Here is a 71,382-nt window from a genome sequence, read left to right on the forward strand (position 1 = left end):
TGTCTTATTCCCATCATGGTTTCTGGGCTACCTAGAATTGAAAGCCATTTAATTGAGGAGCGCTTTTGGTATTGCAACAATACCAACTACCTTAACGGCCAACTCATAACATTTCCCAAAATCTTTAGCAACAAAATTGCACGCCAAATCATAAAACATAAGGTGCATGCAGCATTCGATCAATTGCCAACAATCAAAGTCTAAGCCCTCTTACCATTGCTGCTGCGTTTATCTGTTGGGATTTGGCTAGAGGATTGCCAAAACTTTTTGGCTTAATCAAATGCCAAAATATTTGAATATGCCAAGACGAAATTATTGCTGTGTATGCTGCTCCGTCGCCGCCCCTTGGCATTTGCTGTCGACAGAAGCTGAGGAAAAGTTTTCCACGCATGATTTAAATGGGAATAAATCTTGCGTTAAGACTCGACTTGGATTTGGATTACGCAAGGCCTGCGGAGGAGCAGGAGCAAAACGAACTGCTGCGTCACGTAGTTGGTGAATTTGTTTACACGTCCTGGCACCCGGTTTTTAGAATCTCGCCAGGACCGAGACCAGGATTCAGCACCCTCGGTTCACCCGTCCCGCGGCCGCTCCACAATTGGCATAAAGTTTCTCATATGCAAATCGCAAGTTTAGCAAAATATTTCGTTTATTGTTGAAGTTTTCCTTTAGTTACTCTCGTTCTCTCCCTCAGTCGTCAACATTTTGTATGTTTTCCGTTCATTTTTCCTGACTTGCGCTGCCTCAAAGTTTTCCCTCGCAAACTTTTTTGGCTCAAGACATTTTTTTGATAAATTATCCAGCGCCAGTTTGTGTAAGTTTGGGCCAGTAAAAACGCGCTCTCCTTTTTTTTAATAAAAATCATGACACCTTTTATTGATTTACTTATTCTGTTCGGATGCTGATGTGTGTTTGTGTGGGGGTGTGTTGTTTTGTGTAGCAATATACACTGAAGACTCAATAAATACATATAATCCATTCGCTTAACTAACTGCGTTTTATCACTAGAATTACGTTCTCGCTGTTTACTGCCTTAATGTAGCCTCGGCAAATAATATCTAATTCCAAACTTGTATTTTAAATTGCATTCTAATTTCATTTGTCCAAAAGTGAAATTCGCTTAAATTCTAGTCAGAACACACAGCCTTGCTTTGTTTCTCTAAAAAAGTACACTTACTTGCTAATTATTAATTACACATTTAATTACACACAGAACACTTCATGTTGTCAAGCTTACTCCTAGGTGAATGCTAATTTCTGCGTTGAAATTATGTTTAATTTAAAGCCACATCCAGATAGTTACTATTTAAAATGCACACAGCTTAGACTCTACTTGAAACAAAGACTAACGATCAATTTGGAAACTCAGTTACAAACGCAAAATAACTTAGCTATCCATCTGATTTGTCAATGCTTTGTTCAGCTTTAAAACCAATTTATTGAATTCGAGACCACCAACTGAAGCGTAGATATTATTCAGTATTTTCATAAATTTACTTTGTTAAAATTAGTTTGCTTTACAAGCTTATAAAATGGCTTTCTTGGCTATCGTACAACATGATTGCATATTTGTTTTTTTTACAACTTTTCCATTATTTTTGTGGTATTTAAATGTACAGTTCTCGGAAATTTATATGCGACAGCAGTGGAATAGGCAATCTCTTTTAGGATTCTCGAGACTCAAGCGGCCATTATTTACATACTTCGGGGACCAATGCGTCTTGCATAAACGATTTGCGTACAACTGAAATGATATTAAATTAGATTTGTATATCCAGATAAGAAGATATTGTTTAGCTTACCTTTCAATTGGCGGCTTGCATCAACTACCACTTGAAATTGCCTTTCCAAAAATTAAATTATTGGCGTAACTTTGCAAACAACATACCATCTAAGGAGTATAAGCAAAGTATATAAATTAGTTTTAATTTTATAAAGTGAGTATCAGGTTGTGTGAATGAAGCGTGTAGTGTCTGGAAAGAATAAAATGAAAAATAGCATTAGGAGCTTATGAATAAAGTGGTCGAATGCAGAAGCCTACATCACAAATAATTACCTTTCTTAATAATAACCAACATAACATAAACAAAATTTTAAGCACGCTGTTTAAGTCGAGTTTTGTGCATTTGAAACAGAGAACAGAACTTTATTTAGATATGTATGCTGTGGTATGAATGTTTACATATGTGCATGATTTTTACATAAACAAAGTATGCTACATAAGGCACTTATCTACTTCAAGATGTGCAACGACAAAAAGCCAATTAACCTTCAACTAAAACAAAGAGTTTACCATGAAATGAATCATATGTTATAATATAATACCAGATTTGCGTAAATTTGGATGATGTGGCAATTGATAGAAACTAAAAATAAAATAATAAACTCCAATAATAAGACTTCAACATAAATAACAAGTTTTCCTTTTTCTTTTTCATTTTCATTTGGTTTGTTGTCTTTTTAGGCATAGTTCGTTTCCTTTACAAATCGCTTAAATAACACTGAGAAGCGTATGTGAATTGGTTTGTTCAACTAATTATAAAACTAAAGTTGTACCTCTAATGTGGTTAACAAAAACATTTCCATTTTTCATTACAAATAAAATATGTGAGTTAGTTTGGGGGTGTAACAAATCAGATAACTAAAAACTAATTATGCGCGTCAGCATAAATGTAGATATATAAAAAGAGATAATCCATTGAACAAAACGAGTAACTTGTAACTATAACTAGCATATATATCATGTGGGTATATAGTTATAATAAAAAACTTCATTGTGACTTGCAACATGAGTGATGAACAAATCAAACAGAGAAAGAGTGTGTATTAAATTATTAGTTATATCAAAAACTTAAGCCTAACACTCGAACAGATCTTGTAATTTAATTTTTTTGTTTGTTTTTTATTTTTTTGTTTCTTTCGTTTGTGAGTCATGAGGATGTATACAAAATATTTAATAAAAGGCAATGGTTCAACCAACTCGTACGACAGTTTAAAATTAGGAAAACGAGTCGTAAAAGTTTGGGTTCGAAGGGAACTTCAACAGAAAGTTAACTAATCTACGGTCTAAGTGTTGTATTATTCGTTTCTTTTTGATTTCGTTTTTGAGTTTTTGATTTCTGTATTTTTTTGTTCTTTTTTTTTTTTTTTGTTTCTAATTCAACATTTAACGTGCTAAATCATAAGTGATTCTGTCTTTTTGTTTGGCACAGATTTCATGTCTTTTTCTGCTCTTGGTTTTGCTTTGATTGGTTTTGTTGATACGTACAACGTTGGCCTTCGCATCATCGTTTACTCTTGCAACGCGCGCTCTACACGGGCCACTCTTCATTCATTGACTACTCCATATTTCACAAATCTCAGTGCTCCTCTACTCGATGTGTCCGGGGGTAAGCTCGCTGCCGACGGTGGCCTCTAGTAGGGCTTCGAGTCCTTGGGCTTCTTCAGCTGCACCTTGAGGCGCTTGGTGCCCACCTGGAAACCGTTCATCGCCTTTATGGCCACCTGGGCCGAGTCCGGATTGTCGAACGAGACGAAGCCGAAGCACTTGGACAGGCTGGTCTGCTTGTCGATGAACACCTTGGCCGAGATCACATTGCCGAAGGGCAGGAACGTGGAGGCCAGATCCGTGTCGGTGAACTCCTGCGGCAGATGGTAGATGAAAAGGTTGCAGCCCTCGGGTCCTGAAATAATTAAAAAGCAGCGCAATGTTATAAAATATTTCACTGACAACAAATTAAATGCTTATATATACGCAATATTATATATTATTTCACTTATGGCTTTATATACGTGTATAGTATTATATATTTTCTTGAGCTCTTCTCAGTTTCCTCCTTACAATTTGCTCTGTTGTTACCGCTGCCACTTGCATACAATGTAGCCGCCTCACCTTTCAGGTGCTAGCAATTAATAAGCAGAGTTTTCCTCGTGGCCGCGGAAAATGCAGCTACGGACAGAGTGGCGGAGATAAGGAAGAGGGCTAAGTGGGCCAGTGCCAGCTGATTGGCAAAACGGAAGCGGATATGATGCGCCCAGCCACCTAGGCGCCCCATCTATCCATCTCTTTCGCACTTGTCTCGCCCTCTCTGTCGCTCCACTCATCTGGCCGCCGTACGTGTGTGGGGGCTGTGGGCTGTGGGCGTGGCACTCTGTTTAGGAGCACGTGCTGTTGCAACTGCTGACATCGTCATCATTATCTTCGCAGCATTATCATCGTCACTCCGTCCCTGTCACTCCGTCGCCCTGTCATATCCCTGTCCCTGTCACACGCACATTAACATGGCTCGCGCCTCGTGCTGCGGTTGCACTTTTCGTGCAAATTACTGTCAACGTCACTGGCAATGAGCAGTCAGCAGTCAGCAGTAATGCAACCCACCAGCATCCAAAATTCGCAAGCAACCAGCTCGGGACGGAAAGAGACGGGGCGAGCGGATAGACAGAGAGGGGTGCAAGCTGCGTCAGCAGTCGCGTTTTCACTTTCGAGATGCTTTTTAATGACAGCAAAACGCTTCGAATGGCATCTGGCATTTTGCGGTCTTTCAATTTCAGCCGGATGAAACACAAAACAGGAAAAGGGAAAAACAATGTGTGCAGTAAGGATTTAAAAATGCATGTGGTTGAGAAAAACCCAAGATGACAGCTTATCGTTCAAGCTTTAATGCCAAACTAGCTGTGGGGTAATGCTTGGTGCATTTTTAATGAAAGCAACCTTGTGTCACCAAATAAAGGCCAGTTCTCAGTTAGAATTGTGTGGCATTTCTGGTTTTCTGCTGCCAGAAAATGAGGTTTCCAATCATACAGATATTCATTTTCCCTCATGAAGTCCGCTTTGTCATTATGAGTACCCCCGAACACTCGCTGAAACCGAATAGGTTTGTAGTGCTGGTTCCGGGACATTCAACCAGGAGCCAACCAACCAGCCAACCCACTGCCACACAACCATAACTCTCACTCCATCATCATCGTTCGCCAGGAGCAGTGCTATTGATCACCTTGATGTATGACTGGGCCACCGTAGGCCTGCAATCCCGGTGGGTGCGTCCTCGTTCCGCCCACTCCAGCCCACTCCACACCACTCCACTCCGCCCAATGACACGCCACCTCGAGGTAAACTGACTGCTGACAGATTGCCGACGCTGATGCGATTACAAAATGAAGCCAAATTGAATGGCGAAGAAAGCTGCTGCTCCTCCGGAGGCATCTCCGCCGGTCACAAGCCGTTGACGTTGCCAGGACTTTAAAATTAATTGACTCGGGGCTCGTGATGCACACTTGTTGCTTTGTAATTTGCACACCCATCAATTAATTTGGGCTCCGGCGGACAGGGTGAGTACGCCGCCTAGCCAAACGGGGAGCAAAAAGTCCAATTAAAAATGCTTCAAGCTATTGAATTACGCGACTAACAAGCGACACGTGTGGCTCGACACGGCATACTCGTATAATTAGATGAAGGGACAAATGTGGATGTGGAGGGCAGGCAGGAGTTGTTCTCAAGGCAACAATTCTGAGTGGCACTCGGTTATGTGCCAGTTAAATTTCAAATGGGTGGAAAACACGTATCTTTGAGGAGGCTACATTTTAGGAATTAATAAGGTTACTTATTTGAAATAAGTTATTTCCATGCTTCAACCTATTTATTCAGCAAGGCATTTCCTTAAACACCAAATTTATATTCAAATCTAAATCCATGTGCAGGTTGGGGGGTTCGACTCAACTTTCTATAAATTCAGTTAGCTGTCAACTGCAAAATGTTTTCCACACATTTTGGTAACCAGAAATGTGTAACTTCTCGGAATCCTCCACCATTCCTCGGCACATAGAAGCAAACTTCCTGTTTTGTTTTTTCTTAAATCACAATATTTTCCCCCCTCTTGCAGTTGCAATTTTTCAGTGTGCGAAAAACGATTTCCTATATTGCATTTTCCTCTTCCGCCGAGCAAAGATGCGCCATCCGCCTTGGCAATGTCGCCTGCCCTTTTCGCCATTGATGCACTCGCATCTGGGCGGGATTGCTGAAGGGAGATGTTAGTTGCAGATGCACATTCCCCGTTCCCCTTTCCCCATTCCCCCTCCCTTGCGCAGTTTGCAGCAGCATTTTTTGCCATTTTCCTGGCTGTCGCGCTCAACGAGCAGCGAGCTGGGGAAAGTCTTCCTTTATTTTCCTATTCCTCTCAAGGGCACGAGCGAGGCGGAAGGAAGCCAAATGGAATCTATGGCACATAAGCTACAGTTCCAGATCTGCCGCACATATATCTGAGTATCTTTATTGATTTTAATGCGAGTTGTGCATAAAGTTGCATAGCGAGAAATTCTTTCGAAGCTGGAAAATGCTAAAATACTATACTATATATATTATATGATGTATAGTATGGCGTAAACTAGGTAATAAAATTCCTTCACTTTTCTACAATGTTCCTGATGAGTTGTGGTAAAATATTAGGATGTTTACCCTTGGAACTAAGTGGTGATTAAATGTTTTTGCTTGAATGCGGTGCAAAATGTGGATTGTCTTAATTTCTGCTGCCTCGTAACCACAACTACTCACTTGCATACACAAACGCTTTATAACCATTCCGCCCACCTCCCAGCGCATAAGTCGCAAATCTGCGATGTCCTTTGCTCCCAGAACCGCCCACTCCGCCCACTTTCTGGGCACATACAACATTTGGTTATTTTATATTCCAACTTCCGGCTTATGCACATGACTTTAATCCGGATGCAGCCGGAAGAAGAGGCGACCGCTGCCGCCTTAGGGTCACCCAAGCGAAGAAGTCGGAGGCGGCGGCGGAGGCGGAGGATTCCCATCGTCTGTCACTGTCATACTCGTATTCGTGCCCTTCTCCGCCAGAGTTCTCCCTCCACTTGGCGGAAGGTGCCTTTAAGGGCAGCCCAGTGCCGCTTGTGATTTTTTTTATATTTTACAACATATTTTCCATATTTTCATATTTATTTATTTCATTCTGCTGCTTCTGCCTGTGTTTCCTGCTTAATTTTGTGCCTGTCGTCTGGGCCTGTCTACATGCTTATAAGTTGTTTCCTGCGCCCGAGCCCAACCTCTTTGTATTGTGGCGCTGTCGTCATTTGATAAATTTCGCATGCTGGGAATTTATCTGCCCCAGACATTGTTGCTGCAGTTTTTCCTGCCCTTTTCTGCCACATAGATTGCACAAATCCGACACTTTTACAGTTTGCTCAAGCGCATTTTTCCCACCAGCACAGATCGATCACTTTGCATTTAAGCAGTGCAAATATTTCATTAAAGTTTTATAAATTTAAATTGTCATGATAAAGCTTATAAAAATAAAACTAAACAAAAGGTGAAATGCAACTTTAAATTCTTCTAAAATACCGAACCCATTCTATGCTGAAGCTAATCTACTGGCCAAATCAGAGTCAATTACCCATCAACCACTTTCTGTCTATACTCGTAGTCCCCCTTATTCCGCCCAATAATTATATGGAGCTCAGAGCTCGGAGCTGCTCCCTTCCCGTTCATTACTTCGACTTCCATTTAAGCAGCTCCAAGTCATCTATGATAGTTTTTCACAACCCAACCAAGCGACGCGCAACATGGCATTTCGCATTTCGGCTAGCAGGAGCAATTTGTTGTGCTTCCACAGACAGGACCGCACAATCCTCGCTGTTCCCGGACTGGTTACTCCCCGTGCCCCGGACAGTTGTTGCTGCAGTTGGTCAGGAGGGAATTTCGGCGACGTCATGAGTCAGCAGAGCAAACAAGGAGTCGCACAAAAGGACGAGGCGGGCAAAAGTGAAGAGTCACAGGATGCGAAGATGAAGTTGGGGCGACGAAGGGCGAGCGAGTCACTCAGCTGCAAAAATATATCTCACTATATGGTGCAGCGCACAGAGCGAAAAACATCAGCTAATATCAGTCAAAATAGTTTAAACATCAATTGGAATAAGCGGAAAATATGGTTCGCCAGGTATTTGCACACTGCTTTGGAAACTTTACCCAATAAAATGATGTATTTATTGTAATTGCTGCCAAATTTGTTCCACTGCACGTGCATCACTCGGAGCATCCAGTCACACCCATGCACTCAAATGATGTTTGCTTATGTAACCGGAAATACAGCAAAAAGTGCAATGCCAAAACATTTTCCGTTGCATTTTGGCCAGCATTTCGAGCATCTCCCTGCTGCAACTTTAATGTTATGTGTGCCACACACACACACACACACACACGAGGGGCGTATATGCACACATATATTTCCCGATATCGACAGCGACGTCTGACTAATGGAATTGTGTGTCAAGTGTGTGTAATATTTACACTGTGTCGGGAGCTGATAAAAATTTAAGCCCCACCAAAACGCTCCTCATAAATTCAACTTAGCAAGTGCGAGATGGGATGATGGGGAGCATACAAGATGATTGATCTTATTGATTTTTGCTACATCTCTCCCAGGCATTGGCTTATGGCATTGAAGGATTTGTGTCAGCAGAAGACATTCGATTGCGGATTAAGGGGGCGTCGTGCATCCGTACAAGCGAGTGGGCGTGGCGTGGAGATTGAAGTGCTTGTGAGATGGTTAAGATGTTGGGGATTTTGATTTGTACGAGCTCGAAAATCCTCCGCTCTGCGCTACGGAAAAGGCCCAACTGACGCTCGGACCCAATCTCCTTCCGAATTGCACATTTTATCCAGCTGCATAGCATTTGATAGATGACTTTTCATATGAAAAATAAGGCCTTCGCCTCCAGCACAGCAGCCAGAGCGATGGAAACAATGGCACAACTAAAACTAAGTAGATTAGACAGACATCCACAAAATGTCCATGACAAGTGGGATTCGGAATGAAGGCTGTGGGCGGGAAGTGGGTGGACATAATGCAGGGGCAACGAGCAGAAAGCAGCAAAAAAGGATGCAAAAAGGATGCAAAAAGGATGCAAAAATAACCGCATCACGAGCGAATGACGCTGACAGCAATGAGCGGGTTTAATGCATGTGATGTTGCATCAGCAGCAGAAACAAATACTATTGGACCCGCGAGTGTGGGCAGGCATATACCCTGTTTTTCATTTGCTATTGCAAGGAGTTGGTTGTGTAAGCTTCAAAATGTAATATAGATATAATGGCGCACAATAAAAGTATTTGCGGTGCACTTTACTAGCACTAGCATGTTCAAATAACCCTACATGCCACACATTTTTTGGTTAGGGTATTCAAAGTGCAGAAAGAACAAGATAAAGCGCCAACGATTTGGTATTGGAGTGGCAACCGCAGCGGCATTCATTCGGGCATTTTACTACATTTATCAAAATGTCAGGCTGTTGGACATTTCTATTTCTATCGTGCGCCGGCAGGTTCCCCACCTCCCTCACTGCCCCACTAACACTCTAATTACCTACCAAATTACAAATGTATACCGGATATTAAGTCTGCCCTCTACGCACACAGGAATCCGCTTTAAATTTGAGGTTTTCCAAATTATATGCGTCGCGCCAAAATGGATTCACGGAATTACGCTTTAAAACCCATTGAACCCTTGGGGTATCTGACCTTACTGAAGGCCAGTCAAATGCATTTCTCTCAGTGTGTTTTCCTGGGCGGCGGGGGGGACTCACCTTCAATCTGCTTTCCCGCTGCGGCGGCGGCGGCGGCGCTGAGGGCAACGCTGGCCAGCGGCGAAGTGGACAATGCACTGGCGCTCCCGAATTGCGGCAGACCGGCGGCAGTTGACATGTATGCCGATGCCAGAGGATTCGGATCGGACCCTAGATAATGAGAGAGGGAATGCCATTTAGTAATTTAGTAGGTGGTACTTTCAAATTGCATAACGAAGTTATAGGCGTGGCTCTTGGACAGTGTGTAGCTTGCATTTAGCTGTGTTTGCTAAAATAAATGAAATAGATAAATAAATCAAATTAAATCAAACAAAAATCAGCCTGAACCCTTATAGCTTTGTTCTTTCTGTAAGAATTTAATTGCAGGACTCTGGAATTGCTAAAGAGCCCCCGAGTTTGGACACATCCATTATTTGGCCACTTGGCAACCAGTTGCCGCAATGCATCATATCCAATTTCACTGTATAATTATTATTTAGTTTGTTGCGTTTCGTCAGACGTAATTAATCATCGAATTTTGTGCCCTGCCACGCGGGGTGACATTTGATTATTTTACAAAGCACACACACGCATCACACACACATGACATCCGCAATAGCCAATCTGAAATTAATTTGTCTCTGAGTAATGTTGGTTGTGTTCTGGTTTCGGGTTTTGTGTAATTTGACGCCTGTTGTTTGTTATTTAGTTGTTTTTGCGTGTTCGCCGCCATTGCCCGTCATGCAATGCAATTTTGTGGTTTGCAATCCGGCCCAGACCACCGCCCCTCTTGGCCATTTTAACGCCCCCTTGGGGTCGCAGCCCGTGATCGTCGTTATTAATGAGTTTTGCAGACCTTAGTGTATTTGAAAAACCAGAGCACCGCACTCAATATCCCAAAGTTGGGGTACTAATGAAATATTTAAAAAATATAAACAAATATTGCAATATTTTTGGAAAAAAAGCGAGTCCTTTGCTTGTTTCATTTTAAATCAATCAATCGGAAAGTTTACTGATTTAAATACAAGACAGACAATTCCCGTAGCGATTAGGCGAAAAGTTTTGCACATATTTGAACCGGAAATTGTTTTAATTGCTGTTCAAAGTTTCACAAAGAAAGGCACCAAAAGTCAGCCAGTGAAGACTGGAATATATACATATATGCCGGACACACTGCACAATACTCATCAAGGATCTGGCCAACTAAGTTGGCCAATAATAATCCACATGAGTGGTCCGGTCCGGCCTGGTCGGCCAGAAACAACAAACAATGCCAGATTGAAGAAACAGCCGAGAGGATGGAATAAGAAGTCGGAAACGTAGCCTAAAACTATTTTCTGGCCCGGATGTTGTCTGTTTTGTATTTGCAAGTAAGTTTTTAGTTCGGAGTTGGAAATTTGTTCGCCGACTTCAAGTACGAAATTGCACAATTTCCAGTTGCTTATTCATCTTATTTGCCACTTGCAGGCACAAGACTTTTTGTTCCCACTGTTATTGTTATAGTTCCTGTTGATTTTCAAGTGCAAAAAGTGCAAAAATGTGTATAAACAAACGTAATGGAGAGCGGGGCTACGGAAAAGAAAAGCTCAGAACGTGTTGAAACCCTAAATCAGTTTGAAGGGCCGGAGGTTGGTAGTATAAACTACATAGTTTACTGCACTTGAACCAAACTTTGATTAAGATTTTCGGTTGTTGCTGTTGGCTTGGCTTTTCCCCCTTTTTTTTTTGTAGTTACTCAACTCTGAGGAGAGGTCAAAGGAGTGAGCTTCGAAAACTTTTTGAATTGGATGCTCTTAAGCTTTAGCGAGCGCTGCTTGTGGAAAATCAAGCAAAGGTTGTGGAGGAAGTGCACTTATTATTCTTATTTTGAAATTCACCCTACACAAAAGGACAAAATGTCTTGTTCTCCAAATTAGGTAGTTGTAAATTTTAATTACACAACAAGAATATCTATACTTTGCTTTTTTCTACAGATTACAAATTACTTCTTTTTCATTTACTATCTTTTCCATCAACAGAACCCATATTCAAATAGATTTTTATTCCTCTGCCGATAAGCAATACGCGGCGTTGCATCAACAAACAAAGCCGAGGGCTCAATTTGTTGTCCTTTTTATTTGTGGCAGGCAGAATCTGAACGCACCAGCAAGTTTGTTGCTCGTGGAAACTTGGGAAGCGATTTTGAAGTTTAGTTTATGTATCCGCCCGGCAAAGAAAATAAAAACCCTAACCGGAAAGTTTGGTTGCCCTGTATGAGCTCGATGAAGAGTCTCGACTAAAAGGATCTTCTAAACTAAATGGTTTAGTCCTCACAAACAAAGGAGTTAACTTGCAGACGTAGCAAAATTATACGTAAGGGGAGTTATAGATGAAGGGGTAAAAGTTGAATTTCGAGTAGTAAGATGCAGCTTAAAGTACTGGGTACGCAGAAAGCAGCAAGGATTCGCAGATAGGCGCATCCTTGCTGTCCAGCTGTCCTCGCTGCCAGCTGCACTTTGAGCAGAATTTCTTTTTCACTCCAAGGCGCAGGATGTAACAGACGGAGGACATCTCCTTCGAGTCCGAATCCGCTCCCGGGCAGAGAATTTTTAATATTTCATTAAATGAAGTGCCCGGAAATCGTTCAAGTGGCACACGATGAGCACGCACAAGTGCACAAGGGCCAAAACTCACGAAAATCCCCACAAGATAAGCTCTGAGCAAAGAAGGCCGGGCCGAGCGGCAAAAGAGGGGTGGAGTCAGTGGAAATCCGCTTAATTTTTGGCATTTTTCTGGTTAAGTCAGCCGCAGATTTTTCTTCTTATTTGGCCATGCTTTTTGTTCGCCTACTTCTCAGCTAAGATCCTCTCGGAATGAACTTGCTAAGAAAATATTTAAGAAGTGAGCGTGGAAATGGCGGAAAATGCGGTCAACGATGCCCACAGATAGGCAATGACACTTCCTTTGCCTCTGTGGCCCGAAGACTTAACGTTTAATTCTTGTTTGTCTTTCATTTGGGTGCTTTCGTTGCCACATTTAAGGGGAATTTTCTTTGGGTTCTTGTGCGACCACAACTCAGTTTTTAACATATTCAAGTACTTTGGAAAACTGATAAAGAATCCTCAACAAACTCATTGTAATTTAATTATTGCACTTCTGAAATTAATTCGGTAAATAACTATGTACGTTATTGCCAAGTAAATCGCTGTTGCAAGGACTCTACACTTGGCCTTAATATTTTAATTCCCTATTGCGGCTTTTATTTCAGCAACTGCAGCTGCAGCTGCAACTGCAACTGAAATTCGGAAGTTGAGAAGTGAGAAATGAAAGCCGTGAAGTGAGCAGAAAACATTGCAATTTCCCCAAAGCGAAAAAGTCAATGAGGCCAGGAAGGAGCGGTGCAGCAGCCACTGCCTGGTTCGTCCTTTATCCCCCATTTCCCATTTCCCCATTTTCCCAGTCCCCCTCCCCCTGCCCCTGCCCTACCCCTGCTCCTCCAGAGGCCTTCGGTGCAATAAGTTCCGTGTTGTTAATTTCGCAAGAGAGTGTAACTTGTAATTTTGTACGTTGTAGGGTCTCCTGTACTCCAGATAAAGTCGCTCCTTGGCGATACGGCCATCAAGTCTCTACGGACTGGTGACGTAAAGCAGGCGACGTTAAGCAAGCGCGTTACGGTGCACGTGAATGTTACGTCGAATGGCTCGTTGGCTTTAACTATCAAACTTAATAACACACACACTTTTTATGACACAACGAAAACGAAAGCCACATCACTCGGCAAGCGAGTGGAAACTTAAGCAAATGGTGCAAAACTTTGAAATTTTCGAGAGATTATGGAAAGGTAAAACAAACGCCATTGTTTTAAAAACACATAAGTTCAATTTAAAATGCAATTGATACGGAATATAATGAAAATAACGGCACTATTAAACTGTGCAAATATTTGGTAAAGTTCTCACCTGTCTTTTTGGCTGCGTTTTATCAATATTTATTCAAGCGATTAGCAATGTTAAAGAAGAGAAAAGGAAATACACTTTTGTCAGACCATTTTTTCATACGATTGCAGTGATAAGTGCATTTTAATCGTATCTAGTTTTTTTTGTCAATTTAAGCAACGTAAATCATCGAAATAAAAACAAAAGTATGAAGGCTTTGAAACTTTTAATAAATTCAAGAGAATTCTCACCTGATTTTTTGGCCGCTGCCTTTTTACCCAAGAGGCCTGCATTAAATCCATATTTATTTATTTAGACGACAGGTTAAGCAATGCACAAGTAGATCAAAGAGAATACAATTTGGTTAGCAAGGACGAACTGAAAATCTCCTAAGCTAATTAGGATGGACAAGTCGAAGACGTCAATCTATCCCTTTGGAAACAAAAATTCCTATTTGGCTATTTTAAGTCGATTTGGTACGCAAAGAAGCTTGTCAGCGAGGCTTGATTGTAATTGGATTTCCTTGGATAAACAGAAGAAGGATGAGCAGGTCTTCAGTAAATTAGGCTAATTGGGCACTTTGAATGTCACATGATGACAAATTTGTATGCAAAGAAACCAAAAATAGAAAAGCAATTCCCCTGACGGGTTTTCGAGTAGCAAGTTTACCTCATTAATGATGAATTAAATTAGGAGACCAAATGAATATTGATGACTATTCCGGCTATGTATTATCCACTTATAGCGAACAAGTTCCGAATTTGATTCCCGCGAAAGTATTATACGTATATAATCCTGTCACAATTGTCCAAATACACATTTATCCGAAAATAACTTTATCATAATCCAATAAGCGTTCGACACTCATTAAAGGCAATAACCAGGACAACAGCGAAAATATTTGAGTGCCGGCGAGATAATTAGAAATCGATAAAAGAAACACAAGAAGCGTTGGGAAAGGGAAAGTGTGCCGCAAAGAAGAACTAGCAACAGGCTAAAAGAAAGTCGAGTAGTGGTAACACCCTGTGACGCACAAGAAAACTTCAGTACGGAAATGGGGGAAAATTAGATAATTAGCAGAGGCAACTGATGGCCGAGATACGCCGGGGGATTGTGGGCTGCGGTAAGCCCTGATGAATTATTAGCCATGGAGCCGCTTCAAGTGTCTTCCCCCCGTTTCCACCCCACTAAACTGCTCCTAAAGGAGGTGGAGGAGTAACTCACAGAGCAGCGCAGCCGTGTTGGTCAGTTGGGCGCTTCCCGGCGATGTGGCAGCGGCGGCTGCCGCGGCGGCATTCGAGAGACTCGGCTGCGTCATGGCCGCAATGGCCGCTAGATTCTGGACGGTCATCGGGGTCAAGAGTCCGGCGGCCGCAACTGCGCTTGTGTCCGTCGCCGAGCTGCTCTGCTGGGCGCCCAGTCCTGTGAGGGCTGCAAGGGAACAACAAATAAAATCGGTACTACTGCATGCAATCCAAAACAGCTTTGTTTGCTCCGCTCACCTTGCAGCAACTGCTGCTGCAAGCCAACCGCCTGCAGTTGCTGCAGCAGCTGGATGGAGGCCGGGGTGATGGCATCGGCGCCGAGGACCGGCGAAGGCTGCTGCGGCGGGTTGGGCAGGATGGGCGTGGTCACGCTGGTGGCCGTTTGGCCCAGCGGGATGTTGATGTTGCTGGCCAGGTTCCAGAGGTTGGCCTGGATCTGCTGTATCTTCTTCTGCTCCTTCTCCTTTTGCGTATCGGCGAACTTGACGACCAGCGGCGATGTGCAGCCCTCCATGATCTTGTTCTGGCTCAGGGTCTGTGGGTATAGGGCAATACTTGATACATGTATCCACAAGATAAGAGTGTTCAGTACTCACCACTTTAATGGCCGAAATGGCGGCGTGTTTGGTAGCGAATGTGACGAAGGCACAGCCCTTACTCTGTCCGTTCTGGTCCCGAAGGACGGTGCACTCCTCGATGGCTCCGTGGACTTCAAATAGTTTGCGAACGTCGTTCTCGTTCAGCTTCTTGTTTAGCATGCCCACGAACAGTTTGCGTTCTGAAATCAAATGGAGTGCATGAGATACTAGTCATATTGAGTTTAACTCATCTCTTTTAGCCTCACTACTGACAGACATTTGAACTATACTCCACACACTGTATAGTGTACTTTCCAAGCAAAGAACTTGCTAGTTGCTTGATTTATAACATGCTAAATTGAGATACATCTAAGCCGAGTTTAAGGCCTTGGCCTTGGTAAGTTAATCGCTGCGTGAAGCGCTGGCGGAAGCCCCAGCTCAACCACATTGTCGAGTGTAACCCTATAGCCGATGAGATTGCCTTGGCTGGGAGCTCGGTGTTGTGGCATTGGAAAGTGCCACAATCAAGTGGGTTAGGGCCAGGTCCAAACTGGACTGCACTGAACTGGACTGGTTCGGCATGGAGCAAACGGAGTGTGGGCTGCGTGCTCAGCCAGGCTTAGTTAATTCGAGTATTTGGCAATGCTCAATTAATTTTACATAAATTAAAACACTGGCTAGCTGCTAAACTGGTCTGGACTCGATAACTAATTGGCAGGCATTTAACATTTCGCCAAATATTTGCACTTTCCATCGAAAAGGGCTCCAAGTTTGGCGGCGAGGCGGCGAGGCGGCGAGGCGGCGTTGCGACGGAGGAGGCCAATGTGCAACTAATTTATTTGCACAAACACGCAAAATGCGCACTGCACAAATTAATTGTTATCAATTGTGCAATTGGCTGAGAATGTTTTTCCGAATGGCGAAAGCGGGATGCCGTGTGATGTGGTTGTTTGTGCGGGCGGATCGGTTCGATTCGGTTCGGTTGGTTGGACGCTCTATCTTTTACTAAACCAAATTGCAAATCAATTGGCTTAAATACAATTAAAGTGCAGGCGATTACTGCGAGCAGATTAAATTTGTGTGACTCGAATAGTTTGAACCCTTTTCAATTGGCAGGATTTGGCTGTCGTCTGTTTTCCACATTTTACCTTTATTTACATATATATATATTTAATAATGTAAAATTATTTTTTAGGCACCAGCGAATATTTAGTAACATAATTAGCCCTTGCATATTTATTCCCCCCTTCATTTCAAAAGAACCCAATTAGTTTTCGCAGTTTTGAACTGCGCTGGTAGAAATTTTTGGATATCGTCATCCGAAAAATCGCATAGCGCTTGCATTGTTATAAATTATTATATTATCGCTTCAATAAATGTGAAATTTTTAGTCATTGGAAATTATGTTTTATGGCCCGCAATTTGCGGGGACAAAATTGTTCCGACGAGCCCGACGCCGCCCACTTGAAAATCTGTTTTCGGAAATCAATTAAAATTATAATTAAGCTGCTTATGGGGTGAAAATTGATTTTAAGTAGCCATTCTGGTCATTGACTTTGCTGCCATGCTGATGGCGGGTATTTAAACTTATTATTATTCGAAACGTAATATTATGGGAACTTTTATAGTTGCGAGTAACCGCAAGGAGTGTTGAAATTCAACTTAATGGCTGGGGATTCTAATGCCTCTGTTTTTCCCCATTTCGGTCTGCCACTTGCCACTGCCACTTGCCACATTTCGAGGCATCATAGTGCTGCAATGCGGGTCTATCCTTCCTCCGGCTGCCTCGCTATCGCCCCCAATTCAATTGCCATTCCGGCTGCTGATGCTGCATCATCATCATCATTATTATCATATCCCCAAGCGTTATCAAATGCAAAAACCCACACACCCCGCACTATAGTGATGGAGATGGGGCGGAGGAGCACTTGCACCATTATTATTATGATTATCGCAAACTGCAAGTGCAACTGCAGCAGCGACATCGACTAACTGCACTTGAGCTATATTATCATAATCCTAGCAGAAATTGCGCGCAGTCAGCAGCGGCGCATCCAGTGGGAAAAAGGAATTTTAAAATTCATTGAATTCGATGCTTGCGGTGGCGGAATGCCAATGCCCCATATAAAACCCACCCACATTCGGGCCACTATCCAATTTCGTAATTCAAGTCCCTCTTCCCGAAAAAGTAAACAAACTTGGCGTGGCGGTGACCTCATTAGTTTCGATCAGCTGCAAATTGTGAGCGTTTTCCATTGACGTCGAGGGACTCAACCCAGGGAAGCGTAACAAGAAAATGTGTGTAATTTAAGTTATGATAAATGCTTTGAAAGGCACGTTTTAGTGTCTGTGGGTGCCAATATTAAAGTGCTTGTATATGGCTTAGTTAATTGTGCTGAACTCAATGGAGACCTGGTTATCAAAGTGCCCAGGTGTAAGCCCTCGCAAATCTAAAGCGGCATTCCATTTAAAGTTAAATTCCGCCAGCAAGGCGGCGGGAAAACTTTACCTTTAAGTCCTGCCTGCAAAATTGCTTTAGTTTTAAATTATTAATATGTCGGACCAGGCTCTCTCGTCGCAGCTACTGCTCCCCCGCCTTCTCTTAGCCCGGCCAAAATGGGCGGCTTAATGTCGGGTGGCTGGAAAATGGACGAGTCAGTGAGCAGGCTTCGGGGTAATGCAACTAATCTGCTTCTAGTGGCGCACATTAAGTGTTGCCACGCTTTCGACTTTAATTTGAAAACATAAAGCAGAAAAGGAGGGGCGGCGGTGGCGCTCAGGGAAGCGACTAAAGTGCACCCACTTCTGCAACCTACACACAATCCACACACACACATTCGGGCAGGACTTTATTTTCCTTGCTCCTGCGATGGCCATTTCTGCATGCAACTCAACTTAACCGAGCGACCACTCGAACCTCGAGCCCCAACCCAAAGCCAAACTCAAAACCAGAGAGTCTGGGAACCCAGAACCCAGAACCTCGAACCTCGAACTCCAAACCGAAACCAAATGCTGGGCGAACGGGCCAGGACATCGACGCTACTGCCACTCTGCATGCCCACTTTTTGTTTGGATTCTGCTCGTAATGAGTGCGTTATGCGCGGTATTTAAAGTGAAATGACTGGGGAAATACCTAATAATTTGTTTGGGGTAATAAAAATAGTTTCACCAAAGTTTCTACAACGGCGCGCATTCATTCATGCATTTCAACTTCATGAATTGTACGTTATTGAATTACTGATCCATACTTTCTAATTAATCTAATCTTTCATTTAAGTACACTGTTTTCTAACTGCAGATCCTGTGAAGTTGTTTGTAGTACAGAAGTTATAGGAGCCTCTCTTTTGGTTACAAATCCCCCACCTTGCTCATCATACCCGCAATAGAAGGTATATCCGAAAATGGCAGCCGCGCGAAGCTCAAAAAAACGGGTCATATTTGCCGCCATTTCAGCAGTGTGTGTGTGTGTGTGCGCGCATGTATGTGGCCGTGCATCCTTCATTCAAACCATCCGCCCCACTGCACCCCCTGCACCCCCTTCACCCCCCTTGCTAGCCAGCACACTTGGCTTAGCTTATTTATGTCACAAATATGAGCAAACGCGTACGCAATGCCACGGCTGGATGGACCTGCCTTGCTTGGATGGAAGCCACCTGCCTCCCATTGCCAACCCTCCACACGCTCCCCTCCCCCCGCCGACTGCCAACTGCCAACTGCCCACTAGCCCCAACCCCCCTCCCCTCTCGCACTGCCCACCTGGCTGCTTTTGCCACTTTGCATGCATCGCTGCGTGTTTGGCATATTTAACAAATTTTCGCAAAAATAATGTAACTCTCCATGCTGAACTCGCGTTGTTGTTTCCCCCTGCAAGTGGTTGTTGTTGTTGTGGCTGCGGTTATACGCACACAGTGAAAAACGGGGGGTGCTTTGTGGTTGGTGGATGCGGGGCGGGTGAAGGAGTGGCAAAATCTAATCAAGCGCTGCGGCAATAGTCACACACTAGCATCAAAATCCCCACATACACGTGTATGCGCAGAACACAGATACACACATACACACTGACAGGTTTAGAAACCACACGCTTGAAAATTGAAAAACAATTTAGAAATATAGTTCAAAATGTAAGTATTTGCAAGAAACACGAAGCTTCAGGAATGGTTTTAAGCAGCTGAACAAAGTTTGCCAAAATATTATAGCAAAAATGTAATTATGCATTTTAATTACATTTCCTATAATTAGGTCACTCTTTTAGGCTTATCAAAATACTTTATTAAATATATATTTTTTGGTTTTTTAAATCATAACTTTCACTTTTAGAGGCTGGGAATGCTTTCCCGAGTTCTTATGGCTTTAGAGCTCCGTATATATATGAATACTATACATCACTTTTCCACCTGCCTAATGAAATTCTCTCCGCCAATGCCAACATAAATCCAATGCATTATTAAATTTAATTTGGAGCGGAGCTGCCGACAAAATTATGGCAAATTCTTTGCTGGATGTATAAAATTTAAATTTTAATCGCCAGCAGTCGAAAGTTCAGCGGAGGCCAAGGATTTCGAGTTTAGAGGGTGTTCTGGAAATCTGTTCTTTTTTATATCGCGAACATTTATTTTCATGCCTATTACACCTTTAGTAAGATAATTATGTAGTTAGTTTCTAGATCTCACTTCTTTTGGCTGAGTAACGGGTATCTAATAGTCGATGCACCCAACTTGTTTTTTATTAATTACTAGCTAGTATTTCATAAACTGCTTGTTACCCAAGTCAAAACGATCCAAGGGTTTACAAAAGTACTTTTCCACTTTTAGACACAATCGCGACCCCCGCATATATTTTGTCCCTTTTATCCCGGGGAATCCTTTGGCCTTCCTTTTCTTCCTTGAGTGTACAAGTTTTATTTTCTGCATATATTTGGGGAATGCATAAACGAAATTTACATTTTAATTGCATTGAAATTGTGTTGCTTTGTGCTTAATCTATTTTCGCTTCGTTTTTCTTGGCACAAAAAAATATTGAATATCAAGTGGAGTTGCGGCAGCGTTCAAGTGGCGAGGGACTAACAAGGATTATGCATATATATCAAAGATAATTGCACCAAAAATGGAACTTTAGCGTATAAATTTCCGTTATGAGGCGGCCGAACACGAAGGAAATAAATTTCAACACCCCTCAATAATAAAATGGAGGCGAAGACGAAAACGATTTCCACAAACTTGGCTCATTTATCAATTCGGTAGCAACGATGGACAATAGTTCGTACAGGTTAATAAATCGATATGACATGAAAGCCACAAAAATGTCATTGCAACAACAGAAATAACAACCGGCCGGCCAATAAAATGAGCTACAGGGGAAAAAAAGAGAAAATGGAGAAAAGGCCAAAGGAACTACCAGGGAAACATAAATTTTCATGTCGAGGCAATAAAAAGGACATGTTTTTCCAGCATACACATACACGACCAGACATCCCCATATATCCTTCCTCACACAGCAACATAATCAAGAGCATAACAATAAGGCAAGAAAGTGGGAGCGAGCACGATGGCTATTGCTTTGGAAATTATTTGCATTTTTACACATTTTGAGGGTCAAGCAAAGGACACGAAGGACGCACACACACACACACACACACACGCAAGTGTTGTGGGGAGAAGGAGAACGGGAAAATATGAATGGATGTCCATTATGGGGGTGCATGTGGGGTCAAAACTTTTGATTTGAACAATGAGTGTGCGAGTGTGTGTAACCGTGATAATGGGTTTCTGTGTCGAAGAACTTTCAACTTCCTTTATTGTATTTTATGGCTCTCCCTCAATTTTTGGGTTACACTTCCCTTTTATTATGCTTTTCGGATAGGATAAGGAGCACAAGGAGGGAAAGTGAAAGTAAGTAGTTCCAGTTTGATTATGATAATAACATATATGCATAAAAATGGAAGAAGGGTTCGCTTTCATAGCCCCAACAAGAACCATTTTTATCAATATTATATGGAAAATATGCAAATACTTTGGATGGGCCTAAAAATAAGTAAGGACATTGACGACGTTGAGCGAGATAAGCGCAAAACAATTGAATTGGTGGCCCAATAAACTTTTTATTCTTCTTAATCCTCTATAGTTGCAAAAATACTTTATGTCAGTCCATAGTTATTTAAAGAATTGTGAGCACGCCGTATTTCTAAGCCAAATTCCACTTCCCCATTAACCAACAAGGCTTAGTATGCAGCCATGCGTCACTCAGTTGGACAGTCAGTCAGTCAGATAGTCGGTCATTCCCTCAGTTGGCTCTGCAATCATTCAGTCAGTGCGTCAGTCTGTCACTCCAACCAACAACTGTCGGCCCAAGCAGCCAAAGAAGCTCTGGGAATGCATTTGCATCTTGAGTGCGAATACCCTGCCCCTGAGATACGAGTATGCCACCAGAAGAGGACTTCGGTGCTCCGTCTTCTTCACAGCCTTCTTCGCCATCCTGTTTGGCCCTAAACAAAGTGTGAAGAATTTCCGCAAAAACCAATTCATTTGCATAAAATGGCAACTAGTCTGGCCAAAATGGAGCAGGGCAGGGTGTTTGCGCGCAACTATGGAATGGAAACTGAGAACCGGCTGGCTCTTAGATTAGGGAATGCCATGGTTTCGCCATCAGACTCTAAATGGAGGCCAGGCCAAATCATCCCAGTCACTTTACACTGGTATAAAATGCAGCCATTTAGGAGTCAAGTTATTCCAGGTTATTCTATTCACTTATGCCTAATCATCATTTGGCCAATATTCAGCTAGTAGTAATCTTATACTCGCTGATCAAAGATTTGAACATTTAGATACTAGCACACATAGCGCACAAATGATAAATTTATGAAAATTAGTAAGGTCTCATTTATGAACTTATTACAATTAAATTTTTTTAGTGCAAGGTGCGTCTGCGTGTAGAAAGTTGCATCTATGTGGGTAAATGGCACACGTTGCTGCGCTCTGAATGTGGAAATGCATTAGGTCCCGAAATAAAAAAAAACATAATTTTATGCGGGTCCAGCAGTCTAGGCCATGCCCACACACCGCCCATAGGCGATGTGGCGTCTGTGGCCAGGATCGCAGGACCACCCACCGGACGAGGAACCAGGAACTGAATCGCAGTGCCCTACTGGCTGCTGCACATTTTTTGGGTCAAAGCAATTAAAGGTTATAAATTTCTGCCGTTCTCTTGCCTACCCCTCCCCTCCCCCCCTATGTGTGTGCGAGAAAATTGCTTTTTAAAAAATATTTTTTGTTAAACTTCTATACCCTTCTCCGCTTTGTGACCCAGTCACGTTCACATGGTGGACATGGCCTGCCCGGCAGTTTATTTAACGTTTAATTTAGCAGAAAATTAAAGAGCAGTTAAAATTTGCATGGCAATTTGGCCAGCAGTGATTTATGGAGTAACAAGTGTGCAAGTCAAGGGCTAAGAGTCCTTAGAAACGATGGGTTAACACATTGATGAACAGTAAGAACGTGATTTCGTTTTATGCGAATTTTGTGAAATAATTTAAGTGGAAACAACAGAACTGTATATACATATATTTTTTCATATTATCTCCCACACAATATTTTATGCATTACATTACCCACATTAAATTGCACACACTTAACTGAAACTTTACACACACACTCATTGAAAATAAAGTGTAAAATATAAATTTTTACTCTTCCCATATCGAGAGATGCAGGCACAATGTCCTTTATGCTAGTGTCCTTCTGCCATCGACGGCTTGGTGAAGTGTATTAAGCGGAAAAAGTGTCAGGCCGGCAACACGTGTGTGTCAGGGAGAAATTATTGTTAAATATACAGCGAAAGTTTCTGAGCGTTAATAATGTCGAAGTCAAGTGTAAACTTGTGGCCGACTGATGACTGCGTGGGCGAAAGGGGCGTGCCACTTCTGGCTTGGACACATTCAGGTGATAAAGACCCACCAAATAAAAAAAATTTAAGGTTTTAAACATGTTTACCAGCTGTTGTTCATTTTTGCCTCGCTTGTGGTTTTACATTACCAGACAATAAAGTGAAGAGCGGAAATTGTGAGCGGAAAGGTTGAAAAATGAAGCGGTCAGGAGACGAAGTCCTGTGTGTCTGCTGATGAAAGTATCCAGTCAATTGACTTTAGTGATTTAAGGTAAAGTAAATTCGGGTATTCAGTTGGGCAGTTGAAGAAATTAGGATAAAAAGTAATCGCTCAAGAAGATTACTTATTTTCTGCCCACTTTGGATTACTTAAATTCCCACATTTACAAGTGCAGAAAAGTTATTTGCAAGCCGCTCACATTCCGAATTTATTTTGGCAACAATTAAAAGACCAATTGGGTCATGGGCAATTTGCTTAATGACGCTGTCTTGGCAATGGGATGTCCGAATCCTGCCTCAATCCCAATCCACCGACGAATGACAACAAGGACGAGACGCGCGTGGTCCAATAAATTGCCTTAATTACCCAATTTTAAAAGGCAACCAAAGGAGACACGGCCACGGCGAGGGATATATGTACATCGTAATGTGAACGTAAGGCAATTTGGTCGCCTGACGACTCCTGGCAACTCCTGCGACAAGGTAGATAACACTCAGCATCAACAGACCATCAATAAGAGAGTGGGCCCACAGGGCGGCTGAGTGGGTGGCGGAAAGGTCGGCGGGTCGAGAAGGTCGGGTGAGTGAGCGATAACTGACACGGACTGCCAGAGATGGCACTAGAAAATGTGGAAAATTATGTAGTGCTGTTGATTTGATGGTACCATATAAAGCACAAACTATATTCATTGCTATATGATATCTCTAGAAGCCACAAATGCTGGGAACTGAATTTATGTATAAGAAGTTATCAAAGCATCTATTCATTATGCACAGAATGCAGCTCGTTTTTATTTCAAAATATATACCTTTTCATACCTCAATGTACCTCATACAAGTAAGTAAGTCATTAAGTAACTACGATAGAATCACGACTTCATCACTAGCTAAAGTTCGAATTTTTCCGTAGCGTAAAAGGCGGGAGCGTGGGAAAGTGGGGAACATGGAGTGGTATCTGAGAGGAATCGGCGACTCCTACCTGGCACCGCATACGGTGATGGATGCGCCGATGGCAGCCAATATGCTGAATTTATTGGCGGATAGGATTTATGCGTGGAGCGGTGCGTTGTTGTCGAGCTGGATCCTGCTGCTGCTGCTCCTCCAGCAAATAATGTTAAGGCTGATGCTGCTGCTGCTGCTGCTGCTGCTGCTGCTGCTGCTTCTGGTGATAATGATAATGATGATGACAGCGCTCCTGGGTTAAAGGACAATGCGGCTGCAACGTCGCTGTTATGGGATAAATTCTCAATTACTGAGCATAATTGACTGTTGGCACTGCCGCCAATGCAGGCAGCATTCTCAGCTGCTGTTGGTTCAGATGGCTCAGATATTCGCGCTGTCGGTTTTGCTATATTTCCCTCACAGGATCCGCACTCGCATCCGCATTCGTCGCCGCATCCGCATCCGTTGGCTCCTTTTTGGCTATTTACGAAACCGATTGCAGTTGAATTATTTATCATGTCAGATGATGATGAGATGACGACGACGCCGTTGGCGAGCGGAGAAGAGAGAATTCTTGAAAATATTTCACACTACACTCAGGCTCACACAGATACTCGACACGCACACGAACACAGAACGCACACGCACACGCACACACACAGACAGAGAGAAAGAGCAAGAGAGCAGAGAGCGTTAAAAACAGAACAGGAATCGTGAGACTCGAACAGACGAGTGAAGTGGAAAATTCAATAAGCAAATATAATAAATATTAAACACGAATATTCAACTCAATTATCAGCAAGTTAACACTTCTTCCCAGACGTTGATTATTTATTATTCAAGAATTTTATTATCAATATTTCGGAGAACACGCAACTTTTTTTGGGTGTTTACTGTTTACTTTTCTTTTTAGCCACGCACAATTAAAGTATTATTTATTTTACTTTGATTTTGGACTCCTTTCTTTGGTTCGATAGTTTTTATTAAACGTTAAACGTGTAACAATCAGATATATATGAGTACACAAATGGTTTTAGTTTAATCTTTTCCGACTCGATTCGCCATAAAACAGTAAACAAAAATTATTTAGTGAGTTTCTCTTGGAGATTTCGCACTTTTAGCGTGTGATTTCAGTCTTTTCTTTCAGACAATTGCTGGCATCGAGAGTTCTCCTCCGTGATCGCAATTAAAGCGTTTGGCAATTCGCCTTCTGTTTTTATAGATGCCTTCTTTAGATCGATACTAATTATAGTTCTACACAGTGTCACTAGAAACTGCTCGAAGACAATGAATCCGCTTGCCCGATTTTATTTTGGATCATTTCAATTCGAATCGATTCAATGCGCTGCGATTTATTTCAGGCATGCGACATTTGTAAATTGCAGGAGAGGTTGATGGACTGTTTGCAAAACGGGTGAGTTTGTACTAATATATCGTATGTAAATTTTATTTTTGTTAAAAATCAAATTTTAGTTAACTTGGCCAGGGTTTAAAATGGAAATTCCTGATCGGCTATGCATATTTGCGAATAAACGCCATCTAAACTAACTAAATGTACAATTTCCAATATGGACTTACTTTTATTAATATTGATTTTCCATGAAAATCCAATTTATTTGTAAGCTTCTAGTGAGACACCCGTTTTATGTAAATATTTTTGGTTTGTTTTCCGTTTTCCGTTGTTCTTTGTTACTTCACTTTCACAGCCTGTCCATCACCGATAAGTTTCGCAGTGATTTAAATAAATTCCTTTGTGCAAAGGCGCACTCTCTATTTACTTTTTCAATTTTTTTGCCCGACTGGCCGACGTATTGGCAAAACTCGATCCACTAAAAATAAATTGACATCAATCAGGGGCCGAGGAAAAAGGAAAAGTCATCAGAACCAGACGATGGCAATGGCGATGTCGATGGCGATGGCGATGGCAACTAATTAAGCAACGTCACACATGCAACGTCCATTAATGAAAGCGAATCAAACAGGACTGACTGAACCGAACCGGGCAGACGAAAGGGATTCGCATCGAATTTAAATACCAAACAATAGGCCCAATTAAAAAAAGGCAAAATAAACTCGAAGCGCGAAAATTGGAATTTTAGCACGTACGCGATGTGGGGAAAATAAATCAACTTGATTGCTCGCCGTCTGCTCCTCGCCGTCGATTCGAACTGATTGATGTTGGAAATGCAACTAACCTGCGCTCGAGATCTAGACCCTAAGCTCATCGCATATTAGATCTAATTTCATCTCATACAAAGATGGTTCTCGGCTGCAAAAACTTGATTAGCAACTTTGGCTGCCTTGTGAAATTGTTGAGTTGCGCTCTTTTAAGTGACTTTTAATGTGGGTCTAGCTTAGTTTACTTTTTGTTCTCCTCCGCCTTTGATGAATGTGTGTGTATTCTTTGCTCATTGCTATGACTATACATCTATGGCACCAGATGCTAATGAGTTAATTAACACCTTTTGCTCCGGCCTTTTGTCGCTCACAAAAAGTTGGCTTAGAGAACCTTTGAGACGCACAAACGCGTTGTGACCGCAAAATGTGATTACAAAAGAAAGTTGAAGAAGCCATGTAAACATCACAATATTCTGATTACGTTCGATATTCAAGATGGAACTTGATAATTAACTTATAACATATGAATGCAATGCTTTAAAATAAACCCGATTTGAATTGGTTGAAGCACACTTTGTAAGGCGTTGATAATAGACATCAACTACATGAGGAGTTTAAGTTCAACTTTCACCTTCTAGTTGACTCATTGATTTCCACACCAGGCAAGGAACGAGAAATGCAAATACAATACGTAATTTGTTCAAGGTTCCTTCGAACGCCCTGGTAAAAGTTTGTGCGGTAATTTCTTGGCACATTTCGCATTTCAGCGCCACAAAATGAAGACTCATATGTGTGTACTCTCCCCTTGACTTGCCATACATTATGGCTAATTTGAATTTTTATCATGTTTACAAGCAAACAATACGTGCATCATCATCATCGTCGTCGTAGCAGAAAGAAGGAGCCGCCAACGTTGCTGGTTTTTCATATTTTTTCTATTTTTTTTTTTTTTCTGTTGCTGTTGTTGACGCCGGGGAAAACCTCGCACAACATTTGCATATCGATTTCATATGCAGTGGGCAAAAATTCATATGTTCCCCCGCATTTCCACGACAATCATTTCCCACCATCATTTCGTCCTTTGGTTTTTGCTCTGCAGTTGGCAATGGAAACGTCTTGTTTCGCTGCAGATCCAAAAATGTGCGGAATTAACGTGAAGCTGTTCGATTCCCAGAAGCCTTCTCTTTTGAACTTATTATGGTAATTTCAATTTATTTCGAAATATTACACCTGAATTAATTAAATAAGGCAGTGCCTGTATAAAATATAATTAGAAAGATATCACAAAACTGGAACCCGCCGTCGACTGTGATCAATTTCAGAATAATTTCTAATAATTTCAGACGAGAAGTGAAATTTGGGTGCAACCTACACAAGTGAAAAATGTGAGTAACTTGAAAATTTAATATCACCCTAGTAGCTCCTTTCCCTTATCCATTTTCCCCATAATCCTTCAAAACTTGACATTGTCTTCGGACTCGTTGCCCCTTATTTTTGTATTTTCCGCTTTTCCTCGTTGTCTGTTTGAAGTTTGCTTGCATGTAAATTGCTCTGATTACCACGTTGCAGCTTTTCTCACCTTCCCCCTTTTCTCGCCATTTCCCACTTTTGCTTACTCATTTGATTTGCTTGCACATTTTGCTGTTGTCTCGTTTGCCATTCTTTTTCTTACTTTTTACTTAACGTAATGCAAATCGCTGTTATTATGCACTTTTTCCTCTTAGACAATATTCCCTTTGTTTCCCCTCCCGTTCTTCCCACTTCCTCGAGGTATTTATGTCCTTCTGGGTTTTCTCCTTTTTCGCTGAGGGTTTTCGGCCCAGGGTCAGAGAGGAAAAGCTCCGGATTCGCAGAGTGTCATAAAATTTGAATGCAATTTTTCCTTCTCGCTTTGCTTCAATTTAGGTGGAAATGAGAAGTCATTTGTTCGGTATTTATGGCCGAGGGGATTTTTGAGGAAAGCACTTTTTGTGGGTTCGAGGATTTTATGTGCAAGCTGCAATCGTTGATTGAATTTGTGATGAAAGATCAAAGGTAAACAAATCGCTCGAGATAATTTCAGTTGATTGTTTGACTCGCTTTAATCCGGAGTATTACTTTTGAGCGAGGGAAATGCTTTGTGCGAAATGGGTAAGGGTAACTTTACGGTGCGAGTTTTAAATTCTTAAGCTGCATTTGTAAAGTTTATGTAAAATCACAGAAGGATGTAGGGTCGGAATAATTGGTATTACCAAACTGAAAACAGTTCAGTTAGTTCCTGAGAAACCTATTAACCCTATAATGCTTTTCTCAGAATAGTATTTACGGCACCAATATATATTCCGTGTTATTTTTCTGTTGGCGGCTGCTTCGATTCCCACGATATTTTAAGCCTTTGACTAAAGCACCCCATAAAAGACGTTTTAGAATCTATTATACAACGCAGTCAAGGAATCGAGAATAACTATACCTATGGCAAGGGGCAAAAGAAAACCAATCTGAGGGTTGTTCTCTTTAGCGATTTCCGCCTGCCAAAAAGTATGCAACACTTTTGCGAAAAGAACTGTTGGCCAAAAGGGAAAATTGGAGTAAGGAGCGGAAAGAAGCGTGAGCCAAGCAGGAAACAAAACTCGGCGACTCACTCAAGCATTTTATTAAATTGCCACCTTCCGTTTGTTGTTACGCTGAGACGACAACTGTCTTCTAGAAAGAAATACTTTTTTCGATTTCTAGGCTCTGAACACCGCCCACATAACCCACCCAAACACTTTGGCGGTAAACCATAAAAAAAAGAGGAAACAAGTAGGAAAATATTCCTGCCATCTTTTTCTATTATACCGCTTCCGCTGTGGGCTGTAGCCAAACTTTTTTGCCAGTTATTCTCGTTTGGGGGCTTTTATTTAAAAAATTTTGTTGCTGCTGTTGCGAGGTTAAAGTGCCAAATCACGAAACAAGCCACATTTCTCTCTGTCTAGTTTGGAATATTGAATTGAATTGCAATTTCGCTGTTTGCCAGGGAGTCGCCGTCGTCTGTCTATAATGCGGCAAACATTGGATGGCGTCCAACTTGAATTTGCATCGAATTTGTTTTAGGCGCAATGCGGGCGGTCGCTACCAAAGGGCTTATCTGAAATTGAAAAGCCCCCTCAGGGGAGTTCGGCCCGAAACGGGTCTAAACAAGCTGCTAAATTCGTAAAACATTATGGAGAAATTAGCGGAATTGCATGCCAAGTTAGACAGAGGTTAATGTGGTCTATTTACTTGTGAAATAACATGGAAAAGGAATTATCCCCCCATCTACTGCAGAAGAAGAACTATCATTTTCCTCATTAGCTAACTAAAAAAGCTCGGGAAAAAATTAGTAACGCACACACAGAGCAAAGAGTGCCGAAAATTATTAAGCATACGCCATGTTGTACAAGCGTAATTACACTTCTCTGAAAAAGCAGATGGTGGGGGCTTTTGAAAGGGGAGTTTGGCTGCCAGGAAAACTCGCAGTGCCAGCGAAACTTTTTTTGCACTCAGTTTGCATTTTCTGTTTTTTTTTTTTTTTACAACTTGTTAACAATAAACGCCACGAAGTCCCCCAATTAAACGTGGCATCCTGCTCAGTCAACTGGCCCTTTCCCTTCCTGGTGGGTGTGGGGGTGGTGGTGAGGAGCAACATTTTTGTGGTCACTTAAGCAGATTAATATCATGGGTGTAATTAAAAGAAGCCGCCCCAAAAGTGTAAGCGGGTTGAAGCTTCCTGTCTGAAATTAACATAATATTACAAAATGTTCACCAACTTTTTTGTCAGCGTGTTGAACACGCTTTTTTGCGTTGGCAATTTTTGCTGGCTCACATAATTGATGGTTTTTAATTAACTGCCAAGTGACCGACAGCTGACAACGAACTTTGAAACAAAGGGATGGAGAGGCAAAATGCAGAAATGAAAGTTCAATGAAAAATCCTCACAAAAAATTTCGTTTACGCACACATCCCGCTGCCTTTCCATGTTTTTCGCAATTTTCCCTTCCATAGAGCTTTTCATCGTTTTCCCCCTTGACCATTGCCAATAAAAACTGTCAAATAGCATTGCCAGCTTTTGGGTTGACCGCGTTTTCGCACGCAATTTCCACCGCCACCAAAATTCTGATCGCTCACTGTCTATCTCTGTCACTCGCTGCCCCTCTCTCTGTCACACCGCCATGTGTCCTAGCTTTTCCCATTGCATGTAGTTCAGATGCGAATTTTCGGGACTTACATGTGGAATATATTAGAATTGTATAGAATACATGTACGCATATGAAAAACACTTCTTGAATGCATTTTAAAAACGCACTAATTTACGGAAATGTGGTGGGAGAAAACTGCTTCTATCCTTTCAGGCGGCGCATTTTCCGTGCATAAGCCCCCATTTGTGTTTGATTTTCGATTGAACATCGCACACATATTTCTAACGCCTCGCTGGTCACTTTGTACCGCGTTTTGTTGATTTGTTGGCGGTGGAAATATTTTGGCTTCGCATACTTTTAGTCACCCACATGCACAACACACCGCATCTATTCACCGCATTGTGTGCGCATAGCTTTCTAGTTCGACTACTCTGTTTTCCGATTTTTTGTAGGCCTGTTTTTGTGAATTTAATAAAAACTTACCATTGCGATTCTCGCTATCGGCGGGTTTCATTTGAATGGGATGGTACATCTGAAATAAAACGAAATGAAGAGCAAATTTAATGAGAGTTTAAACGTAAAACTAAAACTATTTGGTTTGGTTTCGAAAAAGTCCTTGACATAGTTGGTGTTAGTAAATTCGTTTTTAATTGCTTTCGAAATTCACGGAATTAATTTGTTGTTGTTCTCTCACATAGAACTGTCTAAATATTTGTGAGCATATAAATTAGAATTTATTTTTAAATTGTACAAATTTCTTCCAACTTTCATTAGACCAACTGTCGTGCATTCTTAGCATGATGCTTGTTTTAATCCTACCCTTTTTCTCTCGTTAAAATCAAATCCGTTGCCGGGCTGTGTTAATCACATTTGAAATATTAGAGCGCAATATGCTCCGTGGTTCCGGTCGAAAGAGAGAAGGCCGCGATTAATTTACAGAGCTTAGGGCCAAAATGCAGTCGCCAAAAACGGCGACAAGGGAGTTTGGTGCAATAGGAATAGGGGAAATCGGACGGAAGACCCCACTTCATCCTCCCTTTCCACGGGGCCACCATCCACTTAAGCTGCATAATGAATGGAATGCAGGCAAAGGCAGAAAGGAGCCTCGCAGGACACGGAACAAAGCCTCCGCCTAAGTCCTTGACAAAAGCCAAACACATTTATTCAGCGGTCGCTAAAAAGGACACGGGCGGTGTGTAAAATGCGAATGGGGGCAGGGCAGGGTTTGCTGCAGAAATCCTAAAATATGCGTTAGACTTTGCAGCGTGTTTTAAATGTAATTTTTCGCACACTCACACACACACACACACACCTCGTAGCGTCTTCTAATTAAAACAAGCTTAAAGCGCGCCCCACGCCCCTTTCCGCCTTCAAAGGGACCGCGAATCGGGCACGAGGTCAGTCTGCATTCTGTTCTTGGAGATGGCACCGTGATTTGGGGCAAACAGGAAACGGATCTAATACCCAGCATACATTGTTGTACACTCTTAGAGATAAATGAAGCGATTTAATTGCTTGCTAATAAATGTGCAGGAAGCAAATTCTTGTACTTTAGCTGCTGAGAACATACTGCATAAGTTTTGTTAGCCCCTCACGCGTGTCACGACCTCAGCACCGCGTGAAACTACAGCTCGGCTAATGGCGCGTGATTTATTGGCAAACGGGCGGCGAACAAACGACGACAGTCTACGCTAGAAGGCAATGTCCTTGTACGTCCCTCGGACACTGCCCCTCCTCTTTCCAGCCACCCGCTTTTCCTGCTTTCCTGGCCCAACCTCTGCTGGCCGTAAATAATACACGCAACGCGACTGGTTACAAATTGCAGCCAAAGTCAACCTGGCTCTCCGCCGCCACCTTGCGCCTTCCTTACTCTGCCAATTTATTTATATGCAGGAAGTAGCAATTACCAGTCAAACACAGGCGGCACTCACGCCCCCAAAAGGAAAAGCAGTTTCGAAGGTGGAAGTCCTTTCTTCGCTTTGTCAAGCAGCTTTCGTGGTTGGCTTTTTCCTGCCACCAAGTAATTGGTTGAAATATCGCAGGCAACTGTTTTCTATTGGGGCAATTATCGGCCGGTGTGGCTCATGAAATGCAGCACTGCGATATGTTATCGATGCGAGGGGGAATGGCAAGTAAGTCGATTGATAATGTAACGATACATTTTCAGATAACGACCGTACAGAGTACAATGAGTGCCAAGCTAAAAGTCAACGATAAAATAAAATTTTAAACAATTCTTCTGACGTTCGCCAGCATTTCAGCAACAAAGCATTTCCCCCATTTCGATAGCAATCGCAAATTGTGCAAGAAAATTACAAGCCAACGTCAAAGCCTGTCAGTGGAACTGGCAAAAGCAGCAACAACGATGGGAATCAGATGCATCACGCACATGTCCCGTTGCACGCCCCTTAAGCCGTCAGCGCCACAAATGTGGCATAGCAATTTTCTAAAATAAATATCGCAGCTGCAGCCACGAAGCTACATGCAAATTATGTCAGTTCCTCTTTTTGGGAGCCGATAACGTGATGACATAAGCATTGTCCATAGAGGAAGCTTTTCCGCCTTTTCTCCCAATCCTGCTTGCCTTCGCGCAGCCAACACATGGCTTTCAAATAATAATAATATTCAATGCTTATTTGATGGCGCTACAGAAAAAAAGAAAAAAGACTAGGGTACGATACGAACAAAAAAGGGGCAACTGAAAATAAAAAGCAACATTGCCAAATGTCGCTCCCTTTTGCTGACGTTGCTCGCTATCTCCTGACCCCGCAACACCCATTCCCCTTCCATTAGCCTTACCCCTCCCACTATGTCTTTTCCCTTTGCACTTGTGCTGACAACTTTTCCAGAACTCTGCTTGCTTTTCCGCTTTTCAGCTGCTTCTGGTCCAAAGTGCAAATTGACATTTTTGTGCCTGCGGTTTGGCTTGCTCTCTTCGCGCCAGAAAAATTACGGAATACTGATCGACCTATTCAATATCCTTGCCAGCACTCCTTGCAGTCCGAAAAATGCAGAAAGTTCAAATGCATACCAAACCCATCTCTACCGAAGATTGTTGGATTCGTAACATTTATTATTTAAATACGAGACTCCTCTGCGGTCTTCTGCTTCTGTTGCACAAATATTAAAAATATTTTAGAATTTGTCAGAAGAACTTATCGACCATTTCATCATACCTCAGCAAAAGCGAGACTAAAGAAAATACTTTTGGCGCGTGTCTTGTGCTAACAATTTTCGCAATTTTTTACGCTCCTTCTCTATTTTTTAAGCTGCCACAGGACACAGGGCTAAACTTTTAAAATTACTTGCATTTTATAGGGAAATGTTCAGGGCGAACGGTAGAGAAGAAAAAACTATATTGGAAAATAGAGGAGGAAGAATTTCACGTTCCAGGATTTTTTTGCAGGCGCTTTACAAAAACATTTCCCCCTGCGATGCATTTTATTTGAGCCCCACAGTATTTCTGGCTTTTTTGTGCGGTGTCATGGCTCTGTCAGTCCAAACGCCAGTCAATCTGTCAGTCAGCGAGTCAGTTAGCCATAATGAAGGAGGCGAGAGGAATCACGACGATGATGCTGCCGTTCCGCCCCAAAATATCCCGCTTGCTGTGCTGTCAGCCGGATGATAGCGGTTTATGATAAGTTTATAGAGTTTTCCCTTGTTTGTGTCGGATCAGCGAAAATTCCAATTAAAGGCTGTGATGCCCGAGCCCATGTCCCATGCCAAGTGCCTCAATTTGGACTCAAACGCACTTAAGCATGAGCAAAATTGTCTTCTTCAAAAGGGGTAATTATTAGGACTTTAGTGCACTTGAAGAAAATCCCAATTCCAAAGTAAACCATGCATACTACTATCACTTACAAAAGCGGATTTAAAACACAGCCTTAAAGTGCTATGCATTCATTTGAAAGCGTCGGGGCTCTGTGGTGTATTTCCATTTAACTTAAAATGGAGTTGAGAGGACTGGGCTTGATAAAATCGTAACACAAATCAACATTTTCTTACCCCATTTAGCGTCTTAACATTATGCAAAGCATCCTGGGCTTTCAGGGCGGCGCGTCTCGTATAAAACGTCACAAAGCAGCAGCCTGGAAAATAAAGGGAAAAGCATAAGATTAGCATGAGGGTTAAATTGGGTTTATTTGCGAGAGCTAGCTTCGTGAAAGGTGGCACTGGGAAATTATGAAAATTATTGTTATTAGCGGAGGCGGGCAGGGGAAATGCCCGAATGGAAAACGTGTGAGAACTGAGTAAGCCATGGGCGTGGCGCCTAGGGGAGGGCAAGAAATGTGGCAACAACATGACAGCCTGGCACTAAATTGAACATTATAGCCCCAGCAAATGTGTCGCGTTTGAGATTGGAGTGCAAGTTTCCTGGCAAGGATGTGGGGCGACTTTTGGGCCGAAAGGGGGTGGCAAGGTGTTGGAATTTATGAGGGTGCGAGTCGGCGGCAAGTGTGACCAGCATACTAAGTGATACCTAAACTTGAATATTAGTTTTCTCTACCCACTTTCATACATGGATACGTATTTTGCAAAATTTAGATGGTATAATAAATAATAATGCCTGCACATAATTTGCTCCATTTTTTGATATATTCATTATCTTCCCGCATTTTAGTTATATGTTCAAATATTCCAAATGCCTCCTTAAATGAAACCCGAAAACATTTTATCCACCTTTTTATTCGACTCCCTTTTCGCATGGCATTCCATTTCCATTTCAGCAAAATACATTTTTGTAGGTTCTGTTTTGGATGTGGCAGAAATTCCCTTTCTTTTATGCGCCAAATCTGTGGCCAAGTTACACACACACACACTGCCATCCAGAGCTTTGGTTAAATCCATTTCCGGATCCTGCACACACTCGCACACACACCTATACCTATACTTTCCGTTGCATCCCATTTACCACACTTGCAATTTCCCCACATACTCCCGCATTTTCCCGCAACTTTCCCGCCCAATTTCAAGGCCTACCTCAACCTCGGGCTCAGCGGTGTGTGATGGCAGCGCTGGTTACAACAAAACTTAATACGGCCATGCAATAGTTGCATAATGCAATTACCCACCAGCGTATCGGCGGCATTTAGTGGCGGCCATTTCGGCTGGTCTCCCCATGGTCACCCCCTCGTCCGGTTGGCCAGGGGCGTGGAATCCCCACCTTGCCCACACAGGTAATTCAATCTGTCGCAGTTCTCTCTTTTTATGCCATGTCACCACCAACATTTTTCTGCATTTTTCACATATTTGCAAATATTTTCATTTCTCGTTGCGGACTCTTTTTTACTGCCATTAAATTTCTGGGAGAGTGAGAGTGAGGTTAGACGCAGACGTCGGCACATCCGACGTGTGAGTGAATTATGAGATCTGCAGCTCTTCCGTTTCAAAAAGATACAAAAATTATAAAACGCCGCACCATTTTAATCCTTTGGGTAATAACTTCTCAAAATATTAACATGATTTAATAGTCAAGTCGCGTGAAACCAGAGCTTTCAGTACAAAATGTAGTTGGAAGTATAATCAGTTTACAAACGCAAATAAAGCTTCTTGGCTCAATTATTATTGCATCATAAAATATCGCGTTTCGCTGAAGAGTGAAGAAAGCTGGGAGAAAATGTTGCATTCAACGTCGCTTCAGTGCGGCAGATTAAATATCACTTAAAATTAAACTAGCGTTAAATGTAACAAATGAATTACAATTATTATTGCATCATAAAATATCGCGTTTCGCTGAAGAGTGAAGAAAGCTGGGAGAAAATGTTGCATTCAACGTCGCTTCAGTGCGGCAGATTAAATATCACTTAAAATTAAACTAGCGTTAAATGTAACAAATGAAGGAAAATCGAAACCATTTGGAATGCAATAAAACATAGTCGGCGAGCAAGGATACTGCATTCTGGTTCTGGCTGATCGGAGCTATAGATACGGAAAGCAATCGAAGGATAACGAAGGAGGAGGCAACGGAACTGCATCAAAACAACGCAGAAAACGAAGAAAAATCTCGCACAACTCCCATTATGTGCATGTCAACTGCAGTTAGAATCAAATCCAAGACACACACACAAATACACACCCACAACCAAATAGAACAAAGCGATAAAAAACAAGTTTGGCAACGGAGGAAAAATAAAGGAAACGCCGAGGAAAATCGAAGGAAAAGCAGCAGCAGCAGCAGCAACATTGATGAAAACGACACCCAGTCACGTTTTTGGACAAAAAGAACTTAATCCCGGCAAGTGGGAGGAAGATGAAATCGAGAGCCGCCAGACAAGACGTGCCAAAGTCCGGCCAAAACTAAACTAACGTATATACAAAGCTAGCTACATATATTCCGACCTTTATATATCACCCATAAACTACAAAAACCTTCGAAACACGTTTGTGAACGAGAGTGCAACGAAACGAATTAATCGAAGTTAAATAAATCAATGTCCTTAAACATTGCCACCCACAGATTTACTGACTACGACCAAAGGAGCACAAGTAAATGGAACCAAACACGAGATACGGCACAGGATCAAGGATGCAGCTAAAACAAGCCAATCTCCAATGTATCTTTGTATATAAGATGTTCAGTCCTGGGATTAGGACTGCAACATTGCACTAACAATGCACTAATACACTTTATTTAATATTTGCTGTGCTATTTCTCGTCGAATGCCACAGTTTTGTAAGCTTGAATTATGACGCAAAACTGGATTTCCTTATGTTAATAAAACTATCTGCAAAACTATACTGCATCTCTCACCTAAAGCGTGACAAAGGTTTGGTAATGCTCCAGTGGCAACTAAAAGTCATGACTGAATTCCAATTTAAAAAAGGAAATCAAACTCAAACTGCTCGAAATTTACTTCCTCGGGACCTGCATTTGAAATTGAAATTCGCCTTTTCCTTTGCAGCGCAGCAAAGGCAAGGGGTGCGGAATAAAATTAAGTGAAATTTTATGCATTTTTCACGCTCAGTGCAGCAGCTAAATAAAAATGTCAAGAGCACAAAGTTCCTGGAAGAAGGCAACTCAAAAAAAAAAGGAACGACCGATGAAGGCGTTAGATAAGTGCGTTACTTTTCCTTTTTCCGAGGAGACATTGGACAGCTGGTCTTAGAGTTGGGAAAAGCTTTTCAAAATGAAGTTCTCAAGGCAGTCGAAAGATAACTAAAACGGGGACGAAGGCAGCAAACAACCAAAAAAATCTGCTAACTGACCAAGGTTTTCCCCCTGCTACCCTGCTATCCTGCTTTCCCCGAAAGAAAACCCCACTTAACCCCGATTTCTAACTCAGTGTGAATTATATTATTTCTTTTCCTTGGTTTTGGGTGGATTCTCATCTCAGTCTCCTCGTTTTTCCTTTTCTGGTTTGGTCAGCGAGTTAGTTTTTTATAGGGCGGAGGTCATAAATCACAGGCTCGACTAAAAAAGTGGGCGTTGGGGGTGCGATGGGCGTGGCTGCCTCGGTGGAGAACTGTGACATATGGTCTTGTTTGGGGCGGAGTAAGTTCACAATTGAATACGGTCAGGGTGGTTTATCTGTAAAAGCCTAGCTTAAGGGCTTTAAACTAATGATTATCGCAATAATTTACAATAACGTAATGTAATTAGGTTGATTAGAAATGGGAGCGATAAATAAAGGTTGAATGGCAGAAATTTTGGTAAAGTAAGAGCCCAAGCCAATTCAACGAAATATGTGAGTTTTATTTCGCATTTGAATTGCACTAGAATATTAGCCTAATTATAAAGTTCAATTAAACAAATTTGAATAAATTTCAAACAGGATTTCTGAATACAAAGTTCGGTTACTTGACTAATTAACGTATTTATCTTATTTGTTTGCCCTTCCACTAAAAACCTTTTAGAGCGCCAAGGTAAAAATCGATATTATGTGAAATCTACTCAAATTTGAAGCGGGAGAAATCTTAATTTCTTCATAGTTGGCTGCGTTTCGTTGCCACAAAGCCGCAAGAACTTGAAATTCCAAACCAAAGCGGCCACAAAACATTTTACAGCGCTCCCCTCTGGCAGCTCATTCAATATCAAATTAAAAGCTACCTGTTTCTACCTTTTCTCACCTGAAACAATCCGAAACGGGAACCGCAGAAAATCCTTCTCGCTATGCTTCGACTCCTTTCAACCCGAGGCCCCCCTTCCCCGCCGAACCCGAAAATAACGCCCATTTATCCCGTATTCGGAAAATACTTCCCATTCTATCGCCGAACCGCAAGCGCTAATAAATTATGACCCTAGCGCTTAACCTTGTGCCGCTGGTTTCCACCTTTCCCCGCCCCCTCTCCCTTCGCTCCACTCTCCTTTCCCCTTTAACCTTCACACCTCTCACCTTTATCTCTCGGCCGCAGTGCAACAAAAACAGCAACGGCAAAACCGCAACACCCGCAACAACGTCGAAAGTCCAAAAGAGGCGGAAAAGTCATGGGGGGGGAAATGGGGGAAAACTGCCCGCTAACGAAATTTAGTGCCCCAAAATGGATAACAATTTCGGGGTGCTAGAAGGAAAGGGAAGCATTAGCCCAGAAATACTTGTCCGAAACGAAAAGGAAATTTTTTGGTCGATTCTTTTTGTTTATTTTCTTTCTGCTGTTGGTATTTTTAGTTATTTACGACTTTCTGGTTCAGAGGTCAACCATCGCACTTAAAAGTGTCATTTTGCATTTTGTTTGGTTTAAGGGAAAAAGCGAGTCAGCAGCAACCAAAAAAATAAACTAACTCGGAAAAAATGCACCAGACAAAAGCCAGTACATAAAAAAAGTCGCACAAGTCTAAGGATATGGATGAGGTCCTTTAACCAACTGGTAGCCCAAAACTGGGTTACATTTTGCCATCTAAATGGAAATGTTGTTAGCAGGAAGTTTTGCTGGCTTAAACCGAGTAAAAAAGAGCCAACAAAAACGCATCATGCAAGAGGGAAAATGGTGTTCCCAAAAAAATCAAAATGAAAAGTAGTTCACCACACAAAGCTTCGGAGATATCTGCCAAGTATTAAGTTTATATTTTTGATCGTATAAAAAGTTAAGCTAGGGCAAATAAAAAATAAAATATTTTATTAATTTATATAAGCCTGACGAGTAATAACATATTTAAGCTGTTATATGTTTACCGCATAAAATGGATTCGCAACCAAGAATAAGGAAAGTTCGTTTCCACTTTATTTTTTCACCACCACTCGTTGTAGGTCACTGGCACGCCCACAAAAAAGAAAATGAAAAGGAACCGCCTCCTTTTCCTTCCTTGCACTGACATAAATAATAACTTTGAAATGCAATTTGTGTCGATTTTGTGTTTGTGACTTGCACAAGTCTCTTCCAGCGACAAAAATACCAGCAATAAAAGCGAACATTTTCACATGAGCACTTTGGGAGTGGAAAACGCTGTGACTACTTTTCGTTGCTTGTCATAAATCATCAACACAACGCGCCACTTAAGTGCTTCTAAAACTGTTTTTCCCACTCACATTTCCCCTTGCCACGCCCCCTTTTTTCGGACACTACTGACCAGAACAGCACAGACACGCCCACTTTTACAAAAATAAGGATGAACCTGTCAGCGGCAGTCGGAAAACTAGACAACAACAAAAAAAATGGGATAAATACAGATGGAAAAGCTAAATAGACAGTTGGATACGGAATAACAATGACGCTGAGTAAACAAAACGTTTTCGAAACACAAAATATACAAATGCACAATGGAAACGAGACAAGAATGAATCCTCTCACAGAAATATGAATAGAAAAATCGGAGCCAAATGGCAATTGGAAATGAAAAAGATTAGAAGTGGAAATGTCGTTATGAATGAATGGGGGAAAAAGAGCACATCAATAAAAGTAGAAACTCGACTGCAGTTGAGAGGCCTCAGAAAAAGAGGCGGAGGAATGAGCAGAACAATGAATATATTGGAATAATGAAAAGGGATACCGAACCTTATCTCCATTCGCAGAGATTTCAATTCCAATGAAAGCCGAATGGCAGGTTAATAAATGGACAAAATAAACTGAATTCGTCAGGAATTTTGCATAGGTATATTATTGGATGCCTTCAACTAATATGGATCGTAGATTAAATCCAACTAATATTTTTCTAATAAATAATGCGTACAGGTATGCCTCAAAAATTGGCCCAAAAAACCATAAGCTAAACTAACAAACTTTTTCCTATATATGGTATATATTTTGCAATAATTTTAAATGAATTCCACTTTATATATAGCTCAGAATCACACACAATTTATTATATCAACGCAGTAGTCCTAGGTATTCCTATCACTAATCCATAAGCCTTGATCCTTAAACTCTTAAATAGAACCCAATTGAATGCTCTGAATTGTATTATTTAAATCAACACATCGCCTCCCCGAGTTTCGGTGCAATCTCCATTAGCAAAGCTCAAGGCTATTGAAATGTCTGCTCAAACACAAATAGCGAACAAAAAGCAATTTGCTGATGAAATGAAATGGCAATTGCAAGTGAATGCAATTAAAAGGAAGAGTAGAAGACAGCGACATAGATATGTGTGCACCGAATGCACGAGTTTGGTATATTTGAGTTCTGGCTAGACCAATATCTCATATTAATTCTGTCTGCATTGCCCTCATTTCCATGAAGGGGACGGTAAAGTTTTGGCGGAGCTTTTAGCCATTTACCGCAACAAATTCGAGGGTAATTTATCAGCCAGACAAAGGCGACGGACAAGGGGAGAGACGCCATACAGTGGTCTGTCGCTAACAGGAACACAACTATAGAAAACTTGACCAGTAGAACACATCGGTTTCTGAAATGCAATAGCCTACTTTCTGGCGACTGATCGTGGAAAATATTAAGAATGTGAAATCTAATTATTAATATTAATAATTAATTATATTTGGTTGACTGATCTAAAATTTAAAATGCAGATGGGTGGGACAATTGTTATTCCTTGGGTTACTTTTACTTTTAGGCGGTAGGAATGAATCAAACGTATCACTGAAGCTCTGAACATTATATAATACTTGAAGGGATAATCTTATCGGAAGTCTTTGCTCGCTTTATAATTTATAAATTTATATTTATAAGGGATTTATGGGATTCTTATCAAGCCAAAACTACGATTATATGTTCCATCTGGAACTGAAGGATCCCATTGGGATTGGGATCACTAACTCACCCTTGCTAATTCCGGTGGCCTTGTCCCGCAGAACGTTGATCGAGTGCACGGCGCCGTACTCCTCGAACATCTCGCGCAGCTGCGACTCGTCCATCGACTTGGGCACCTGGCCCACGAACATCTTGATGTTGTCCGGGTCGGGTTCCTTCTCGCCGTACGTCACCGTGGCGTCCGTGTCCAGTCGGAAGCAGGCGTCGTCGTCGACCATGGCGACCACATTGCGGTTGGCGCTGCACGGATTGTTGTTGTTGTTGACCAAACCGGCGGCGGACATTATACCGTTGCTGCCCACGGAAACCAGTGCGTTGCTGTTGCTGCCGCCCAAGCTCGGATTGCTGTTGTTGCCGACGTTTAGGCTGTTGTTGCTGCTGCTGGTGCCGTTGCTGATGCTGTTGTTGTTGCTGTTGTTGTTCAGCAGCGTGGGATTGTTGTTGTTGCTGTGTATGGGGCTGTTCGGCAGGCTGTTCGTTGCACTGCTGCTCTTATCACTCATACCAAAAGCACTGGAAGAGATTGGAAGGAGAGTGTCAGGATTAGTACAGTGCACCCACGATAAGTGAATTTATGAAATAAATGTAAAATAAATATATATTTTAAAAATTAAATGTAGTTCATTTTTTTAAAGATATTCATCATATTTTGCCGTTCTGAGAGCGGCTTTGGAACTACGAGTGCTCACTGTACTCGAATCTTTTACAGTTATCACCCACTAGCACAGACTTACTCCAAGTAGATGTCGTTGTTCTTCTCGGAGAAATCGAAAATCATGCGGCGATTGGCCAAAAACGAAGCGCGACTGGTGAACATATTTGCGATCTCAAACTGAATTTTTACACGGTCGACGCGAATAACGAACGGGAAAACTTGAAACTTTCAATTTAGCGGCAGCCAATTACCAATACCAATACCAATACGCTTCACGTTTACTGTTAACGCACACGGACACTCGAGGTCGGATTGATTAAATTAAGGGCCTAAATAAATACTTCCACTTAACACGGCACTCGGAACTCAACGTGACTAATTAAAAAAAGCTATATATTTAATATATAAACGCAGCGGCTTCGATTCGCTTCTCCTCCCTCTTCCTCTTCTTCTTCCTCGCACTTCCTTTTCGGTCAATCGTCGATGGACAAATGAACGAGAAATCGTAGCGGCGATTAGAATGGAGACGCAGGTGGAAGAACTGAAGTTCCAGTGCATTCCAACGAGAGCGTGGGAGAAAGAACGACTTCAAGGTCAAAAGCTCGCGTGAGCATGCAAAGTGGAGAGAAAACCTAGAGCGGGACAGAAGTTATCTTCCGAACATCCAAAAAGGGAAAACATAGTAAATGTTCAGACACCAAAAACTGGAAGTATTGCTGCTTCAAATATTCGAGTTAAAAATGAAAAATGTAAAACACAACTATTTAATGTTACAATCGGTTTACTCTATCAATCTGGAAAATATTTGATTTTATAATAATTTGCCGTAGTATAAAGGGTATCAACATTTTCATAAGGGAAATAATGTTGATTACGAATGTAATGCAATAAAGATGGAAATTTGGCGAAACTTCTCTTTATAAGGAAAGCAGGTAAAAATGCCACGACAGTACATCATCATTAGGGTGTGTTCTCTACAGCCTAATTATGTGTAATGTGATGCGCGTTGCGACTTGTCTTTCGTGCTCAAATGGACTTTAAAGCTAATTCGAATGGTTGGCTTGAGTGAGCCCCACTTGTTGGTTCTGTCGATTTTCTGGCCGAGTAGACCTCAAATAGCATTAACCTAATGGCCATTTGCCTGTGTAAATAAACGATTTCAGCTCTTTCGAATGGAATTGGGTCGGCTGAAGCGCGATGAGCAAACACTTGGGCAAGGACCACACCTGATGATTAAACGCTTTCTGTCTTCTTATGAACGTGCACAGTGGAGAACCAAAAACTTGAAATTAGGAAAAATTTAAGCATATTTATTGTAAGGTATAAGGTATAAGGTACTACTATATGGAACGTCATTGTAAGTGGTGGAGCGCTATGAAAGTAGATTAGCCCAGTTAAGGGTAGAATATAATTGGATAGCAGGGCGTGGCAGCAATTTATAAAGCTGACGTAGTATGTACATGTTGGGTAAACATGGAGAAATGAAAAATGTACAAAGAAAAAATTACAGTATATGCAAGTTACAAAATTGTAATTTCCCAATAGATTGTTTATCTGTTTCTGGTACTAATTTTCATTTCCCTACAAATTTGGTGTTACTTCTTATTTTATACTGTCTTCTAATTCTTACAAGTTTCACTTTTATCTACCGAATTCTTCTTATCCCGTTCCGTTCTTTGCGACTTCTTTGTTGCATTTTGTAATTTGAACTTTTTCTTTGCTCTGTGTTTCCCAGACTCAAACTTTCCTTCTTCCACTCTTCCCACTTAACCCTCTCAGCTTTTTCGTCTTCACTTTAATTTAGTTAAAGTTTGAAAGTCACTGGAGGCAAGGGGCGGATGACACGCCCCTACACTAGACTGCAAAATCGTGGGGCCTCTCTGGGGAAGGTCTGTAATTGCAACGACCCTTTGACACATTTATTGCATTTCTTACTCTACTCCACTGGTAGAAAATGAACTAATTTTGGTTTGGGGATTAAACAGAAATATCAGAAAAATCAGAAATATTATTTTTTTATGATTCTAGTTTTACGTTCTTTTAAATATTAATTCTAGGCATTTCGAAATAGTAATCAATATTTATCAATGGTTACTCTACTTCATCTCTTGTTTCTCGCGGTGTAAATTGTACATGATCCGAGTTCAACTAAGGTTCCAATAAAACATGCAATTGCGACAATTTTATCGAAAACTTTTTTAACCGAAAAACAAAACTTTGCCCCATCCAAAAAAAAACTGCAGAACCCAACGAAGAATGAACGAGTAAAACGAAGTGAACTTTGTTGCTATCAAAGTTCAAACTGCAATTCATCTTCATCAACAAAAAGTATGCAATAAAATTGGCAACCAAGTGAAATCTGCGATATTTTGACTTGAGTAATACCCATCAATGCTTAAAGTCCTATAAATTTGTACTGGTAATTTAGCCTTTTGTTGATGTTTTAAGTATAACCAAGATTTTTAAAAATAAGTGATTTGTATAGAAAATGACGAATTAAGGATACAAATAACTCGATTACAGGGTACAGTAGACTTTTCCTTGGACTTGGAATCGACTATGCCACTTGTTTGTCATGAATGCAATGTCGCGGCTGAAAACCTGTTACAATTTGAAGATTTCACACTTTAAATTTTAAAGCACACTTCGGCGCTCTATTCCGTCGTTTACTTTTCCTTGGCATTTATCTTCATTTGTCGGAGGAGCCGAAGGAAAAGCAGAAGGACCTGGTCCTGCAGCAGCTGTCAACAATTTGCCAACCGCAAAATTGTCGAGGGAGCCAAGTGGGTGTTTGAAATTCGGCATTGGGATTGGGACTGGGCTTGGACCACGCCTGCGATTCTCTCGAGAAACTCACTAATTTGCTTGATTACTCCAGAGAATATCCGGCGGCTGAGAAATTTGAAATCTATTATAAAAGTTTTTTAGCCTCAAAATGAAGGCCCACTTGGGACAGTCGGCTGAGATGCCGACTTGGGGAAAAGTGTGCGGGGAAAATCATCTTCGACGGCGTCGACATGGGTCAACACTTTGACAGGCACAAGGACAAAGAGTCCGAACTTTTCCAACAAAAAGGTGAGGAAAATTAAGAAAAAAATAGGTAGTATGCAGCAGCTGTGAGGCACTCGAAGAAATTGGATCAGAAATCAAGTTTATTTTAATGGTAATAATCCTAAGTGAAAGCACTTGTATTCGATGTTTTAATAACTATATAATTAAATAATAACTATATAAATGAATAGAGTTCATTGTGAATGTTGATGCATGTGAATGTGAACAAGTATTTTTTTCAGTGATGGCAGCAGCTGAAAAATTCTTGGAACAACTTTTGCTAGTCTTCGCTTTTTAATTCTTTTTTGTTTTTCGGATCTCTCTTATTTTGCAGGTGAGCTGGATTATTTTTTTTATGTCTAGCGTCTGCTTCACAACAAATCAAGTGCAAAGTGGAGTCCTTCACTCCATGTTATTGTTGTTGCTGAGTAGAGTGAACTTTTGATTCTTGTTATTTTGTTACTCATTGCTCTTTGTTCTCCTTGATTGGTTTTTGTTGGTAGTGCGGTACACTGGGGAAGTGAAATCAATGGGAATGGGAAAAAACCCAGACGATTTTCTCGAGAGCTTCACATTGTAATTTCTGAAGTAGGGCAAAAGGACTTTGCGAGGACGTAGGTTAATAAGAAAAGGCAAGGAAGCTCAAAGATTTTCGCAGTAAATTCAAAATATTCAAAAAACCATAAACTTGCAATAAAATATTAGAATTGCTACATTCTTCTAGTATTTAAGGTATTATTGCCGGATTCTGTCGTGTCTTGATTTAACAACCAAGCATAAGCCCCATTTAAATCTCATATTCCCCATTATCCCCCTTCATCGCTAAACTATAAAATGAAGTATGCACCTTTAGCATTTTCCTTGAGTTAATAACCAACCTAGCGGTTTTTAAGCAGCTTAAACTCGCTCCCCACCCAACTCGGGGTTTCCTTTGATCTGGCCACGAATAACCTTTTAATGCGACTCAAGTTCAGGAGACTATAAATTACTGAACTGCGCGAAAAACAGCAGAGAAAGCAGGGAAAAGCGGCGAGTGAAAAAAATATGAGAACATTTCAGCACGCTTATCAAAGATAATTTTAAGCCGCATTTAAAAATGATTTCTTTGCTTTATTTTCGCACAGGCCCTGCCACTTTCTCCAGCCGCTTTCCCGGCGCCTTTCTCTCGCTTTTCGTCGACCTACGCGACTTTTTCCGCTGACTGTGCGTTGTCTGGCAACCCTGGCGGAAAATGGACGGGGAAGGTGTACGATTTTGGTGCGTACCAGAGCGGAAGGAAAGGCGGAACAGGGTGGCCAGGGTGGTCCAATGTTGACAGTCAGTGAACCCCGAAAAAGGCAATGCCAACAATAAAACCAAGGAGCGATGTTTCGCTGAACGAAGTGCTTGATACCCTATAAGCCAATAGGCTTATGATGCCTAAAATGGCTTAAAATTATATTTATTAATTGATATTTATTCTATTTCTGCGGTATTTCTATTTTCTAAGCATAACCTTTTATATTTAATACTCTTATTAATAGAGTAATGGAAGAGTCTCTTTCTGTAAAGGGCCAAAAGTAGTTTATGCCACCAACGCGCTGTTCTTTTTTGGTCAAGGGTCCGTCCCCACCCCCCTCATAGACCCCAAAACCTGGGCGAGGACTTGCTCTGCTTTTCGTCCTTCCACTGCGACAATTGGATGAGCAAATGCTGACGAAAGGGCTAGGAGGAGATGGGGCCTTTGGACATGGAAAAGAGGAAAAGGGGAAGCGCAGCTTGGACTTTGCCCAAATATTTGACATGGCCAAAAGCAGACAGCGGCCAAGGGAGGGGGAGCACTGTCTGGGGGACTGAGAGGATGATGAAGGTGATGCAGCTCATTTTTTGACTCTACTCCTGGGATTTCCATGGGTCTTTCGGCGATGGGGTCCTTTTCGTTTTAGGACTCGTGTGTAATTAAGCAAAAATTCCAAATCGTTTGTACTTTTTGTCCTTGTCTGACTCTCCCATTCCCAATTTTGTTGTTAATAATCACTTGTAAATAGATCAAAGTTGGCATTTTATTTGAATTCCTCATCGCAGTGGCAAATTTTTGGGCCCTAGTGTTGGCACCAGACTGAAAGTCTGAACCGGATTATGTTGACTAATTAGAGGTTGATGAGGGAGAGTTCATTGGGGAGTTTGGTATGTTTGGGTTGCTCCAGGGAACTTTTAAAGTTTAGTTGGGATTTAATTGACTTCTTGACAATAACTAATGGGGATGAAAAAAATTAAGGCATTGCTGGATTATCTTTACAACCACCAACAAATAATAATGTCTCAAGTTGTTTATTCCATCGAATCTAAATTAAACGACAGCAGCATTTCATTTACTTAAATTGTTCACCCATAACTTTCCATCTTTACAGCTGAAAATGACACACAAATTAAAAAGGCAGAAGCGCGAAAATAAAACGCCAACGTCACCGAAGAAAAAAGTGTGCAATAAATATCCGCCACACAGGAAACCAAATTAAATAAGTAAATCTTGTGGCCATGTAAAAAATGAAACCGAAAAGGCAAAAATAAAGGACACAAAAGCCGAATCGAGTGAAAAATATATGTACGTATGTGTGTCGAAAGATAAAACACAAAGGGATGCCAGGGCTGGGTTCTCAATGTCACTGGGAAAAAAGGAGCAGAATCCGAACCAAAAAAGTAAAAAAACGAAAATTAAATTGTGAAACGTAATGTTAACGCAGCCAAATGCCCAAAAGTCCAAGAGAGGCGATTCGAGCCCGGCCTTAACCACAATGAAATGAATGGAATACATGTGAGCATACTAACCAGAAAAAATATATATTTATTCCCTTTTTCTGGGCTCGATATACGTACATATACGAGTATGTTCTTTTTTTTGTATATTGAAAACTTTGGGTGCTCTTTAAGAGAACAGGCCATGACACACATGCCCACAAAGGATCAGGGTTCTGGTGTTAAAACAAAAGTCAGGCATTTCGCCCAACTGCGGAGCAAAAATTTCAGCAATGCCAACGGATTTGGGAAAAGGAGGCAAAAAAGTATAAAGAAACTCAACGGGCGAAGGTGGGAAAAAGCGAAGTTTAGATACGCTTAAGTAACTAATGTAATGATTTAATAAAATATCTTTTGTTGTTTTAAAAGTACATATAATTTTTTTTGTCAGTACTATTTACATACCTAAAATATACTACTTTCTTAATTTAAATACTCTTAAGCTAAACTTTAACAGTCCCCAATTCTTAAGGGTTCGAGTTTCGCAAAGATGAAATTCTAGAACAAAAATTTTCCCGCCCGGGGAACGGAATTTATTGATTCATTCTGAAAAATCCCCAAACTGAATGCGAGCAGCGACAACTGGGGGCCTTGGATGAAAAAGAAAATGATTTGCATGGCTTCGGGAGAAAAAAACAAACAAAAAAACAGAATTCCACACGCTCCCCCGAAAATACAAACGACCAAACGGAGCAAGATATGCGGAAAATTGAACCAAATGATTTTTATTTTCTTCTCCCGGCAGTGAAAAAGCAAGGGGTTAACACTTTGCCAGCATAAGTCTTGGAGAAAAAATATACAAAAAAATGCAGGAAAATTATAAATGAAAATTCCAAAGTGCCGAGGGGGTGTGAAAATAAAAGAATAAATAATGCCCCGCATGAAGCTTTTCAACTTGAGGCAGCAAAAATTGTCGCCACTTGCTGCCAATTGTTGTTTACCAACGAAATTGAAACAATTCGATGCTCTTACTGCACCATTTTCATTTTCCACCAGTCAACACTCAGCTTTTTAGCCATTGAATGCAGAGGCGAATAAATGGACGGGAGGAGAAAATGTATATTTTTAGGAAAACAACCTGAGAGAAAAGTGCTTTTTAATGTATATCCGAACCTAATAATAAATACTATCAGCGCATTTCGCACTTCTTGCATGTGTAATTTCCTTACAGCCCATTCTGAACTGGAACACATCGTTATCCTAGTCCGTGAAGCACACTCCGCTTTTGCTGGCCGCCTTGGTCTCTTAGGGACCATTACCTCAACATTGTGACAACAAAGTAGGGCCAAGATTGGGAGGAGAATAAAAAATTAAGTCCTCCCTTTTCGTTCTCATGCGGGAGACATTTGTATAATTTGTTTGCGTTTTGTGTGCATTTTTATGATTTTGTCAACGCGGCACAAAGGAAACGAGCTGCGAAAGCGAAAGGATGCTGCCGTGCTAGAGAGGGATGGAATATAGCCCACAAAACGACCAAACGATAATCATAATAACGGGACATGGCCAACGAGGCCCCTGGGAAAATGTTGACCGAAAGGATGAGGGATAAGGAAAAGCGGCGGGAAAGAAAAGTCGTTTAGCCGTGTCTCTAATTGCCCAGGAAAGAGACCATTAAAAGGACAAGGACGCAGCAGCATTCGCCGTCTCTTTCAGCCAGGTGAATCCTTAAGGCAAAGGAAAAACGAAAAACAGAAGGACCATCTATTTATTGAAAAACAATCTCGAGACATAAATTGGCCAACAGCCAGGGGCAAGAAGATGACCATATTTTAAGCGATCCTTTGGGGGAAAATATTTAACGATGCTTTTTATCTCTTGATTGTGGACGTACTATTGAAAGATATGACACAGACAAAACAATTTGAAGATAAGCAACCGCACTTGTCACCTTATAGCTAAACATACATATATATTGTAGTTTCTGGCGGTTTATTTTTAGGCAGGCAATAGGAAACTTTCCACATATCCTGGAGTGCAACAAGAGCAAATATAACACACGGAATCACGCACGCCCACTTGTCGAAAGAAAAAGTCGCGACATCAAGTTTGCCATGTCCTTAGAGCCGTCTTTATCGCACACACATAAGACGTTCAGCTGCCGTCTCTTTTTGGCAAGGCTCTACTTGACGCATGTCACGTGTTTAATTATTTACGTGACTTGGCGGCATTTTTTTTGTGTCGTGGCATTTGAAACGCTTTTCTCGGATTTTTGCTTGGCTGCCTAGTGTAAATATTTATTGCCATTTTGTGTCGTGGCTAAAATAAATAGAAGGCGAAAAAAGGAATTTAAAACTGCCAGCAGTTTTGTTTATCCTGCTTTGGTTAAAAGGCAGGTTCGAGCTTGTACATAAACAAATTTTTTATTTAGTTCATATTTTAACAATTAATGCCACTTTTGCTAATTTTTTTCGAGTGTTTATTAGTCCTTCATTTGTGACGAAATGTGTGGCAATCCTGGCTGCTCCCACACACACATGCACACCACAATTAAAAGAACAAGCAGTCATTAAAATTTTAAGCAGCTTTTAGGCTTACACGCGAGAGGAAAACAAACAGAGATACGCAGAAATAATAGACTTTGCCGCGCTTTGTTATTGTTTATTAAGGCAACAAAAGGGAAAAAAGTATTTTGTATGTCTGAGCTGCTGCCTTGCTTTTTTTTGTGATTTTCATCTGATTAAGATGAGGGGGATTGGTGTAGGAAAAAGGGGATCAGCTTTCAGGGATTAAATGCTTGGGAACCCACAAAGAGCCCTTTCGCCGACTTGATCAAATTTTATTAATTGAGTGGAGCAGACACAGCAAATATTTGCATGAAAATTTACCCTTTCCTCTTTCTAATTGCTTGGCTTCCAGAGGGATAATATTTTGAAATTAATTAAGTTTTTCTGGCCGTACAAAAGGCTGCAGGAGTAAATTGACCTTTATTCTGCAGCTTAAAATGTGTACCAAATATATTTCTTTGAATATTCTGATTCATAAATAAATACAAAGCATAAAATCACGATGCAAGTATGCAACAAAAAACAATAGCACTTTGTATTTACACATGCGACTGCCCAATTTCAGTTTCAATTCATTTCAACATCAATTTTTCACACATTTCGCATCGAGTGTTTGATTTTTGCCATTTTATTTGCCCTTTCATATTTTATAACGCAAACGTCTCGGCTCCATTGCTCAGCATGCCCTCAAAAGCTGCTGTTTTGCCATCATCGAATGTGACACACTTTTCCACCTGCACACCCTCCTCACACACACCCACACAAATGCACGTTGTGTCTACAGGAAAAACCTCTCGAATCACTTCACTTGAAGACAATTCCTTGGGCTAGGCCACTTACGATTTCTGCTCCATGTGCGGCCCATAAAAAGGGGGAAATGCCTGAGTGGCACAAAAGTAAACGAAAGAAAGTGCTATGTTGTCTACCCAATACAATAAATATTTAATGCACATGTTATTACATCAATAAGTGTGTCACTCGCCCACACATAGACACTACGCTCACACAGATACTCCGATGTCGAAGCTTTTATCTTTTATCTGTTGTCTGTTGCAAATTGCCAGAGGCAAAAATCGCGGATCGAAAAGAAGGCGGCGAAGAAGTTACTTCAATGCGGTTTACGAACGAAGTAACCAAAATCTATATGAATATGTTCCTATTGGAATTGTGGACTTTTTTCAAAAATTTGTAAGCAAAAATTACATTATAACTCGATTCAATTCATCAAAATAGAGCTTTAGAGCATTTATTTTTTAATGTATCAGTGGTTCCTGTCCAAAGGCATTTCCTTTTGATTATTAAATTGTCAGCTTGAATTGCTCTCCACCCGGTACATTGATAAATCGATTCGATTTTATTTTCATGCTCGAATCAACTCCCGTGTATAATACTTTATTATTCATGAAAAAAGGTTTTTCCGTTGCTGTTTCTATACGTTTATTTCGTTGCTTAAACAAACGTAAATATGAATATGTATATTTAATCGAAATGTGGGTCAATTTTTTATGCATTAGCAATCGTTGGAAAAGCGTTAAGAGAGAGGTAGAAATACAAAAAAAGGTGAAAAACATTCAGTTCGTACTACTTGACGTTTGCTATTATTTTTGGCCATTTTTCTGTGTGTGTTGGCTGTCAATCGCATTTTGGGCGGCCTTAATGCCACATGACAGGGACAAAGCGTTGCATATTTTAAGGCGCCACAGGAAATGGCCGCCAACAAAAAATAGTTTGTTCAGTGGTCAACTTTTTTTTCCATATTCAACAGCCAAAAATTCATGAAAATATCACAAACATTTGTTTTGTATACTAAAAAAAGGAAGTGCATTTAGCTTATCGTTCAAGTGACCAATAAATATTTAAAGCATGCAGCAATTTCACGAATTAATGGATTAGAATGAATCGCTAAATTTATTGATTATCCTGGGGATACTTTAGTTTGCACTAGTTTAGTTCGAGTTTACTCACCTAAATTGGTAAAAGCAAATGTACATGAAAAGAGAAGACCACAAAAGAGTTTGTTAGATTTTTAGTTTAGCGTTTAAACAAATGTACTTTATATTAATAATCACAATAAACAACAAAAGCAGCTCAAAAAGTGGTTACAATGAATAAGTGCTCTCTCAAATAGCATAATTCGAATAATTTGCAGTGTAATTAGAGCTGCACTTAAATGGTCAACAAGGAGCAGGACTCAAAAACAGATTACACGAAACACAAATGTGAATGCAACTCACACACAGGCAAATTGGAAAACAAAGGAGCAACATAATCGAGGAAAGGATGGAAAACCAGCAGAAGAGGCAAATAGCCCGGCCATAAATGTACGACAACCGCAAATAAAACGGCTGGCAAATTGTTCCAGGACGAAGTCTGAGAATGGAGCGAAAAGGGAAACAGAAGGTGGCAGGCTAAAATTATGTTCTCGTGCTCAGAAGGAGAAGAGGTCCTTTAGCTGCTATTTACTTTGTCTATTCGCCGGAATTACCAGTGCGTCTGATAGTTAGACTGGATTAAACGAGGTTACGCTCTTGTGGGACAGTTGAAGTGCGTTCAGAAGGTTGTTTTTAAAAAAGTAATTAATAACATGTGGAGTGGGACTACTTTTCCCCTTCAAAGAAAAAACAAGATAGAATGCTATAGTCGAGTTCCCCGACTATCAGATACCCGTTACTCAGCTAGTAGACGTACTAACGAGAAATTTCAATTTTTAAATTGTGTGAAATTGTTTTTAAATTTTTAAGTGTGGGCGTGGCAAAAAGTTTTACAAGATATATAAAGATTACAAGATATATAAAAAAGTGAACAAAAGAAGAAAAAGATAAGTTTAAGATTAAGATAAGTTGAGTTATTGAGTATAGAACCTTAGCCTTAGGACATTTCTTAATATTTTTGAATTTCTACAATATCATACATCAAAAAAAAAATTAAATTCTAAATTTGCAATGCAATTTTTTCGAGAACTGTGCCACAAACATTTAGAGGTATGCCACTTCAAAATCCGATTAAGATAAGCTGAGTTATGGAGCTTAGAAATTCAGCCTAAGGACATTTCTTAATATTTTAGAATTTCTACATTATCATAACATCAAAAAAATAACAAAAAAATTATAAAAAAATTAATTTTTAAATTTGAATGCAACTTTTTAGAGAATTGCGCCACAAACATTTAGAGGTATGCCACTTCAAAATCCGATTAGGATAAGTGGAGTTATGGAGTTTAGAGCTTCAGGCTTAGGCCATTTCTTAATATTTGTAAATTTCACAATTTTCTCTACAACTTTAAAGCTGGTTTCAGCGTGTTTCAGCAGCAACGTTCTGTTGATATTATGCCAACTTGTTTGTTAATATATTTATCTTTACTCCCGCTTGCCGTCCGTCGAATTATATTTTATAAGCACACAGAAGTAGCAGACAATTTGGACCCAAAAACAAACCAATTTAATGCCGCGTCGCCAAAATTTTCCAGCGCATAGACAACAGCTTGGTAATGGGTGTGTGTGTTTTTTGGTCACAGGTGCCACTTATGCGGTCCTTAAAATGAAAACTGGGAAAACTGCGAGAGGGGAAAAGTGTGGAAAAGGCAAAGTAGACTGCGCTTTTTGTTGCCACTTTTCGCAGTCGCGGCAGTTTCGACGCTTATTATAACTGTTTTTATAACCAAGTAAAAGAAAGAACAAACTTTTTCTGATAAAAATGTAAGGGTATCCATGTCTGGAAGAATTTTCTGCTCTGAATAAAATTTTGGTAATATTGCCACTTCTTAACATGAAATATAATAGCTTTTATTATTCAATAAACTTTTACTATTCTTGTAATTAGTCAAAATAAAGAAGCTGGACCAAAGAATCTTTTCATTTAACTTTTCAATTAATGTGTGGTTTTGGTATATGGAATGGCATATGGTATCCAAATGGTCGACTTTCCCGAAAACCGGTTTTCTTTCGCTTTCCCGCTGCTGGCCAGACTTTGCTAGTCATTTTGTTACCCCCTTTTCTCATTTCCCTCCCATATCCTTCTCTTCCAGACGGCGGCGCATTTTAAGCATCTTAAAAAAGTTTTCACTCGGTTTGGGCCACACACACATTTGCGGGTTAAAGTTTCGGCTGGGCTCCTTCTGTTTTTCAGAGTTTTTGCTTTAATAATTCATTCGCTCGCTATTTATGTGACAGGTGATAGCCGTGGAAAGTCTTTTCCTCCGCCAGCCCCCACTTTTGGTTTTCCCAACCATTTGGTCAAGTAGAGAGTGGAGTGGTCTAGACTTTCGGTACCCGCAGATGGAATAATTGCAGCGACTGTCTGCGTTTCTCGTTCCCTGGGGTCCATTTTGGCACTTTGAAAAGGGTGAATGTGAATGCATGGAATTTAATTTGGAGAATTTGCAATGGCCATATGGGTGACTAATTGAAGCGACCCTTGGGCAAAATAGAAAGCAGAGCTTCGAGGTCGGAAAAAGCCCTTTTAGGTTGAATAAGTGATTGCCATAAATGCTTAAAAATCGTATATTATTATGCAGTACAATTGAATTAAAGCAACTGCTGCAGATAAGAAACACTCACATCGGTTAGCGAGAGTAAATTGTGAGTACGAGTGAGTTTGGGTGAATGCCACTACATGTTGGATCATTAACTAAACGACAGTTTAAGCATTTCTGCCACACAAAAGGCGAGTGGATAAAGAATGAAAACGGAAGCCGGGGAAAAATTTGTTGGCCAAGCCGAGAGCAAATTTCTTGGCAATCTACGCTGCGGCAGCATGGAGGAAATGTGCCACATAACATTAACCAACAACTCATATCCTTGAAAATTTAGCCAGACGACTGAGCGCCTGTTGATGGGCAACACATTTTTCCTACTTTATTTTCTTCTACTTGCGGCAAGGTCTAATGAAGCGGCAATGAGGCGTGCCAACAAAATAAGGAAAAGTTCACTCGTGGAGGAAAAACAAACATCGCCGTCATCATCATCATTATCGGCGAGGGGTGAAAAGGGGGCAAGGACACGTCATGACCCTGCTGCAAATTTGCATATAACGAAAGAGAACTTTTGCGGCTTATCAGCAAAAAATAATCAAATATACTCGGAAGACCGGAATGCCAAATGATGGAAGGGCAAAAGGGCGGAAGGCATCTGGCCAAATTAATGAAATCAAGAAAAAGGCAGGGAAATCTACTTTCATGTTGAAAGTTGAAGCTCTTTAAAGGAGATTGTATGCATTTAATGTACTTCGAAATCATTCTTTTTCAAAAATACTGAGCTCAACGAATTAAAGACAGCGGAGCATTTAAAAAATATTCCTTCTTGCCAAAGAATAAAGCAATCAACAGCAGAACTCAAGGAGGCAACAATTGAGCAACAACAAGAAAGGCGCAAAGAGCACAATTACAACTACAAGTGGAGGTCCGACCAACAGCCACCCAAAACCCCAACCCCAACCACCAACCCCCAACTACCAACTACCAACCCCAAGCCCAGTCCATCATCATCCCCTCGAGACTGCCTCAACAATTAAAACCAACTGAGTTGCCATATTTGAAGTGAGCCAGCGAAAGGACAATAATAATGGGGGAATGGGGGAGGGGGAGTACTCATAATCATAATTATGGGCTTCCCTTGAACAACAAAACCAAGTAGAACTACATCAGAAACAGCAAAACCTTAATTGTTCTCATGTGTTTTTCTAGGGGGGCGTGGCCTCTTTCATATTTTGCCTTCTCATTGTTTGACAAAAATAAAGGCACATGCATTTAGCCTGGTCAAAAGAAAAGTTTCAGCATTTATTGTTGCCTGCTCTTTTCTGTTTTACAGCCAAGATAATTAGATTCTAGTTGCTCCACCCATCATCATCATTATCATCTTCAAGCCTGGCCGAATTTGGCTTTAATTGTTTCTCCATCATAACTTGTAATGACGAAGGTGGTTGGGTGCCATCAATGAACTAATTTGGAGCAGCATTCCCCGGCCGAGACAAATATTTCATCAGCATCCACTCCAAACACAAAACGAGACAATTAAAATGACCAGAATGGTGAGCTGGGGAAACCCAGATGACACAAACAACGAGATACAGAGCAAAGAAACCTTTTGTGGCATTTTCTGGATCGCACGACTAAAGTTAATTAGTTTATTAAAAGAATAGTTCGTCACCAAACCAAAAATTGATTTATCTTGGGTTAACTTTTATATTTAATCGAAAAACTAATTGTAGTCATTTTAACAAGTATTCACTGTACCAGCAAGTGAGTTCTTTTGTTTGCCTGGCCTCATGTGTGTGACAATTAAAATGGGTGGGGTCCCATATCTTAGACTTTTGCATCGTTTGCTTTGTTTGGTTTTTAATTGTAATTGCACTTGCCTCTATTTGAATTAAATAAGTTTTCATGGGAAGAATATTTAAAACAATTTGTGGGAATTGGTTTTACATTTGACTAGCTGTGTGCATCTAAAATGCTATAACTTTTAAAGCTCAGTTTTTGGAAGGATTTTTAAGCATTTTTAACATTTTCTTGACACAATTTCCCTGCAACTCATATTAGCATTACACTTCCCCATTTTTTAAGCAAGTCAAGTGGGAAGCAAGTCTCCTAATTACACCAACGTCGACGCATCCTCGTCTTCACTTGACATATTTTCCCCGCCATTGAAAAGGAAAATCTCACGCTGAGCGGAACAAATTAGGGTGGAGTACGAGTGCTGAGAACCACTGCACAAATTTTATTTTAGAAAAAAATATACGTGACATTTTTTGGATTCTTTTTGATGACGCAGAACTTGTGTGTAAAACATGCTCAAACTCACATATTTACACCATAGAAGCTCTGTTCTGTTCTCCAGTGCATGAAAAACCCCTATTTAGCACAAAAATGAAAACGAAACCTTTTCAAACGCATTAACGTATGTGTGTGTGTAATGCTGGTAACCCAAATAGGGCTCATAAAGTGATAATTAAATAAGTTTTTGCACAAAAGCACTGGATAAAACTCTAATTAAAAAGGAAAGAGGGTGTGTGTGCGAATCATTTATAGTTCTAAAAAATTAACTACTAAAAATTCAAAAATTTGTGTACTAATTCCCAGAATTTAAGCCGCTTATGCTGTTTAAATGCGGGAAATACAGTAATTGCATTTAATTTCAGTATAAGTTTATGCATTTGTAATCTGCGTTTTAATTTTAGATGCGCCTTGATTAAAGCCTTTAAATCGTTGCATACTTTTATGGGTAGTTTTTAATTTTCGCATGCATGTACATACATACATTTTAGGACCTAATAATCTAAATTAATGCACGTACTTAAAGCTAATTCTATCTTTTAATTGCCATTGCTTGGGCTCACTTCGTTTATTTGGTAGATAGGATAATATGTTTTGGAGGTGAATTGAAGTTAATCCAAATAACACATGCCTCTATCACAGTAATTTGGGTGGAAATTAAAGCACACAAAATTCGTGAAATATCGAACCGATGTCAAAAACACAGAACGCAACAACCTGACAGTTGCACAATGGACGGGCTAACTAGCACAAAGGCAGCAGCACGGACCAGGGTCTCCTCTGCTCATTGACCACTTAAAGACAAAGCCCGACTCCGCTGCCCCTTGTCCGTTGGCCATTGTCCGTTCGGTGTCCGCCAGTTGCCAATCGCCGGTGCAACGAAGCGGCAAATGCAACACCACGACACGACAGCAGCAAGGCAGCAGAGGCAGCAGAGGCAACATGAACGGCAGCAACACGAACGAGCAGCAAGTTGCAGTTGCAACATGAACACACTTTAACCCAGGACTCGATATCATTTCCGGCCAAATGCGTTTACAATGTGGCACGGGCATTTCGCCCACCAAAAGATAGAACGGGTATTTTCGAGGTAAGCATCAGGAGCAGACACACAAACAAGCCGGTGAAGTTGTGCCTTCTCCACCGCACTTCTCCGACTTTCAAAGCTGGCTTCTAGAACTGCATTCAAAATATTCCCAAGTCAAAAACGCTGACAGACTGCTGCGTCTGGGTTTGTATTTACTGACAGGCCGCCGCCGTCTAGCCGAAAAATGTAGTTAGCCTGCATTCGTAAGCTACACTGATCAAAACTATGAATTTGAATGAAAGTGTGCAATGAAAATGGATCGCTCATACGCAGTGTTGGCCCACAAGACACATTATCAGACGTAATAATTAAGGGACAGGTTTCCCTGAAACTTAATTTCGCAGAGTGACTGCTGATTTTGATCAGTGTATTGCACGTCCACAAAGTGAAGACCACACAAACAAGCCAACCCAGAGCAGTCGTCATTGCAGTCACTCACTCAGTCAATCAACGAGTCATTCCGTTTGCCAAACACTTCGGCCCCCCTTTTTTGGCCGCCCCTGCCGCAGGTCGATCCCCTCAGTTGCCGCAAACAGAGGCGCCTGTCAAGTTGTCGTCTGGTGCCTGTGAAATTAGCGGCTGCTTGCAATTATGGCCTAAATGCGATGAGAACGGCGTTAGACAGACGGGGGCGAAAAGTCTTTCACAACTACCCGCCCACCACATTTTCCTCTCCTCTTACGTGAAAACTTATACCAACGCCACTTGAACGCCGTGGCAGTAGTGCCAGTAGTGGCAAGAGCAACAATTTTCGGCCAATTCTTTACTCCCAAGCTAATTGTTGTTGTTAGCCGTATCCGTATCCGTTGTTTCTGGCAGCAAACTGGGCTAATTGGCCTCCGACAGAGTTTGTATGGATTTTTAATTGAAAATCAATAGGAGTGCGCAGCCCCAAAATAGTGGGGGCATTGGCTTTGGATAGCACAGCTGGGGCTTCGAATATTCCAACATAATCTATGGCCCAATTCTGGCACACAAAACAGTTTAAGCGGCCTTAAAGATTTCAGCCTGCTGGAAAATTAAACTCAAAGCAGTGAAAACAGTTGGGGAAATGCAGTCAAAAATTTAATGGTATTATTTTCACGCTTGGCAATGTTTTAGTAATGCTAAAACAATAGCTGGTTAACTGTTTGTTATTACATAAATAGGTACCAACTTTATCAAAACAAACACTCGTGGTGTAAAAGTTCTTTTATCAGGAATCACTGTACTTTGTTTGCAGGTTGGAGGCGAAAAAGCCGGAGCGGAAGATAGAAACATTGCTTACAGCAATTTTGCAACACTTTGGCAACTCAAAGAATGTTTTTAATTAAATCAAAAAAGCAAACCACCACCCCCGTTTCCAGTGTTGTGCACCTATGAGAAAACTTTTCGCTCCGTGAAAAAATTCATTAAAAATTTAATTTTCGCTCAACAAGTTAAAGAACGGAGGGCCAAAAAAATGCACGGGAAGGGGAATGGCCCAAATGGGAACTCGAAAGGCAAAAGAGAGCGCACAGAATGCACTTTGCTAATAAGTTTCGGCGCTTTCGATTATCAGATGACGCGAGCGGAGTAAAGCGGAAAAGTGGAAAAGTGGAAAAGTCGAGAGCGAGCTGAAAGTTTGCACCACATGACAGGCGAAAAATATTTTTCAACTCTTAAAAAAGGAAAAGAGTTAAGGGCTGAGTATTTTCAAGTGCTATTTTTAGCCACCTCAAACCGTTTCTTTTTTTCAACCTTAGCTCTGCAGTAAGTTTTCCCCATTTCTGTGTCAATGTATGCCAAGAGGAGCACCCCCTTTTGCCGCCCCCCTTTGAGTCGCACAACCCCCCCGTGCACCAACCCATTTTCACTAAAGTGAAGCCTCGCTGCACAGCAAAGTGTTTGATGTTGTTGCTGTCGCCGCTCTTCGCTAGCTGTTCTTGTTGCTGTTGTTGTTTGGTGCGCAACGGGGCATGCATATGGTTTACATTAGGCTAAGTAGCACACACATACACACACGCGCGCGATATTGCCCCCGCACATATACACTCGCATCCACAATGCCCCCAAATACACACACACACACAGAGCAAACTCACTTGGCGCCTACCTGGATACCAAAAGTCCAATGACAGTGGTACAGAAAACACAAAGTTATAGATACAAAATAGGCACGTATGGATACAGATACACTCAGAACAGAGGGATATTTTGCTATTCTATATTTTTTTATAAAGTATAATTTAGTAAACAATGTTTGGATCCTAAGTTTGGCTTCCAAAATCATATATACATATTTCTTGTTTGGTTTTACAATTGATGAAACATTCTTTAGCAAACGTTTACATATTTAGCACGCCCACTGTCAACACGGCACAGTAGCGTCGAAAAGGTTTCGCACAGCGCCGAGTGTTTGTGTTTTGGCATAAACGCGGCCTGATAAGCTAAAAGGCTAAGGGCTGCCAGCGGAGCCACATGTGGCTCAAGGGTTAAAGCAAAGGGCGATGCAGCAGCTGCCCTCAGATAGCAAAAAAGTCGGCGAAAATTTAGAAAAACCAAATGTGGCAAGGGGGAAAAACAATGTTGATAAGCGACCAGTTTTCCGGGCGCACTTAACATATTTCCAGGGGTGAAAGACGCCTGTGCATTGTCTATAAAAATTTATGTCTAACAGGGGCAAATGCCGCAGCTCTTGGTTTAATGGTGTGAATTATATTAAGCGACCAACACACGCGCGTGCTGGAAAAACCATCTGCTTAGGTGTGGGTGTGGGTGTGGTCGTGGGTGTGTGTCTGCAAACCCCCCTTTGTGTGTGGCTGTGTGTGTGTTTGTGCCGCTGATTTGTTTTTATCACAGCTCCCCGGAGGCATCAATTATGCGCCGATGTCAGAGCGGGAAACTCCTTCTCGGTGGTGGAAGTATTTAATGGATGGAAGGAATACGGCCGGGGATGTGGGGAAATTCTTTTCGCCATTTTTCCGAGGGGTTGTTTAAAGTGGTGGAGTCACCCCACAAGTGAAACCTAAAACTTAAAAGGAAAAAGTGAATGCGTACAAAAGAATGCTTATTTTGCTTTTTAAGCATAATAAACAAGCCCGGAGAAATCAAAATGGTTTTGCCACCACATCTGAAAACATAGATAAGCATCTCAACAAAATCAGATTACAAAATTTCGTTCACAAACGTTTTTTAATTTAAATAACTGGGTTTAGGCATGAGTAAAGAATTCTATTTAAATTTCTTAAATATAAATTTATTATATTTGTATTCACTTATTGTATTATATTTATTAAGCTATAATGGTGAATTTAACAATAATACTAACAAAGAACCCCCATTTTTTCGGCATATATATTGCTCTTTATATGCCACATAAAACTCCGAATTATAGCCAAAAATGTAAATGTCAACAATTGCCAAGAAATGCGCTTTCCTTTCAAGTTGCCCGCTTAATCCTCACCCTTCAAGGAAATTTTCCGCCACCGCAGACGCACATAAAAAACAATTTCGCGCATTCAAAAGCACAAGAAAGAAAAACGAACATAAAAAATAAAAAAATACGGCAGAAAACCGCTTTTAATTCTTTTTTAAGCAAACAAATAAAATTATGCTGAATGGCAGGAGAAGCATAAACACGGCGAATAAATATACAGAAGGAGTGAAGAGGGGCTGATATTTTCCCCGGGGTCCTTCAATGCGCCCATTATGACGAGCAGAAAATTCGTTCTTAAAAAAAAATTAAAAAAAGAAAACACATTTCTTCTGCAAAAGCCTGAGCAAGACAGAGTTTTCTCTGAGACAGACTGGAGGGGAGTGCTGAATCGACGATTTTTCCTTTTTGGTGTTTAATGAGCTAAGCGGAAGGAAGTCAGTCAGCGACGTCGAAGTTGACGTTTGCAAAATAAAATAAAACCATACAAAAAACCGACGAAAAGTCGCAAAGCACCCGAAAAATTGAATGGCGAAAAAGAGGGAAGGACGCAGGGAAAAGTTGAAAATTAAGGCGCTTCTGTCACTTTCACTTTTCATTGCTTACCGAAGAATTTTCCCGGATTTGCTCGTCATTTGCTTGACGAATTCGAGGGGGTTTTTTAGAAAATTTAATTTCTTTAAGAACACTTTTTGAGAGCCGCATTAGAACTGACAATAAAGGGGCGCAAATTGTGGGTTCATTTTATTCTACTTTGAGATCAAACATTGGTTAAAGAAAGACTATTGGTGTTCCGTAATGTAAGGATACATAATGTACATTTTTTGCATTTATGCTTTTCGTTTCCTCTTGCTGAACTCCAATCTGAAACCCAAAAGCGAAAGTATCACCTTACAAAGCCCAAAAATATTTATATCCAAGGGACAATTCTCAGTCTTGAAACCATTTAACCCACCTCAAAACCTGAACCCAAAACGGATCCACTTCATCCCACTAAGTCCCACCACTCACTCAAACCATTTGACTGAACCAACTGACTTAGTTTCCCAATGTAAAACATTCGCTGAACATGGCGAGTCACTCTAAAACAAGCGGGAGCGAGAGGAAATCAGGTAATAAAACACCGTCGTTTAGATATTTGACTTAGATTTTCAATAAAATACTCCGCCAATCTACGCAGCCAAATGCCTGCGACAGCAACAGCCAGCCAAATCCTTTGCATAAGCCAGGACAATCTAATTTTATGGCCAACGAAGGAGGAGGAGCAGCAGCAGCAGCAGCAAGGCTGCGAAAAACTGAGGAAATGCGGGCCAAATAAATTGCCTCAGTGGAAATGTAAGCCCGGACCTCATTCCCATCCGCAGACTTCCCATTTGAATCGCGTGTAATGCGCTCAATCAAAAGTCAAATGTCTAAAAATATTATGAAAAGCCCTTTTGCCTGTTAGCCAGGCCCAAAACGGAACAGACCGGACCAGGATTCGTCCAATCCGTGGCAGGACGTGGCCAGGACCCAGCACTTCCCAGGACTGACTGAGCAAGAATTCCCCAAGGGCTTGTAGTCGCCGCTGCCGGATTCGGAAACTTGTGCTCGTACAGTGGGTGCATGCCGCTCAATTAGTAGGTAAAAACTAAAAACATATTTAATAATATTAATTTAATATTAATTAAATGGAAACCTTTTTTCATTTACTTTTGGTTGAAGCTTGCTTATTTTAAATTAAATATTAAATCACTGTATTAAGTCACTGTACTAGAACATATTGGACTGACGTATTGATTAGTAACGAAAGTTCCTACACCAGACCGAGCACTTATTAGCTTTCCTATGTGACATAAAATGTGAGGAACATGTTTGATGTAATTAAAGTTTCAATTTTCTTTAGATATTCGTTTTTCAGAAATTGCGTATTTGGAACCACTGTGCCGTGCACTTGCCTGCTTGGGATTCATTTATGCTAGCTGGCCCCGGGTTCGATTTTGGTCCGTTTGTGCTGTTTGCGTTTGACTCCTGCCTGCTTATCGCTGAGGTTCCCTTGGCCCGCAACTTTGGTCGAAACGGTTTCGATTTCTTTTCATTTATACACTTTCCTGAATTCAGTTTTTCCCCGTCCAAAATCGAATATATCTGGAAATCGTCTTTGCTTGTTATGCTTTATTTAGTTTTTTTTTCGTAGTACATTTTTTTTCTATTATTGGCTCCATTTGCTTTTAGCCTGTGTTTGTTTATGCTTCATTTTGATTTTCTCAGCTCAAATTGTATTTGTTGTTTCTATTTCCGTGGGCGGGTGGCCCAATCCGCTCCCCTTAGTTTACACAGAGCCACTACCAGCATTTTTCCTTACCCCTTTTTTAGTTTGCCATTTTAGCCTCTTTTTCTGCTCTAGTCTGTTGGGTTTGTTTTGTTAGTTGAGTCGTTTCGTCGGCAAGTTTATTTGTATTTCGGTTTATAAAACCCCAGCTCGGTGGCTTGTTTGCCCTTTTTTTGTTGGCCCGGCCAATGGCAAATGACTCGCCGCCTTGCTTCCTTAACTTGGCCTCCTTCTCAATGTCTGTATTTATGTGCAACCGCAATTTATTTAAATTTATGTGGCTTTTGTCAAATTGATTTCAACGCTAAAATGGGTTGACAAGGTAAAATGTTCGGGCCAAAAAGGGCGTTGGCTATGCGATTTTTCAAGAGCCCTGATTGAGTTAGCATTCGCAAATGGCTGAGCGGATAAGGTGGTGCTCGGTAATCAGTGGGGCAAGTGGATTGGATTATCAGCTGAATAAATGATTGTGCTTCAATAGGGCAAGTTTCCGTAATTTGTCCTGAAACTTATTAAAAGAATGCATAGTTTTGGAATATTTTAGCCAAGACAGTTCAAGGTCTGCGTTGGCAACAACAGCACAAATACCATTTCTCATAATTGGTTATTTACCATAAATTCATCCTTGTTACCTTCTTGACGTGCTATTGCCTTCGATTCCTTATAGCCTGGCAAATACGTTTTTATGCGAATGGCAGGAACATATCTGTGAAGCCCCCATAAAGATGGCAAACTAGGGGCACGGAAAAGGTTCCATATCAAAATGGCAATAAATAACAAACAATGCTGTCTGCAATTTTCCACTTTATAAAAGAAAACCCATAAACAAAAGCGGCCTGCTGGGGAAAGGGGAAAGGGGAAGGCCAAAACGAGCCCGAAAATTACCATGGATGTTGCTCCTTTTTTCCTGGCAGAGACGGGGTTGCTCCCTTGTTTTTGTTATTCCGACTCATAAATGCAAGGATAAGAGTTAAGGCCAGTGGGTGGAGTGGAGCAGGAAATGACTGACAGTTGTAGAGGCCTCGTTGGGCTGAAAAAGTGGAGTCAGCGGGTCGGAAGGGATCTGAACTTGTAGCATATTTCTGCCTCGCAATTAATTAATCTCCAAGGTAATAACGAACAACAGCCGACTGGATCACAGGGTAGCAATTGTTGGCGCTTCTGTTTTTATTGTTTTCATGTGCGCTGTCCCCAGAACACTTGAAATTATTTAAAGTACACATCTCTCAGAGTTTAAATACATTTTTTGCACCACTTTGGGACTGCAAATGCAATGTAATCATTTGAACTTCTATAAAGCTGCACATTGGAATGTGAGAAATGTGCAACAAAGTCCTGCTTTTTTTCTCTGTACCAATAAAGGACTTTCCGTTTGTCTGCAACTCATTTTGGGTACGTCATGTGTTTGGCATTTTGTGCAATGCCGCTGACGCGTCGTTTTAATTTATGAAAATGTTTTTGCACAAATAAAACAGCAGTCAGCACCATCAATGTCATGGACTGGAGATGAAAGGTGTGGCAAGGATTAAGAGTGGGCGTGGCCAGCGGGGCGTGAATAAGTCTGTACTTTATTTGACATTGAACTGGGTTTGGTTTAAACCTTTTAGGCGGATTACAAAAGGCTCTTACTGGTTTTTATATAATGCGTTTAAACCAACATATACGTGTATGCAGAGATATAATAACATACTAATTTGGTATATGTATATTTCAAAAAACAACTAAGTTAACGCATTGCGATAAGCTATCTAAGCCGAACTATATTAAATCTATAATAGTTACAACTTTCATTTGCTCATAGTTTTGGCCTGAAAACCCAAAAATTGCACACTAAACAAGGCGAGCCGCAACATAAATAAAAGCGAAAACAAATAATGCTTACAAAGTGCCGAAAATCTACCAACAAAACCAAAACCGTCTATAAGAAACTACTGTAGAAATATACATACATTGGCGATAGCTAAGCAAGTGGAGGTCGCTGGGTTTAGGAAAAAAACCAGCAAAGTTCATTTCCACACCAAAATCAATGAACCGACAGATGCAGGCAAGAGCAGTGTGGAAAAGCAAGTGAATTGTACAGGAAAAAAAACGAAATCTAAAATCTACAAGCCATTCCCAATTTGGGCTATAATAATAACAAAAAGCCTACGCTCTTTTAATAGTCGTATACATTTCTACAGTTCCAATAAAGGCTTTCTGACTTTTGGCTCCTTTTGGCGACTTATGGCTTTTATATTTCCAGTACCAAGGAAGAATGGAGCGAGTTGTTCTCAGTGTAGATTCAGACGGGCCACAGCTTGTGTGGGTCGGGTAGAAGTGAGATAAGAAATGGGGATTTTGAGTCGATGGAGAAGGTTATGCAGGGGAAAAGCGAGCACAGCTTTCCAGCTTTTGTTTTTCCACTGAAGCAGTCGAAGACCGCAAACGCAGTTACACAAACACTCCACACACACACACACGCACACACACATGCATGCACACACTAAAAAACGCACACTATCACAGTCAGCATGTACCAGAGAGCAAACACCAAAAAATGGTAAAAGGAGAACCCGAAACTAACCGCAATTTTCGAGGCGCTTGCATGCGATAGAAATAGAAAAGGCAAACGAATAAAAAAGGGATTGAACTTGGCTTAGAAACAACGAAGAGCTTAATACCTTAATACTTATTTCAGGGTGTGATAAAACAAGAAAAATTTAAAGACATTGCATTCTAGTTTCGACAGGATAGTTACTTCACTAAATTAAATATATTAGCTGAAAAGGTTACAATTTAAGTGTAATATATTTAATGACTAATAGCATTAATAAATCTAGAGGATTTAGAAATAAACAAAACGAAGAAAAAAGTATAGCATACCAAACGGCGCCATTTTATTAATGCTTTCCGCACCAACACACTGCGGCTGCTTTCACTTTTCACTTTTTTGCTCAAACATATTTTTTATAGCTTTATATTTTATTTTATGTGGGGTCACATCCAATTGCTTTTTGCTATTTGCCGACCGAAGAGAAGCCACAACATAAAATAAACCGAGAATCAACATTTGGAGCAATTTCATTTACTAATTTTTTCGGTGTGGAGGACCTTAGTTATTGATTTGGAGGGTTCATTGATATGTGTTCCGAGGAAAAGTTTGCAGACGAATGGTATGGCCCACTCTTGCTTTTCGAGTGTGTGATTAATACATTTGGTCAGGCATTAAAAAAAAACACAGGGCAACCCACTCGAACCGAACTCTGTTTTATTTGACTTAACCACTTCAGATGGCCATGTGCCGTGTGTTTTTATCCCTGACGTGCCCCTTTTTTATTATTTTTATTTGGCCCGAGTTTAAGGACTCTTGAGTAATGATGGCCAGACCAAAAGCGAACTGAATTCATGGCGGGGACCCCGCAAATTTGCGGCAGCCAGAGGTCGAAAGGGAGAAAAGGAAAAGTGCTGACATGTTATTTGTGCAGTTAACGAGCTGAGTTATTTTCCTGGGAACAAACCGCACTTGAATACAATAAAATGAAGAAAATAAAACCAACAGCAGAAATCGAGTGAAAATATAATAAAAAGGGGACGAGCGGGCAGGCTGGCCAACCCAAACCCAATTTCCCCTCGCCAATTTTGGTTGCAGCCTAACAAATTATATAAATTGTATTTTGCTGGTTGAAAGTTGGTTATTTGTTTATTTGATTGCTGCTCATTAAAATTGGAAATGTAATATTTATGCATTGGCCCCGCAAACTGCACCCATTTAATTATATTTTGTAAATCAAATTTTTGGCAAGCATTTGCACAAATAAACTTGTTTATATGGAATGCTGGATATCTTTTTAAAGAGAAATGTTTTAATTGCTTATTGAAAAATATTATTACAATTAAGAACTGATTTTGCAACCGCGTACAAATAATATATTTAACCGATAGTTTTTAATATTTTATTAGCAAATTTAATATTTAAATATTTTTGTTTGAGGCGTAGAGATTCCACAACGCGAAAAAACAATTTTCGCAAAAACCTCGTTTTTCTCCTTCAACTAAAAACACATAACTATGCTAGTAATTTATATGCAACTTTCTATTTTTATTTGAATAACAAATTTTGGAAAAAGTGAGCAGATGCAAGTCAACTCAAGCCAACTAACACACCCGAACAAATATTTAACATATTTTTTCCAAATAAAATTTTCATAAAACAATAAAGGTGAAAAGTATGCAGACACACATGACTAACACAAATGCATGTTGAGCTTGGCTCGAATTGCAACTATGCAAATGGCAAACATGGAACATCTGACGCAACCTGTCTCATCCACAAAACATATATTCTTTCGCAAGCACTGAGAAAAAAATTCTACAATGTAAGTTACAAAATTAAGTCTAAGGCTCAAAACATATTTACACTTCCTTTAGTTTATTTAAAGAAAGCCACTATTTTTGATAGACTCATATAAAGGAACGAGCACCTACTTTCGCTCAGTGCCTAGGGAAATGGATGCACTGCCCCTTGTCGGCTGGTTTTCGATTTCACTAGAACAAAACCCCACAAAAAGTCGCGGGAGCTGAGCTTACTCACTGGGTTATCCTTGAATGTCCCTCAGCCAGCAGCTAAATTAGCTTTTCCCGGGTCACACACACACTCACTCACACACCCACGAATAAAGAAAAGCTGGATGTTTTCAGGGGGTGGGGCGGTTGCTGCATAAACAAACAACAAAGCAACGACAGAAGCAAAAAGCAGCAGCAACAATTGAAATGATACAAACACAGAGAACGCTGCAAAGTGAAATGCAATGCAAGAATGGGCTATAAATAGACGACCGGGGTGGAAAATGTGGAAAAATTGTTCTGGGTGCGTTTTCCTTTTATTTTTTTGGCTCAGAAGAAAAAACAGCGCAGCATTCTTTTCAACTGCTTTTGTTGGCTGAAAGGTAAAGAGGTGAAATTGGAAGGGGGAAGAAAGTGGAATTTAAGAAAACGACCTTCAGATCATGAAGCGTAATTTGAGAAAATCTAGAAAATTATAACAGAGATTGCAGTTACTTTTAGCTTGAGATATAGTAAACAAACGCTCACATCTCATATGGTTTGCAAGTTTCCTGCGAGTGCCTATGCAAATTGCTAGTGATTTTTCTTACACATTTTCCTTTACAATTTCCCTCACTTTGAGTGTACTCTCCTTTGGCTCACGCAGTCCATTGTCGCCTTACCTTAAGCCACAGAAAAGCTGCACGGTACTCTGAGAAGAGTCCTTTCCAGACCTCCTCCAAACATCCTTGTATTCACATGTGCTGGGCATTATTTGCTTACATGACCAAAGCTCCTCCCCTCACACAGCCACCCACTCCTGGCCACTTTAATAAATGAAAAACCTCTCTGCGTTCTGTTTTTGCACTTCTATTTGTTTAGCGCAGCTACTGTTTTCCTACATTTTTGTTCTGCTCATTGTTGTTTGTTTTGGCGCGCATTAGAACAAAGTCATTTCACTTTCAGCAGGAAAATACCCCATTGGGGATGAACTATTATTATATGAGTCCCGATTTATTTGATATCTGCTTTATCTGAAGCACCAGCGCCCAGTCGCCAACTAATTTAATGTCACATGCAAACGCAACATTACATTTAGCTCGAGCTAATTGCAGTGCAACACGCGCTTTAAAGTCAATGAACGATTTGGTATTTCGCCATTTTACTTGGCCACAATTGCAGGCACGCAAATGTCAAAGCTTTTTAAAATAGCCATAAAATGCCCAGAACGAAGGGAGACCACGAAAATAGCAGCTAAAGTTGTAAATTGCTAGGGCAGTAAACATAAAATGTCATACTCAATGGGTTACAAAAAATGTACGCAATGTTTGCCTTTTGTGGAAGACGTTAGAGATGCGAGTATGTAAACTCTGAATATATCGAAACTTTTATTTGTGTTTGCTATATTTATTTTATTTTGCTTAATAAAAATATACCAAAGTTCCAAAACAAAGTTTCTATTTATATGGGTTCTATAAAATAATAATCCCAATTCCTCATCCCTTGTTCCCAATCCCATTTTTGTGTATAAATGATATCCTAGAGCGTTTTCCACCATAGGTGGTAACTGTCAAAAAGGCGCCTCCCTGGGCGCCAACTATTTGCATGTGTGATAGGGCTCAGACGGTGTGGGATGGGCAGGTAAAGGAAAAAGGGGCAAAACCAATGGCAAAGCGCCCTTTGCAGGGCCACAAATCAAAGGCAGAATCGTGAAAACAATATGTCAAATGATATTACACATTAAATTAGTTAAGACCAAACAAATGTGAATAATAACGCCGCCTGTCGCGTGTTTGCGGGGATGTTTGGGTGTACGGGTGTAAGGAAGGAGTAGGTTTCGTGTCGAGCATGTGCTCGGAAAACTCGATTTTCCTTACACCTACACCTCCGAACACACTTAACTTAACCTAACCACCGCAAGAGGATTTCCCTTTTGCTACTTGGCTTATATGCACACATATTCGCCCAGCGGCAATTTGTCACGTGACATTTTCGTTTGCCCTAAAATTACAAATGTTTTTATTATTTTTGGTTTGTTTTAAGGATTCGCGATGCCAAGCAGGTGCTTCAAGGCGTTGCCAAGGTGCGTGTTTCTGGTTTTTGATTTCTCGGCGTGTTTACACTGAGGATACAAGGCAACATGACAGCTCAATCAAGTTCCAAGGCAAAACTTTCTCTTTAAGCAAAAAACATTTAAATATTTTTAGCAATAATCACATCAAAACTGCGCGCTGAATTTCCTTTGAATTTTTAAAAATGCAATGGAGTTTTAAAAGCCACAAAAAGAAGAAGCCTATTTCACCATATACACCTGACTTTCGATGTTTATTTATGCATTCACCCGAATTAACGATGATTTTAATGGATTTTCGCTGTATTGGTTGTATATATTTTTTACATTGGCATAATTATATAGCTTCTTGTCCATTTCTGCTAATGAATTAAGTTGAATTTCAAAAAGCATTCTTGTCGTGCACGCAAACATGCAATGCAGTTAAAACCTTGCGGAAAAAACTAAATGAAAATGGTTTACAATTGCAGTTATTATAGTTTCTTATG

General features: G+C 40.8%; 1 protein-coding gene across 3 annotated transcripts; it reads right to left on the reverse strand.

The window, feature by feature from the left end:
• Positions 1–2,111: 2,111 nt before the first annotated feature.
• Positions 2,112–42,938, reverse strand: LOC6541100 (CUGBP Elav-like family member 2). 3 transcript variants are annotated; one of them, XM_026978239.1, is made up of 11 exons: positions 42,494–42,938; positions 41,770–42,272; positions 34,626–34,708; positions 31,104–31,152; positions 15,346–15,527; positions 14,987–15,284; positions 14,709–14,915; positions 13,736–13,771; positions 13,509–13,520; positions 9,592–9,741; positions 2,112–3,683 (listed from the first exon to the last, which is right to left on the reverse strand). In XM_026978239.1, exons 1-11 carry the CDS (start codon positions 42,574–42,576, stop codon positions 3,415–3,417), a joined length of 1,872 nt encoding a protein of 623 aa, XP_026834040.1. In that variant the 5' UTR covers positions 42,577–42,938; the 3' UTR covers positions 2,112–3,414. The 3 variants fall into 3 exon arrangements, with proteins under 3 accessions (XP_026834040.1, XP_015014924.1, XP_015014925.2); XM_015159438.2 differs by lacking the exons at positions 13,509–13,520; positions 13,736–13,771; XM_015159439.2 differs by lacking the exons at positions 13,509–13,520; positions 13,736–13,771; positions 31,104–31,152; ... (1 more) ...; positions 41,770–42,272; positions 42,494–42,938 and adding exons at positions 24,404–24,846; positions 25,945–26,563.
• Positions 42,939–71,382: the final 28,444 nt, after the last annotated feature.

Source organism: Drosophila erecta, unplaced genomic scaffold (genome assembly GCF_003286155.1).
Source record: "Drosophila erecta strain 14021-0224.00,06,07 unplaced genomic scaffold, DereRS2 tig00000055-arrow-pilon, whole genome shotgun sequence".
NCBI lineage: Eukaryota > Metazoa > Arthropoda > Insecta > Diptera > Drosophilidae > Drosophila > Drosophila erecta.

Bases quoted from the DNA above. Each gene is read 5' to 3' on its own strand.
- LOC6541100 (XM_026978239.1), bottom strand. From the start codon at position 42,576: ATGTTCACCAGTCGCGCTTCGTTTTTGGCCAATCGCCGCATGATTTTC. The intron at 31,153-34,625 runs GTAAGAAAATGT...GTTTTATTTCAG, and splicing joins ATGTTAAGACGCTAAATGGG to ATGTACCATCCCATTCAAAT. The intron at 15,528-31,103 runs GTAAGTTTTTAT...ATTTGATTTCAG, and splicing joins CGATAGCGAGAATCGCAATG to AACGCAAACTGTTCGTGGGC.